The 58145-nt window shown below is 33.8% G+C and overlaps 1 protein-coding gene across 1 annotated transcript; it reads left to right on the forward strand.

Moving 5' to 3' along the window:
- The first annotated feature begins 22468 nt into the window (after nt 1-22468).
- On the forward strand, nt 22469-48448 carry LOC111088811 (transient receptor potential cation channel trpm-like). Its single transcript, XM_022399857.1, has 18 exons — nt 22469-22591; nt 24509-24689; nt 25788-25959; nt 27832-27976; nt 28477-28543; nt 29790-30085; nt 30542-30774; nt 33402-33546; nt 34243-34383; nt 34700-34780; nt 36683-36826; nt 36970-37098; nt 38444-38722; nt 40564-40738; nt 41634-41769; nt 44489-44682; nt 45881-46016; nt 47444-48448. Exons 1-18 carry the CDS (start codon nt 22490-22492, stop codon nt 47829-47831), a joined length of 3144 nt encoding a protein of 1047 aa, XP_022255565.1. The 5' UTR covers nt 22469-22489; the 3' UTR covers nt 47832-48448.
- Nucleotides 48449-58145: the final 9697 nt, after the last annotated feature.

Consider the following 58145-nt stretch of genomic DNA (forward strand, 5'->3'; position numbering starts at 1 on the left):
ATTTATGGGAACACTTTATCGCACGCACAACTAACTATACGTGATCTTTATCTCATCTCTTATGGTATTGTTGCGTCATCGAGTCACATGACTACTGTGACGCAACGTTTCTAGAACTATCCTGTACTTTGGCGAATGCTCTAGTAATTACTAGATATAGGGTAGGCTGGTATATAAAAGAGGGGAATGTAATGTGTGTGTAGATAGTGAGTAATTGAACTGCAGTCAGAAGTATTATTGACGTTCGTTGATATAGCGTTGTTTAGCGCGATTGTTGAAGTTGAGTGTATCGGTAAAGTTATATTTGGAAAGAATAAACCAGTTTTATTAAGAAAGGACTTGTGTCGCTTAAGTTTCGTCGGAACGAAGTTACGGGAAGTTAATTAACAAACGGAGACGTAACAGTATGTTAGTCAAATATACAAGTATTAAAAATGAGTTAATTTGTATTAACTTCCTATCAGGGCAAGTTATTTAATCAGCTAATTAAATGTAGGTTTCTACTTATAAAGATAAGGATGCATTGTTTCATCAGTTGGATATCCTAGCTGTTTATGATATTTTCAGTCATAATCTTAATAATACCTCACTAGATTTAGCCAGCTTAAGAGATTGAGGCCAGTCCTAAATGCATATATTAAGATCAGTGCCAAATATTCTTTATAAAAAAATTGTAATAGTAAACAATAAAGCAAAATAAAATATAAGTACATTCGATATATATTAAGTAATATAATCAACATTGTGAACGAAAGTAACAATAAATAAATAATATTCCTTACATACGAACACAGAAACACTAGCTGTCTGTTTGAGGTATTGTCGTTAAGATCAATCTCCCACCCAATGATGGCGTATTCATAGAGACTAAAAGCCTGTGATTAATAAGACAGCATGCTATGTGGTGAAAAAAAATGTCAAATTTGTGTACTTTACCAATAATTTCATTTTATTATATAAGCTTTAAAACAAAACAAACCTTTGTTATGTTGATGTATACATTGACACAGGACATTAATCATGCTTTCGAATATCTGCGCAGGATAAATTAATGCGCTTTTAATTTTTGATGTAGTGTTGTTGATGTTTTTCAGATACATTTCACCATATTTACTGACATATTCTCTCGCCTATTTCACATTTAAATATAAGGTATGGAATTTGAATGGGTACAACAAAAGTTCAACTTAAAAACGCAATTCTTGTGAGTTAGCAACAATGAAATACACAAATATGTTGGCTGATGCACAATATTTGTGTTGAATTTTATACAATATACATACGCATAATAAAAATGTGATTTGACTTCACAACACAACGATGTTTTTAAACACACACAATTTCAAATAGAAAACTGCTTGCTAACAGTGTTGTTAGAAAACAAGTAAGCTTGCGTTTTTTATACCGTTACAGCAGTCAGTTTTGTTATAGGTGACATAAGTTTGTGTTTGGGAAAAACAATCTGTGTTGTTGTGAAATACAATGTTTCTGTTAATTTACAGCACAACTATTTTTTTTCTTTTACAGAGCAATTTTAATTACGAGAGTGTCCTGCCATCTGTCGAGAATCAGGTCTTTAAAAAACAGTTTTCTCTTCAATGCTAGTAATAGCTATTTTTCTGCTGCAAGTAACGAGCACATCCAATTTTAAAACCATGTTTATACATCTTAAAAATTGATTAAGGATAACATTAACCTATTACATAAATAATGTGTAATTTTTTATCACTTTAAGTAATCAATCAAGACCACTGTTCACGATTTTAATCTAGCTATAATATTACAGTTCACCACATATTTGGCTTTAACTGATCTCCTGTAGTTACTGATGCACTAACTGTTTGTTTGTACGTTTTCAGATTATCGTAACTCACTTAAAAACTGGCGTTTAACGCCACCATAAAATACAAACATTTGAAAACTTGTAATTTGTTTTCTTGATAAACGCAACTCATTTTTATTTTTCTTCTTTTTTTTCACTAGGGTAGTTCGTTTTAATATTGAAAAATGACACACTTAATAGTATTGGTACTTGAATTAATTATTAGTCTGCGTTTTGTTGCATACTAGGTAAAACTATCACAATAAAACTGAAATTTACAGCCCAATTAATTTCACTGAAGACATATAACGCTACATACCGGGTTTCGATACATTTGGTGGGCACAGTATAGATAGCCCAAACAACAAACAAGTAAACGCTGCATGTAATTTCGATTAATTAAGCTGGTTATTATAGTTAATACTGCAAAACTTGTTGCATCAGCCACATTTTGTAGTTATAGTTAAAATATAACTCAATCTCTAGCTTACTCTGAAAAACGTTCGATTTTACGAAGGTAAGCCTCTGTCTTCAGGTTTTTTTAGCACTTGTTGGTCTGTGGTCAGATCTGCAGATACCCTAGTACCTAACAGAAGTTGGATGGGTTTTGTGTTAATAAACATTAAACCATTTCAAAATCCTGACGATTCGTTCTGCTTTGAAGTTGAAGCATCTTTTGTCTTATATTGAATCCAACGGTCACTCGTGATTTTCAAAATTTACCCATTTTGGTTGTACCAGTGTGAGATTTGTAATTTATTAGGTCTGTGACGTTTTCTCATTCTCTGTTGTTTAACTGTTTTCTTTTTTCATTTGTTGAAGTTTGATTGGATAATTCAGTAGCCAATGGCTAGAGTCATCACATTTGATACAGGCATCCTTGGTTTATTCGTAAATCTTTAGATCTTGCGTAGAATGAGATGCGTCATATCATTTATGGTTAACCTGTAGGTTCATGATCAACCTATCAGTATTCTGTTCTCATTTGGTTGACGTGTTGGAATGTTTAGAAGACTAACGATATATGTTTTAATGACATACATCCAAAGACAGGTAAAGTAGGAATTGGCGTTTTCTCTGAAGACATTTCATCCTCCTAGAATGAGAGGAAAAAAATCACCCTTTTCAAAAAAACACACTTAAAGTTACAGTTTTCTTTGTAGTTAACTGTTTTACACTATTTTTAACTTTCATATGTCTGATGATTTACACTTCTCTAGGCTCTGTATTATTGTTACGAAACACATATGTTTTCGATTATGTCCATATTTTACTGTTTAACAATGTGTTATATTGTAATTGTAGAGTAATCTGTCGATCCAACGATCTCCTTGTACAACTTGTCTTCACTCCTGCAGCCTATAATATCTGATAGTTCAAACTGAGAGCCTCTTATGCTAAACATGGGTAAGCCGCAATAGTCAAGTCAGAACTCTTAATGATAATTGCTGACCAGAAGAAAGGCAACCAGTAAGCAGCTCCTGCCGCCTATTATGCAACTACACTTTACTGAATAGCAGGATCGATTGTCATAGTTATGACATTCACATAGCTGAAAGCATATATGTCGTATTCAGAGACATGTCACGGCTTGAGCTCTAGACATATTGATTCACAACCTAGCTCGTTAACAACTAGGGTACGCTCAGCCCTCCTACAATAACATCTCATCGGAGTGTTACTTCCTTTTTCTGGGGCCATGCTGCTTAGCTGTTCACATTAAATGAGAAAGTTTTTTATTTTTTTTTGAAAGTAGCCCAAGCCTTAGCCTTTACATTTGAAAGCTACATTGATATTGCTTTGACAAATATCGTTAATACAAACTATTTGGTAATTTCTAAATATTTCTAGACACGAATATTTCACTGGAATGATCTTTGAGACACAAGTGTAGTACAGGAATATATTACATGCCCACTAAACGCTTAGTTAATATGTAAATTTATCAAACTTATTTCTATAGGAATGTACAATGTGCCCGCCAAATCTTTAGTTAATATGTAAATTTATCAAAATTATTGCTGTTTTTCACTATTCTCAGTTTGAAACTGGGTTTCTCTCATGCAATACCAACTTTCTCCGTTTTTGAACTATGCATGATGTGGGTTCGGTAATTGGCATTTAACCTACTTCTCTTGCAGAAGAGATAACAATGACGTCCTGAAATAGAGTTTATATTTTCTGCTGGTGAATCAGAGAAGGGGCATGGACAGCCTTGCCCTAGAGGTCGGCTCTCAAAGTACACAGATCTTGTATGCAAAGTGAATTTTATTTGCAAATATGGCTTTGTTTTCGTCTTTTCCTTTGGAATTTAAAGCCACGTTTGCCCTTGTAAAAGAGGATAGGAAAGGATTTTAAAGCTATTTTTAGGATTTTACCGATTTAAAGAATAATCAGAGATTTATTTGCAATACAGTATTACCTTCTAGACTTTCTTGAAGGGTGTTTTCTGCTGGCAAAAAAAGATATAAAGTAAATATGTTTTGTTTTCCTATAAAACTTAACTTCGAATTAAGTTTCAGGGAGGGGGAACACACTTAAGTGATAAGAACTTGTCCAATAGTCTTCCTTCACGCTTATCATTTCAACACGCACCACAAAACACTTACCGTTGTTTTCTTTTTCTTTTGTAGAGCATTGTAAGTAACCTGTATTTATGTTAATAAATTTTTATATTTGCGAATTTATTAAACTATTGGTGTTCGAGTTGCTCTTCTCGACGATTTGGTTACAAATTGGATGAGCATTTTTACTCTGTAGTCCCGTTTGAATCTTCAGTTAGAAGGCCCAAGTTACTATTGGTTCGAAAGGCCTTTTACCAGCAATATCACATAAGTAGGTGAATATTTTTCATTATCATTCTTTTCAGTTTTTACAGAATACACTACAAAAATTAAGACATGCAAATATACACATGCACATGTATATTACGTTTGTTGTTGTTTGTTATTAAGCACAAAGCTACACAATGGGCCATCTGTGCTCTGCCCATCACGGGTATCGAAACCCGGTTTCTAGCGTTGCAAGAACGCAAACATACCGCTGTGCTACTGGGGGGCTTTATATTATCGCAAGAAATGTTTTATATTTCCTTCGGTTGTGGGCTTTTTTGTTATAATGTTATATACTGTGTTTAGTTGGTTACTTTTGTGTTGTGTCAATCTTCACTTTTCTTACTTGTGAGTGAAAGATTGATATTAAACTGATCCATTACTTTGTAGAAATAATTTTTCGTTACCACGGTCTGGCATGGCCAGGTGGTTAGAGCGCTCGGATCACAAGCTGCGGGTCAAGTGTTTAAATCTCCATCCCACCAAACATGCTCGCCCTCTCAGCCATGGGGCATTATAATGTGACAGTCAATCCCACTATATGTCAGTAAAAGAGTTGGCAGTGAGTGGTAATGACTAGCTGCCTTTCCTGTTTTTCACTGCTAAACTAGGGATGGCTAGCGAAATTCAAACCAAACTTTAACTTATTTTAAGCAAGGTAGTACTTAATAGTAAAGATTGACAAGGATTCCAATTAATTCACGCGCCGAAAAACTACCTTCTCGAATTCCTAAGCGAAAAACCGACCATTCAAAGTATTGGGTACGATATATTATGCGTATCTATATACTAATAATGCGCTAAAAATGTCGATAACGTTTCAGGTATAACATTTCAAAATTTCTTAAACAGCATCTTTTTCGTCTACTACCTATCTGATCTCGTCAACGGGGCTAGCGCCTAGACAGCTCGGACTATCGCTACAAGATTTCTCCAACTTACTTGATTGGTCTGTGAGTACCTGCTTTTGATATTCCATATATATATATATATACAGGTATAATATAAATTATAAACATACCATGCACTTACTTAAATATATTTTCAACCCAACGGATGGCGCTACCTATCGACGGATAGGCTAGGCACGCGACAGTTTTTAAAGGTAAAAAAATATATATATACTTTATAGGGGTATAACATAAAATATAAACAAACAAGAATATTAATAAATCATGAATTTTCAAATGAAGTTAGGATCCTGGTATAAAAAGTAAATTAAAACCACAATCACAAATTTATGAAATTTAATCCTTACTTTGGCCTACAGATAAGTGTATAAAGCTGCCAAAGTAAGGATTAAATTTTATACATTTGTGATTGGGGTTTTAATTCTTGTAAAGGTTATAGCTGTCAGGGATATAGCTATACTGAAAGTTTATAGATGTTGTATCCATTTCATGGACATGTAAAAATGGAACAACTAAATAGGAAAAAATAAAATAATACTTTAACGGTAAGAAGGGATCGTTAGCTATTCATGAAATTGCTATAAGAAGTATCCAAAAACAAAGTAAATGCTGCAATAAAAAGTTTGTGTACTTTTTTTGCAGTATTTATTTTGTTTTGGATATTTCTTATAGCAATTCTACGAATAACCAACGACCCCTACTTTTAGATAAAATTTAAATTTTGTTTTCTATTTATGTTTAGTCAATTTCACACATTAAACATTCAGGAGGGACAGGCTTACTTTCTATCATAATTTTACAAATGTTATACGAAGTGATTGTAAAACGTAAAACATCGTAATATAGTGGGTTGCATCGTAACAACCAAAAGTTATTAAATATTTTTCTTCTAACTTTCAATAACAAATATTTTTCACATGTCAAGCATCTTTCGTGGAATGTTTGCACCTCTTTCTCTATTAGTAAATGTGTTTGATTTTCACGTCACATCCGAAATATAATATCCATTCAACCACTTGCGTTTCAAAACAGCTCGAAATACATATCGTTGATATATTTTCTGATGTCTGTAACTTTTAAGGAACAAAGGTTTATACATTTGATACAGCCTCGTGTGAAGATGATGGTCCTAAAAATCTGTAGGATTAGGGATAGGGTTTTCTTTTTCTCAATCTCACAGTGACTCAGCGGTAAATCTGAAGGCTTATAATGCTAAAAACCGGGTTTCGATACTCATGGTGGACATGTGTAGCTTTGTGTTAAATAACAAACAAACAAATATAATCCAAAACTCAGTAAAAAGGAAGATGTTTCCAAATAATCCTAAAAACTGCATGTTTACATGATATATAATAGTGAAAATATATAGTACTTATCAACGTGATAATGAATTAACTATCATGCATTATGACATCATGGAAAATATCCACGAAGGAGACTCATGTGCGTACTACTTATATGGAAATTTCCACCTTGGTTTCCATCGATCGATACAACGGCACGTGATGATTTCGCTCAACCTCGTCATTCTCCATCTGCCCAGCCTTTAAAGAATTTTTACTTCATATTAAAGGTGTGGTGGTTAAGGCGCTCGACTTGCAATCTGCGGGTTACGGATTCGAATCCCTTCACCGAACATGCCCGTCCTTTCAGCTTAGGGGGGGCGTTAATATGTGGCGATCAATCCCTCTATTCGTTGGTAAAGAGTAGCCCAAAAATTGGTGGTGGTTGGTGTTGACTAGCTGCCTTTCCTCTATTCTATCATTTCAAAATTAGAGGCGGCTTGCACAAATAGTCCTCGAGTAGCTTTGCGCGAAATTCAACAAGTAAACTTTTATTTGTTTTCTTATTCCCATCTGTTAATAAAAAAATAATGTTTAACGATATACAAAGTTTCCATTAAAGCACAAAATGAATGATTTCAAATTACTTTTGTTAAGTACTTAAGGTAGGATTGTGACAATCGGATACCAACCGTTATTATGGTCAATTGCATATATGATCACCAAATACAATAATTATTGATGAATTATTTTTATTTATAGTATATACTAATATATAAAGGTTGTTAAGGATTTGAGTCTCGACCTCTACCACAATCGCAATAAGTCCCTGAAGACGGCAACAAATTAACAGCCGAAACGCAGGATATACACTAGTGAGTAATTAGTGTCTATTTAGTTACCGTTAACTAATATCATAAGTACGGTAGTTCTTATTGTAGGAATGGGCCAGATTTGTAATACAAATTAAAATCTCAAAAACAGTGCAAACAGCCTGTAAACAAAACTTTATAAGCACTTTACACACGCTGTTGAGTAGTAAGCAAACCAAATGCAGAGTAACAGGCCACCAAAGCACTAGAGAAATTCGGTAGAGTAAAAACAAAGATTTTACTAAACCACAAATTTGTCAATCTGACTGACTGACTAACGTTGTTGGAAAGGCATAGCTCTCTTCTTCCTTTACTTCATGCAAATCTAAATGCACATGATTGGATTACGCTACCTTGGCTAAAAGAGTTTTTCTTAGTTTTATTGATAACCTTGGTAATAACAATTAATAACAATAATCATTTTGCAACACTACTAACGAGCTAACAATACACTAGTAGCCATATTCTCTGGTTTCAAGCACGCTCTGTGAGTTGCCAAGTGACAAACTGCCTTCATATCACGTGCAGGTGCAAGATTGCTTATGCCCATGCTCTAATTGATCAACCTGCTGCTGTATTAGCTAGATAAAAAAACGTGGACTGCTTAGATTCTCTAGATCTAGGCTCTATCTATGATCTAAACTTTGAAAGCGAAGTTTTCAATTCTATACATCTGATTCGAGGATTCTGTGTTGGACAAAGCAATTCAATCATAGCAGTCGGTGCCTAAGACTTGAGTCTCCTACGTGAGAATGAATGCTATCACTGCCTAAGTCTGACACGGCTTTGCTCGAGTGCTCTGGACTTAAAACAAGAACGATAAATTGTATAATTCACCTTTGTTTTGTTTTCAAACTAAGCGTGACCTATTGACATCTAAAGTTGTACTTGAAACAGTACGATTTTTATAATGTTTTTCAAGGAAACAAAAAGAGAGAAAATGAGAAAATCTTATGTTGCTAAACTTAAATGTCTTTGTCCCAGCCAAACAAAAGGCTGTCACCCTGACTAGATATAAGCAAAAGGCAGGAAATGGCGAAAGATAGCTGTACAAAATGCGACGAGAAGGATAGGCCTAGAACCCAGTTACTCTCCAAACTTAGCACCAAGAAAAGCTACGAGAAGGATAGGCCTATAGCCCAGTTACTCTCAAGACTTAGTACCCATACAATCTATGAGACAACTGTAAAAAAGTTTTAAAGAAAAGATTAGGAACTAGGAATGGGAGTACCAAAGGGTAAGGAAGCAAAGTAGGAAGAATGGGCGGGATAACATTACAACCCTTGGTGATTTTGGACATGGTGAAATCTCAAAGTGGGTGTAGCCATCGTTCAGCCCATTCCTACTTTGTGTTCTACTTTGAACTTTAATCCAATTACAGACTTGAATTGAATCTTATCTGTAGTTAATGTTTTCTAAATACTTAATAAATGTAAACTTTTCTAAAATCAGCGGTTTTGGTACTATTCTTTTGGCCCACCCCTTATTAGTCAGATAGTTATAATGTCTCCCATAAGCAAATTATGACTATTGGAGCTTCCTGTCTCACTTCCGACATCAAACACTCCCTTATGACGTCAAGCATTTTGTTAGGGTCACATAATTTAATTACATACATGTATCTGTACTTGGTTTCTGAAACAAAGTTTACAATAGAGAAATGTAACAATATACACTTTTCATTTAGTATGAACAATTACCAAGTTACAAAAAGCACAAGATGTAGGAATGGGGGAAACGATGGCCTTACTCACATTGAGGTTGCGCGGTGTCAAAAACCATCAAATGTCGTAATGTTATTCTGCCCATTCCTACCTTGTTTCCTTACTTTTTGGTGCTCCCATTCCTACTTTAATTTTTTACACTTGTATACATATAAAAGTGTGCTCTGCACTTTGGGGCTTTGGATGCGCTGTAAGTAGGTGTGACAGTCAAATCTCATTATTCAGTCTGATTAGAGTAGTCCAAGAATTGGAGATTGGCGATGTTGACTAGATGTCTTCACTTTAGTCTATCATTTCAAAATTAAGGACGGTTAGTGCAGATAGCCTTCGTATAGCTTTGTGCGAAATTCATAAAAAAAACAAAGGTATCAACAAAAAATTATCAGAATAAATAGAAAAGATATGAACTCAAAAACAACTTATAAAAGTATCCAGGGTTTTGACCAAGGTCACTTTAAGGAAACACAAAATGGGAGAACTATTACATAAAAAAGTTAGATATTTACTCACATTCTATATAAAAATAACTACCTAAGGGCGTTTTCTGGCATTCATTGGAGAAAATTGGATCTGTGACTTTTTAGCTCTGCTTCGTCTGGTTTAGCTGCAAGACTGCTGAAGATTGTTATTTTGATGACACTAATATATCCAATAACACTTTAGTAATAAAAAATAGGAATAAAGTATTTTGAATTAGTGGTAAGTAGATGAGAAGGGTACGTGGCTGAAAGAATTGCTGAACATAACTGTAACTGGTTGATGTTTACAAAACACATTTTCTTTAATAAACCACATTTATGTCAATACAATATCCATAATCTCCACATACACACGTTATCACAGTCAAATAGAGACCTCTTTCGGCTTGTACCTGCAGTTTTTTTGTTGTTTTTTTTAATCACGACTTCTACGGATATGGTCACAATCAAACAGAAATTTTTTCAATGCGTGAATTCAAGCTAGGAAAACATAAAGTTGACTAGGGCGAAACCGGTAGCATGTGTGCCCATGGGCTTTCTTAACTTTTCTTAAGCTGAACGTTCTAAGTGACATTTCTGTGCGGTTGTAATTATTTATCATTTAAATTGTCCTATTGCTTTAGTCTAGCATAAAGCAAATACAAAATTCAGTTTAATAACGATTTCTTTCTTGTCTGGATATCTTTATCATACTATTTGACAGTACAAACCGTTACGTAGAACTATCATACTTTTTGACAGAACAAACCGTTAGGTACAACTAAGTTCAAATAAGTGAACAGGAATATAAACTTAGTAGTATAGACCGTTGAGTATTGTCGTAAAGTTGATCTATACGAAGGCTAACGAAAATAAACTGTTCTCGAGGAAACTGAAATTTTTCATAAACAACGAATGCTCGTATGTGAAGGACGTGGCATACTTGAATAAATGAGACAAAAGATACATTTCTTGATAACTTGGAATATAAGTTCTACACCAGCATGAAGAAGAACAGACCTACTTCGTCTCCAGCTCTCAGTGTCTTCATGCAATGATAGGTCGCCCAAAACAATGGAGCCTCAGAAACATCAGGTGTTACTGTATAGATACAGCCCCTGGTGATGGTACCACAAACAGAGCTTCTAGCACCTAGCACTGACTCATCTGCTTCTGCCTGTCCTCAAGATGTAATTTCTAAGTCTGCCGTATCATCAGAGCAGAAATCCTTAAAAGTCAACTCCATGTTTCATACACGTAAAAAGTCGTCACTACCTTTTTGCTTGTTTCGCTCAAAATGTCCTGAAACTGTCAAGCTATTTATTAAAAAATCCAAATTCCCGTGACTGCCCAAGAGAGTGCTACAATTTTTCGCGAGGACACAGTGATCTCTCACATATCAAGTGCTTATCATAAAGAAGCCCTGCAAGCATTGTGGTTGAACTCGATTTCTCCAGTGAAAGTATCATAGTCCAGCCAAATGGGGAGAATAATGTTGATAGCAAATGAGGAACTAGTCAATAGGGTCGGCTGTCTCATGATACAAATCTACACTAACATCAAGATATTTACCTTGTCTGTATATTCATTCACGAGCAGAGCAATAGTAGCAGAGGTTACAAATGCTTTCCAAATGAATGACGATGGACTGAAGATAATTGACGACAAAGAACCTCAGTAACTCACTCCAAAGAGCCACTGATAATTTGTGGAATGTATTTATGACAGACATGATGCTCAAGAAGACTCTGACATTATCCCTCCACTAAGATGACAGCTTTGATAGGACCCAAACCGACAAAGTCTATGTAATGGGGAAAATGGTGACAAAAAATAGGCGAGAAAAAAGCAGCACTTTCTAAGCGCTGATGAGTCTCAAGAGCAGAATACATAGGACTTGAGTGCTGCCGTAGAGTTGGCGTGCTTAAACACAGTAAGGGGAACAGGACCTCATGAAAATCTTCACCTAGATGTCCTCACTTGTCACAGATGGAACAAGTGCCATCACTGGGAAGAAAGGAAGTTTGAGGATTATAATGGAACTCATGCAGACAGATAAAACAAATGATGATTTATTGCCCCTCATAAAATTGTGATCAACGAATCGGCCCTATTTGACTTGACAGTCAGTGATTTTACAGTTGTGGAAGGTTATTCATATTTTCCAACAGCTGATCTGGATGTGCTCTTTCTTCCTTAAGTCAGGACTTTTTTTGTAAGCTTCAGGTTATGGCTGCTCACGACAATCTTCACCTGATGAAGCTACTGAGGGTTTTTAAAGTGAAATGGAATGACGCTCTTATATATTCTTGGCATACAATCGTCATGTTTTTTCAAAACTCCAAAGGAAAGTTAACTAGTGGATTTACTTGCTTCCTTACAAACAACGACAACAATCTTCAATTACAGGAATTTATGGCTTTTAAATTTGCTGTTTTCTTTCAATATCAACGGTAGCTCCATCTGATTCTGTAACCATTTTGAACGTGGACAGGCTGATCTCTCAAGTAATTATAAACTTAGTTCATTGAATGAGATGCTACTGCTAGGATGTTACATTGCAAGAACAGATGGAGCAAAGTGAGGAGGATGGACAAGTGCACCTGAAAGATGTGAGTAATAAGTTATTTTGAAATAAGTTGACTATAGTTTTGCGGAATGATTGAGACGAGGAGTTAGTATTACTATAATTATTCGGACTATTATTCTCATCTTTATTATGTGTATTATTATTTTTACAACGTTTCGACCAAGTATTCGGGTTCGTAGGTTAGGGGGTTCGAATCCTGGTAATTCTACAAAAAGCTTTCTGGTTGTGACGCATACAAAAATGTTTGATATAACACCTGACGATGGCCGGAGAAATCACTGGTCGAAACGTTGTGAAAATAATAATACACATAATAAAGACGAAAATAATAGTCCGAATAATTATATAATTAGTAATAAGCTGACTATTTATCGAACTTGGCATTCTTTGTGAAGCAGCACACGTGACCATTGCTTCGTTACATTTTAACAACAATAAAAGATCACGTGACTATGTATGGATCAGTAGAGGGATAGTCAATTCCAACACGAAACCGTGTATTTTGTACCTCCACTTGAAATGTATTTTTCGAAGGCGTAGATACATAAAACAATTATTTTAAGACTTACAGGTAAGAGTTTGAATTATTTTTTATTGATTTTACGCTTAAATTACTAACGATTAATGTTTATAAGTCATATATCTTTTTTCATTCTTGGTTAAGACTAGTTTTGTCACTATCTTATTTTATGCATTAACTGACATAATCGTAAGTGTTATATCATTTACTTAGTAATAATATTTTCACCATGTAATGAAGGTTTTGCTAACTGCTTGCATTCCGAATCTCTCGTTTAACATAAACAAACTGTTTGGAAAAAACGTTATAAGCAAAGCAATTACACATAAAAAAGTTCGTTTTTGAGCAACAAGATTTGGCTATTAAGACTGTACACACTTTTGTTTAAAATTCTAATTTTAGACAATGTGTCATTGTGTGAGTGACACTCAACGAATACTTACGAGCTGCTTCCCCCCCCTATCAACACATTTATATAATTTTCCCAACATGTCTCTCTAGAAGAAAACTTTCGCAGCAAACAAAGCATATTATCCGGACTTAGATATAAGCATCGTTAACTACACGTTCAATAAAACAAACTTTTAATATGAAGTTATAAGTTTTCTATTTCTTGATACACTTTTTTTCAAATAAGTTATGTTACAATGTTTATTATTTATACGTTGATAGAGAACAATAGAATTTGTTCAATATTACAGACTTCACAAACTCTCTCATATTTTTTCAGAAACGAGGATTCTCCTGCCACATTTTAAATATAAAATTTACTCAAATATGTGGTTCCCCGGTTGCTCAGTGGTAAGTCAGGGGGATTATAATGCTAAAAGTCGGGTTTCGATTCCCGTGGTGGGCAGAGCACAGATAGTCCTTCGTGTAGATTTGTGCTTAATAATAACAACAACAACAAACAAACAACAGTCTTCGTGTGGCATTGCGCTTAATAACAAACAAATAAACAATTTTGCGGTAAATTCTTACTACCGTTTATGAGATTAAACATTTTACAGAATATCGCATCTTTTTCAAAACTCTCATGTCTTGTCCTTAATTTTTAAATAATTTTGAACGTAATGATGAAAGTATGGCGATCACTATTAATCTTACTGGTCAGGCTGTTAGGGTCGCGGGTTCGAATCGCCGTCCCACCAAATATGCTCGTTCTTTCAGCCGTGAGGACGTTATAATGTAACGGTTAATCCCACTACTTGTAGAGTAGCCCAAAAGTTGGCAGTTGGTGGTGATGACTAGCTGCCTTCCCCCTAGTCTTTCACTACTAAATTAGGGATGGCTAGCGCAGATAGCCCTCGTGTAGCTTCGCTCGAAATTCAAAACAAATAAACATATTAATCTTACTCCTTCCTAATTATTGTGTCACTAGTTTAATTACATTAGTTTTAATTATCAGTAACTTGTGATCAAAGCAAACCAACTTAATAAGATCTTAACATTTATCAAATAAATAGCTAATGACGTATATCAACTTTCATTGTTATATTTATCATTGTCACTACTTCATTCTTATTTATTGCTGTGATACTTTTCGTTCCTTATAATCACTTAGACTTTTCAGTTAGTTTAACTTTATTTTAGGTTGCCCACTTTTTAAATTGACCACGTAGGTAAGGAAGAGGTCTGGTGAGACCTAAAAGTTAGATTAGTGGTGTATGAATAGACACTACCTCATTGTATGTTTGTTTCCTTGTAGTTAAGCACAAAGCTACACAATGGGCTAACTGTGCTCTGCCCACCACGGGTATCGAAACCCGGTTTCTAGCGGAGCTGTTTGTTGGTTTTCACTGGTCACTAGCCGTTAGCTTAAAGTTATTCTGTCGGAGCTATTTGTTGGTTTTCACAGATCACTAGCCATTAGTTTAAAGTTATTCTGTCGGAGCTATTTGTTGGTTTTCACAGGTCACTAGCCGTTAACGTAAAGTTATTCTGTCGGAGCTATTTGTTGGTTTTCATAGGTCACTAGCCGTTAACGTAAAGTTATTCTGTCGGAGCTGTTTGTTGGTTTTCACAGGTCACTAGCCATTAGTTTAAAGTTATTCTGTCGGAGCTATTTGTTGGTTTTCACTGGTCACTAGCCTTTAGCGTAAAGTTATTCTGTCGGAGCTGTTTGTTGGTGTTCACTGGTCGCTAGCCGCTAACGTAAAGTTATTCTGTCGGAGCTATTTGTTGGATTTCACAGGTCACTAGCCGTTAGCTTAAAGTTATTCTGTCGGAGGTATTTGTTGGTTTTCATAGGTTACTAGCCGTTGTTCGAGAGAATTATGTAAAGTTCATATACCGGTGTTACGATTTTTAAGGGTCAGAGATGCAGTGTGGTTGTGAACGTTAATGTTTATACTACGTTGAATCCTACGTAAAAAATCACACTACAGATTGTTTATAAGTTGTGGTATGTGTACGGCCATATCGTGGAAATTTTATGTGTTATAATCAATAACATGAAAAATGTTACTTCGGAAATTTCCGCTTTCTTCTTTGGAAGAAAGCCGGATCAATACCATAGCGCGTGTTCTCGATTTCCCGAAACCGGATGTGTCAAACGCTCATTTGTTACAGTACTGAATACAATGTTTGTTAACAGAAATTAACACATCTTAAATTTGTGTTTTTTGCTCACTTGCTAAAAGCCCCCTATCGGTGGCTCAGCGGTAAGTTTGATAGATTTCGATGCTAAAAGTAGGGGTTCGATTCCTGTGCTGTGCACATTGGATTATGCAGCTTTGTACTAAAACAAAGGAAATAAAACCCGTTTGCTAAATATGGTTGAAGCATCACATAACGTGAGGTTAGAGTAGAATGCAAACACAAGGCTTACACACATGTACTAATAACAATCCCAAAACCATGTAATGCGCATATGTCAAAGGTAACAAGGTTTTTTAAAATATGATTTATTATCGAAACTTTATTAAAATGCATTATTATTTGAATGTAAGACTATAAATATTGAAAACGCGAAACTAAAATTAAACGAAAAGAATCTAAGTGACATTGTAGCGGGGTGACAAACAAATAGATTCTTGTATCATGTATCGGGTTTTTCATTGTTTCAAGAATCAGTCCTACTGCATTTTGATTAATTAACTGTATCGTGTAAGATAGCTTCAATTAATGGAAGCAGAGGAACATTGAGTTTGTTTAAACAGAGAAGCCGAAAATTTTAATATGCATAGGTTGGGATTTTTCCTCATTAATGTTAATTTTCCTGTTCGACATCAAAGTGTAAAATTTGTGGGACGAAGTAAACAGAAGCTAATATTTGGACAAGCGTATCATTATCTGTAGGAACCGAAGAACTGAGAATTTGTATTTGTATTTTGTATTTATGGCAAAGCTACTAAGGCTATCTGTTACTGTCCCTAATTTTGAACTATTGACCAGAAGGAAGGCAGCCAGTCAGCAGTACCCTATCACCCACACTAAAGGGAGTGACTGTCACTATTAAAATGCACACACAGTGTAAAGTGTTAGAAGCATTTTATGGTGTAGTAAGGATACGAATCTGTCTCGCCAGCTGCAACCTTTGATCATTGGCCAGTTGTAAATATGTAAATAATTTATTGAAAAACAGCCTACTCGGGGTGCAGATATCTGCTTATTTCCCTGAAAGGGGCCCGAAGACCGACTAGAGGGGTCACTTCTTTTAACCACTCGCACAACTACACAGTAGTGTTTTGTCTGTCATTCAGTCAGTAGACACTAATATGACGTCTCATAAGGGACGCTTAACGTTGCAATTTGTACTGTCGTGACATCAGTAAAACGTACGTGCCATGATTCACGACAAGAATTATGCTCTCTGTATGCTACAACACAGCATGACATATTAACTTCAAAAGCAAGAGATAAAAACATTCGTTATTCTTAATTTTGGTTTTATTTACTCTTGAGGCGGTAGTACATCTAGTTGTATTACTTTTTGCGATACTGAATGCTGAATTAAGATAGGTGAATATTTACCTTCATGTTACTTTCAGCTAGTACGTTAGGTTTGTTTTAGGACAAGGATACACAATAGGCTATCTGCGCTCTGTCCATTACGGGGAATCGAATCCTGGATTTTAGCATTGCAAGTCCGTAAACTTACCGCTGACCTACCGGAAGACATCTATATATATATATATAAAGACGAAATGTGTGCTTGTTTGCACCCTAACACCTCCGAGCAGCCTATTGGGCTAATCTCAACCAAAATGTTTACATAAACACTATAAGCTATAGAGAATGTCCTAAGGGGGTCAAAATTGAACTTAACCCTATTTCTATTTTGCAAACCTGTTGTTAATTACTCCCAGCTTATTGAGTCAATCTCAAACAATCTTGGCAGGTTGACACTTTAGACAATGTCGAATATTCTAAAGGGATTCAAGGTCAAAGTATGAAAGTTGCTGGATTGTTTCTCAAACAACCACGCTTTTCTCATGGGCAATGGAATGTAAGGTGTTCAAGGAGAGGATCACTTCAAAATCTTTATTCATTTATTGGTAGATGGAAAGCAAACTACAAATGTTGTTTATGAAAAAGCTTTGTTATAATTTTAAAATTTTGAGATGAAGCGTATGTTCAAGTTATTACTTTGAAAGATATGATTGCTGTTATATATATACATTTATATCTGTTAATTCACTAATTCCTATAACCAAGTAAGATAAATCTAATTTTCATTGGATGACTTTAGAATATCGTATTTAATTCTTTTACTATTATTTAAGCAATTTGATAATATAGAGTCTCAACCATTACAACGTCTGTCGTATCCAGTTGTCCTGTTATTGTGCGAAAGGCCTCTTCAGCAATGAATATAGCAAATATGATGTGGTGTATATGTCATTTTACATTATTATTTACTTTCACACAGAAAATATCACTAATAATTGAAAACAAAAACAGCTCCATTGTTGCAATCCTTTTAGAAGGAACTTATGTCATGCTCAATCAGTTTCTACTTTCACCAGTGTTTCTGCATCATAATTTACCGTACGTATACTTTCGTTAATCATTTTTTTATCTGTATTTGTGTTCATTACTTAGTTTAAAGGGAGACTTTCCCTTACAGGTCTATTAAAATCATCAATTAGCAAACAGTTCTTGAGAAACCTGCTGCTCCTTAAGAACGTTATGCTCTAAAGAATAACATTTTATTTTACACAGTAGCGAAAACAAATTTAAACAAACTTCTAACATTTCAGCTGCCTTTTGTTGCTGAAGACTTTGAATTTTCAACATGAAAAAACCGAAACAATTGATCATAAAAGTTGGTATCAAAACAGAAGAGAAAACAAGACCAACTCATTCAGTCGTAGAGGTAAGGCACTTCAGGTTGATCAACTATTTTAGGTTGAAATTTAGTGAAACCTATAATATTCATATTTGGAAATAAATAAGTTCGATTATACCAAGCATAATTAATGCAGGCTCCCCAGAGGCTCAGCGGTAAGTCTGAGAGCTTAAGACGCTGAAAATCGGGTTTCGATCCCTGCAGTGCGAACAGCACAAATGTCCACCTTTATGCCAAACGACAAACAACGACCAAAATTTAAAGGAAAAGCTATAAGTCTTCTTTGCCCACTTTCTATTTTTGATTACTTTAAAATTCGTGTGTTCCATTGTAATTTCTGGACTTCGATTTTAACATTATTTTTTTATCTATTGCAGCCCGCACAGAGAGAATTCATTGACTTTGTGTTACAAAACTTTAAGAGGAAGGAGTGTATTCGTTATGAGGCCTGCGCCACCAAGAAAGAAAAGTAAGGTTCTATGTATAAAAATATATACCATATCATTATTTGCATATAAAATATGATTAGATGTACTGTGTATGTTAACACTAATAGAAAGGGTTGAATACGTTATATTAAAAGAATTTTGCTGACGCAAATCAGCTTGCCACAGTCAATATAACGTCATGGTGGATAGGAATGTATCGGAACTACATTTTGACATTGTTTGACGTTGTGTAAGTAGTATGAATCCACTGAAAATTGACTACTGTTGAAAAGGGTATGTAACAGCCCTTTCCGACGCAAAATACTCATACGTTTTTACTTAATTAACGGAATTGGAAAACAAAGGAATATTGATAATATTGGGGCATCAGAATCATACAGAAAGAGACTTATAAAAAGTGGTGTACCCCAGCAATGGTTATCAAAGTGCAGCATATTGTAACAGGTGAAAATACACGAACATAAAGGTCTATGGCAAAAACCGTCCACATGTCCCATACAGGTAACAGTATGTGGCACAATCAAGAAGGATCTCTGTTTGGAAAAGCGAAAAGTGACACAAGTTACATGTACATAACTTGCTTCTATGAAATACCTGCTCAACCGTTGCATACTTCAAGCAGTTCTAGAATGAAACGGGTGTTCATGCTGTTCCATTCGTAGGCATAATAGTCAAGCGCCTATAGATTTCTATGCGATTGGACTGTTGAATTGGATGCTGAGAAACTGTCGTCGTGGTACACTAGATGGCTTATGAAAGCATTCGTGGATGAATGATGTGCTTTGAACATGAAAGCCTTACAACGAAGCCTTTTGTACGGAAAACTACAGTTATCAGATAGAGCATGACTTGACGTGGCGATGTGGACTGTAACGACGAGGCGAGGCTTCGAAATAGTTTTTAATAATGTGTACTTATCTTTCGAATGGTGAACCTTTCGAAAGCGCTCGGGTTATAGGGTTTTTATCCATTTCTATCAAGATTTATTGAATCTACGTGTTTTTTAACATCATGAATGTACTTAGCTTCTGTGTTTATCAATTGCTTTGGAAAATTGTTGTACTCCAAAGACTTTTTCACTTTGGGATCTAATATCGATAGTTTTTACGTTGACCTGGTGATCAGAAAACTGTGTAAGACGTGAGTGTAATTTTGATTGAATCAGTGGTAATTATTGTGTAAACCTTAGGCGTACTTTCATTTTAAAAACGAAGAGAACAGGAACGTTTTAACTATAATTAACATTTAACTATCTTTTGATGTTTCAGTGTTTGGTCAAATTATCCTGAGGTTTCGTTATTGACTATATCTTATATTGGTTTGCATTCTGATTTCTCTTTTGTGTTTCAAAGTAAGATGGGTCTAACAAGCAGTGTAGCCACGCAAACAACAGCTAATATCATTTCCCACTCTTTAACTGTCTCGAAACTTGTTTTTTTCCCTTCCTTCCAGTAAACAGGACAAAGTATCTGACTGTATATATATATATGGCTATCTTTATAGATTTATGGGCATTATTCTCAATTTGAGAGTCAAGTGTGGCCTAGCTTGTTCAGACTGTGAATTGTAGAGTACGTGGTTCTCAGCTTATTGGGTGATGGTGAGTAGCTGCCTTCTCTGTCTCTAGTTTATCAGTTTTAAAATTAGGGACAACTATGCGCAGGTAGCCCTGAAAGATGGAACTAGCTTTTATCCTAGTGTCTAGTGCTAGATATCATACAGTATAGAAATTAACAAGTTTTATTTGTTTGTTTGTTGGATTTCGCGCAAACTTGCTCGAACGCTATCTGCACTAGCCGTCCCTATGTTTGAAGTGATAGACTATAACGATGACAGCTAGTCAACACCACCCAATGCCAACTCTTGGGCTAATCTTTATCAACGAATTGTGAGATAATAATAAAAATTCAAGAAACATATTTCTCTCTGACTGCACCATAGAACAAACACTCATGAAATTACATAATGGGCGAACATTTTTATAATAACTCAAAGAATAATATATGTTTCAAAGTTGTGCAAATAATTTAACAATATCAGATATATAACATAATAAAGATAAAAAATATATACAACAGAAAAAATACCCTTGTATGTTGGAAGGTAAGTTGCGACTTTTTTTTTCTGATTTATTTTTTCATATTAAATTTTCAGAGCTTGTCAGTGTGGTCGATTACAGTCTGATCATGATGACGTCAACGAAAATATTGCTCCAGATGTTGTACTTCCAGGAACTATGAATCACGTGATTTCCACACTTAAAGAGGAAAATGAGGGAGATAGTAGGACAAAAGAGTTTCCAACAAATGCCTTTGGGAAAATCGAATTTCAAATGGATGGTTTGGGGTTAGCGAAACCAGCGAAGGTATAGGAATGGTTTTGTATCCTAATATTATACTTATAAGACTTTGGTTTCGAAATAGAAACAACATGATATTCTCACTAGAACTATATTAAGAAAACAATATCATTTCAACTATATAAGCACAGCGAGCAATCCATTTTTTTTATTGCGTTTGCAGTATATCAGGATGTCGAACGACACATCCATGGATGATCTTTTTAAGCTTATGAAAGTTCATTGGCGAATGATGGAACCTCACGAACCGCAGTTGGTAATTTCTGTGACAGGTGGCGCTAAAAACTTCCACCTTAGTGCAAAGCAAAAAGAGAGATTTAACACAGGACTGATCAATGTAAGTTTATTCTAATTCATTTAAAGAGATAAGTGGGAAAAATATTTATGATTTATTTGAAATAATGCACGTTTTTTTTCTTCTTTAATTAATTAATTTTATATTCTTAAAATGAAATATAATGAAAATAGTAAGAAAATAATTGGGTTCAGTAAAGCCCAAATAATGTAATTCTTCATTGAAAATATAGTACAATTAGTAAAAAACAGTATCGAGGATTTATTTGATAGTTTGCTGCTTGTTCATATTGTTAAATCTCAGCACAATAATTCGCGAAGAATTTTTCAAACTGTAATAACGTTATTATTTATTATCAAAAACTGTAGGATCTTTTATTGTTATCTAGTATAATAAATTCTGTGATATTATGCACGTAAGTAGGTAATATTTCACCAGGCTACAGAAATAATGTAAAACACAAAACGAGATTTCAAATAAAGCTTTTATTTTTCTTTTACAATTATTAATTTAGAAGATAAATCATTTATCTTATGTACACTTAAAATGTCTAGCGCACACTAATAGAGAAAGCTATCGTCCTATATCACACAAGGAACAAATTTCAAATATAGCTAGCAATTTCGTTTCAGGTGTGATTAAAATCCACTAATTGTACTTAGAAAATACTTTTCTGTTTAAAAGCACTTCACATATAACAATGGAAGTTATATGTGATGTTTAACACGTTAAAAGACTAACTTTAGTGAATTATGAAGACACGCCTTTTTTTTTATAACATTCCCTCTTCCCCACAAATATACATTTTAAAAACCGGACACTCTTGGTCAATAGGTTGCGATTGCCTTGATCCAAACGTCCAGTAGTGTTCATATACTACAGAGTAATATTGACCAACATTATATCGCCCACACATCAAAGATTTCACAGATGTATATAAGTCCTTGAATTCTGAATTCCAATCTTTACCTTGACTTTTTTTTTAGGCGGCTCTAACGACCAATGCCTGGTTGATAACTAGTGGTTGGAATATCGGCAATGTGAAGATTATAGGGGAGGCTATAAGGGAGGGACAATTTCTTATGTCCAATAGTCAGCGAATGACTCATGCTATAAGGTGTATTGGGATCGCCAAATGGGGTTTTGTGGAAGGCAGAAATGCTTTGATAAACAGAAACGTTCATGTAAGTATATACAGTATTGAGATAAACCAAAGGAAGTAAGTATTATTGTTAACTTTGTTTAACGGAAACTGGAGTTCATTACGATACATTTCTTTAAATGTAAATAAAATCACGACCTATATCTCCAGAATGTAACTTTATTAGCTCAGTATTTTGCTATTACAGCTATTACAGTTCCCTCATTTGTGTACCCTCGATTCCCATTATTTTATCATATGTGTTTGTGTACCTTGGATTCCAATTATTTTATCATATGTGTTTGTGTACCTTGGATTCCAATCATTTTATCATATGTGTTTGTGTACTTTGGATTCCCATTATTTTTTCATTTCTGTTTGTGTACCTCGGATTCCCATTATTTTATCATACATGTTTGTGTATCTTGGATTCCCATTATTTTATCATATGTGTTTGTGTACCTTGGATTCCCATTATTTTATCATACATGTTTGTGTATCTTGGATTCCCATTATTTTATCATATGTGTTTGTGTACCTTGGATTCCCATTATTATATCATGTGTATTTGTGTGCCTTGGATTCCCATTATTTTATCATACATGTTTGTGTATCTTGGATTCCCATTATTTTATCATATGTGTTTGTGTACCTTGGATTCCCATAATTAATTCCCATTAAGACGGTGTTTATTTACATTAATCATTAGAACGCCAGACAACAATGGTGGTGAGGTCTTCCATAAAGTTTGATGTGCTTTGTAACACTATCCAAGTTGTACAATTTTAAAAGCTCATTAAGCTAATGCTTTTAGTCATTTTCAATTTGAATCGACATATCAGTCATCCACATGAAACTGCAATAGTATAAAGCGGGCAAGGCTAACTTCCTTTAAACTTAAATAAAATCACGACCCATATCTCCATAATTTAACTGTATTAGATCAATATTTCGTTATTACAGCTTCGTAAGGAGCAATCGATATCCTACAAGTTCCTTCATATGTGTTTGAAAAACAAATTATTTAACTGAATAAAAAACGAAAACTAAGAACAAACATATACAATAATGGGAATCCATGTTACACAAACACACGTGATAAAATAATGTGAATTCAAGGTACACAAACACACATGATAAAATAATGGGAATCCAAGATACACAAACACACATGATAAAATAATGGGAATCCAAGATATACAAACACACATGATAAAATAATGGGAATCCAAGGCACACAAACACATATGACAACTGAAATAAATCACACACACACACACACATATATATGTAGGTTTGTAATCATAAAAAACTGTACGATTAGGGGTAGTTCATCCCAAAATATCCCGTGTTAACATTTTTTATTTTTACATTTAGTACAATCTAAGGAATGTATAACACTAGTGTGGTAGTGTTCTGGGAAGATAACCCATGGAATTTAACGCCTTGCAGACCTTCATTATTTTTATCTGTATTTTTATTAATGTGCTTTTATTCTACCCTATGAGTATGTATCTGACGAATTGTGGTGATAAACTTAGTCCTTTAAATAATGCATATGTCTAATGAACTTAATGTTTTGTACTGGGAAAGATTTGTTTGTTTGTTTTAGAGCAAAGCTACATTGGGCTATCTGCTGTGTCTACCGCGGGGAATCGATCCCTGGATTTTAGCGTTGTAAGTCTGTAGACTTAACGCAGTCCCACCGGGGGACGCTAGGAACAAAAGGCAGCATTTAATTTCACGCTTCTTAAACCTTCAAATATGGATTTCTGTCTTTGTATATTGCTTAAGGATTATCCATTGTCTGTAAAAATTCCAATACATTTTAACTGAAGGTAATCATTCAGCTTATCTTACGTTTTTGGAGTTTTTGATCCTGTACTTTTTTAAACGATATTTTAAATATTCTATTTTCAATGACACATAAAATGAGTTTCGTAATTATTTTTCTCTGTAGGAACCTTACACAGCAATGTATAAAGTAAATCCAGTTTTCAAACAAGGAAAACCAGCGGCTTTGAATCCTAATCACACCCATTTCTTATTGATTGACGACGGCTTCAGTCAAACCTTTCGAGGTATTGAAATCTTTCGAACAGAACTGGAACAACGAATCGCAGCGCCACTCTATGGGCCAGGTATATACATTTTGTGTTCTAGCACAAAGCTTTACTGCAAATCGCAGCGCCACTCTATGTGCCAGGTATATATATATATTATTGTTCTAGCACAAAACTTTACTACGAATCGTAGCGCCACTTTATGGGCCAGATATATGTTATTTTTTGTTCTAGAAGAAAGCTTTACAATGGGACGTCTGTGCTCTGTCCACCAGGACGCCCCCCAGGGGCACAGCGGTATGTCTGCGTTCTTACAACGCTAGAAACCGGGTTTCGATACTCGTGGTGGGCAGAGAACAGATAGCCCATTGTGTAGCTTTGTGCATGATTACAAACAAACAAACCACCACGAGAAATTGAAACCTATATTTTAGTGTTGTAACTTTGTAAACTGACTGCTGACTCACCGGAAAGCATTGGTTAAATTATGAAATTTTCTCGAAAATAAAAATAATTTTTATTTTCTGTAATTATACCGAACGCTTTAGAGTTTTCATTTTATTAGCGTAAGATCTTAGTGTTTTTTGTTTTTTTTCAAACACAGAATGAATATTTTAAAAACAAAACAGTACAGAAACAGCAGGTATTTTTTACCAAATAAATAACATCTTTACTTATAAAAAATATAGGTTTAATATTTAGTAGTTCCATATGCTTAGTGGGTCAGCGTTAAGTTTACGGATTTACAACGCTAAAAATCTGGGTTTCATACCCGTGATGGGCACAGCTTTCTGCTTAACAACAAACATACAACAACACAACTCTATCTATTTGTTTCTGTCAGTAAATGTCTGTCTATGTTTGTTTGTAAATTGTCTAGGTCGTTTTATGTATATATATATATATATATATATATATATTTGCCTCCATTTACAGCTGTCTCTATAAAGTAGTAATACTAAGTTCTAGACTATTCACATGGTTATACGAACTTACCATCTTTGAAAGATGTAAAGTTATTTCAAATCAAAAAACAATATACCCATAAACCACAGCTGTAAATCACATTGTATTGCGATAGTAAAGTAGATTGTGTGTAATTTTAAATATCATATTTCTGTTTGTGTTAATTGAGAGAAATATCTACTTCTTTATAGGACTTATTTTTTCTTTCAGATCCCGGTCTAGGGATTCCTGTTGTGTTATTGCTTTTGGAAGGCGGGTTTGATGCTATCTCTCACGTACATATGGCAATTACTTGTCGGATTCCTGTGGTAATTTGCGCGGGAACTGGACGATCTGCTGATATTCTGGCCTATGCTTACAACAGTTCCACCGAAAATGCAAAGTACGTATCTATATTATACGAAACAGACATCTTATACTGTCACAAGACACATTGTAGCTGAATAATTTAAGATATGCATTTAAACATGTACTTGTGTTAACCCAGAACGCGAAATAATGAAAGTATTTTTACTTACTGTCTTAGGAGTGCTTGTTTTTTGTCACTTCTTTGGACAGGTGATCGATTTCCAGGCTGTAGTAATGTAGATAAAGTACTGTTGTTAACATCTTCTCGAATAGCTGCAGAAAAGGTGGCATTAAATTAATAATATTAAGAAAAGAAAAGAAAAATCACAAATTTCAATTTGTTAAGCTCAAAGATAAGCCTCATTTATAAGATAAAGAATGTAGCTTGACAATTGATGAATTAAAAAAGGTCCTTTCAGGATTAACTGCTGAATAAAAATAGCAAATGAACGTGTTTGTGGTCACAATGTTCAATGAATAATCGAAATCCAAGGTGTTTTTTTTTTGTATAGACAAGTGCCAGTGATAGCATCTGAAATACCATAGACAGATAATGGCACCAAAACATAAACAACAACGCAACTTTCGTTTTTTAGGCTCGAGAGCAAACATATTTTTGCGATGGGAGAGTGTGGAAAGTGGTAACTAGGTAATCCGAGTGATTGGAGCGATGGGAGAGTGTGGAAAGTGGTAACTAGGTAATCCGAGTGATTGGAGCGATGGGAGAGTGTGGAAAGTGGTAACTAGGTAATCCGAGTGATTGGAAAATGCTTTACTAGAGAAAGAAGTGGCTAGTGAGTTAGCTATTGAATTCAGATCGTAAGAGCACGAATTATTCGTAACTTCGTTATAGGTGAATTCAATCTTAGAAGACGTTGATCTCTCTCTTGGTATACAGTATAAGAAACACATGAAAGAGAGGTTAGTTGGTCATCAAAACACAATTCTTGTAAAATTCCCATTAACTTATGAACTGCCTACGCCTAAATTGTAACATGGGTTAAGTAAACATTTAGTGAAATTACAAGTTTACTTAAAAATGAAACAAGTCCTGTACATGATTTGTTTGTTTTAGAGCAAAGCAACATTGGGATATCTGCTGTTTCCACCGCGGGGAATCGAACTCCTAAACTTTACGCTACCCTACCGGGGGATCATGTAAAGAATAATCATCCGAGTAATATTAGTTAAGGATTATTTATTAACACAAAGATTGTATTACTATAGAGTTGTTCCGCCTTTTAACACGTGCTTTAACTTTAGCTTAAAATTAAGTAACAAGACACATATAAACAAGAAAATATAGAAAACAGTCTGATCAATTGTTACAAAGTTTACAGGTAGTTGTAGATAAACATATCTCACAGAAATAGGACTCTTACGGATATTGTTTATTAATAGAAAGTAATCAGCTATATGTTGCTCAAGAAGTTATTGACTTTAGAATATCCATTTCATCAGTGAGACTTAAATGGACAGAAGTAATGATAACAACAACAAAACTTTCAGCACTTTAGCTATTACTATTTTAATAACGACGATATAGCATAAAAACTGAAAACTTAGCAAACATGGCTTTGTATATTTTGAACCATGTTGGTTACTTTTTAAGTTAAAGAACTTCGAACATGCATGTTATTAGAAATGATTTCGTCAGTAACTAGAGATTTTCCACGTAACAGAAGTAATAAGACATCAAACCTGGACTGCTGACTTTTCTGTATAATGATATTAGTCTGAAAAACTGGACATTTGCTGCACAGTATTCTTCTTAAAAAATTGATAACATTCATACATTGATAGTACCAACGTGACTTATGTAAAACCCATCATTTACTGTAGTCATTTTCAATTGAATTGAATGGAGGGAATTTAAAGCTTATTTCGTGATTTTATGTCTATCAAGCGGCGATCGTGTTGTCAGTGACTTTCACAGGACTATTATAGAGAAGATGCTAATAGAAGCTTGCGAGAAAACTTTCCAATTGCAACAACAAGAATTGAAAGCAAAAGTGTCCTTGATATTAAATTGTTGCAGAGACGAAAATCTGGTAAGCATTAATCACATTTCTTTGTATATTTAAACTTAGTTTTTAAATTGTTTGTGTAAGACAGTTCTTTTCAAATTCAAAACATCAAATGCACCAGAATGCATAACTCCAGCAAGCATCTATTGTGTTACGGCGGTTTCTTACGTCGTACATTTACTAAAATTATGTCGATAGATCTTCAAAACTGGCAAATTTTTCTGACAAATTAGTGAAATAACTTCAGGTTTTTTAATGGGACTCTAGAATAAATGAATACAAAAGAACGAAAGGACATTAGTAAAAAAAACAAACGAAAAACCTCACAGTTTATAAAATGATGATGACACACACAAGTACACAAAATTTATCATAAAGTTTATAATTTAATTATGAAAACTAAACCTAAAAAAACAACATACAATACTACTCCTAAAATGCTTATTCTATCATGAACCCATAAATACAGATCGAAATATAGATTATGAAACGAACAATTAGTTTTATTTTATTGTTTCTTTTAGATAACTATTTTCGATATAGACTCGGATGAAGAACTTGACTCAGCAATTTTGGTAGCATTAATGAAAGGTGAGAAGGGCCGAATGCAGCCTAGTAATTAGCATGTCTGAAGCTGAGATTTCATTGTTCGTATCCAGAAATAGCTAAAAAATTCCCACTCCGCACTTTGGGGCCATGGGTGAGTTACAGATGTGACTGTCAAATCCTGCTATTCGGCTTGACAGAAGTATTCTAAAAGTTTCCGGTGGGTAATATGGACTAGCTGCCGTCTCTTTAGTCCATCATCTCAAAATTAGGGACGATTAGTATTGGTAGTCCTTTACGTGAAATCCACCAAACGAAAGGTAAGATGTTTTCGTTTGTTTGTTTCAGAATATTCACCCAAAGCAATACAAAGTACTATCTTCCCATAGCAGTTCCACATTTCGAGCTGAGAAGGCAGGTACTCGACAGCACCCCCTGCCAGTTCTTAGGCTACTCTTATCTGAACGAAAAGTGAAATTTGACCGTCACTGTTACAGCACACTCACTCTATCAAAATGCAGAGCGTGTTTTTGCGGCAACAGGCCACAAACCACGAACTGTCGGATTCACTGTCCGGGTATGCTAACCACTAGGCTATGCCTGGTACAATGGGTAAGAAGATTGCCCTTAAATGTATAAATAATTGTCCATAAAGACTAAAAAAAATTTTTTGTGTCTCATTAGAAGTATAATAAGCTAAAAAGCACTTAGACTCTAAAGTGTTTGTTCACATGGATATCACAGGAAATTTTGGGTCACTCAACAAATAAATAAGTTAGTTCATTTTCTTATATATTTTTGTTTCTACTGAAACTTCCAAGCCGTTTTTTGAAATCCATTTATGGTTTTATGAGTTAATATAATTAATGACCTAGAATAATCGAAACGATAAATAATTTATTAATTTTTTTTTGTATTTGTCCCCTAGTGGGTCAGGGGTAGGTTTATGGACTTACAATGCAAATATCGGGAGGTCATTTCCCTGCAGTGGACAGAGTGCAGATGATTGTTTAAGTTTCTATCGATTCTTATCTAACTTTATTCACTGAGAGACACAGTAAGCATTGAGAATCCTTTAAGAGAGTTACAAACGATTCTACTGTTTCTGAATTATTATTTTAAAGTAAAATCCGAGGCAAATTTTGTTGGTAATAATAACAATATATAACTACACTGGTCTTTCTATTGGCACCAGTGCTTAATCACAGATTAACCTTAATGAGGAAGTTACTAATCGATAGTTAGCTAGAGGAAACGTTTTGAAAGTACTAAGATTTGAAATATATATTAGGTAAGGGATGTAGTCATAGACGGGAGCAACTACAACTAGCTTTGAAGTGGAACCGAGTGGATTTGGCAAGTCAATTGTTCACCAGTCAAGTCTTTTGGCCCCCTGGATGTCTGGAGGACTCCATGACAGAGGCTCTTGTGATGGACAGGGTGGAGTTTGTCAAGCTTCTGTTATTGAATGGTGTTGTGATGAAGGATTACCTAACCGTTGGTCGTCTCAGACATCTCTACAACGCTTGCATATTTGCAAGTATCTACTATTTGTTAGACTATATATTAATGGAGAAATCCAAAAGAGTTTGTATTTTAGTTATCAACAACTCCTAATCAAAGTAAATTATTTACATTGATCAGAACTAAAAATTCAATGAGTAAAAACGTAACTAATTTAATATACAGGTCTAAGTAGGAGTATGTAATGTCATAAAATAAAAGCTTATAATGATTTAAATGTACTATTTCGTCAGTTGGGTACTCTTGCTTTTATAGATATTTTCGTCCCAAATCCCAGTTAGCCCAGTTTTGAAGGTTTAGGTTAGTCCTAAATTCATATACTAGGAATAACATGCAAAATAATCTTCATAGTAATAATCCAGGTAGACTAATAGTTATTATGTACTTAACCTTTCTTTTCATTAAAAATGTCATAGTAATAGTGAAAAGTTGTTAATTGACTTCATTAATCTATTTGTAATGCACGTTATTTACGAAATGTATTATCAAAGTATTAATTATCAAAACTTTTTTTTTCAGAATTCCCATCCTCGACTTTTAGTTTTTCTTCGGTCTGTTTCTCCAACAGTTACTGACAACGTTATGTTATGGGATATTCATCTACTCCTGCGCCACCTAATGAGAATGCACAACTGGTATTATTACAGCGACAAAACTAAAGTTGTAGACCACCTGCCACATGTTATCGGATCAGCTGAAAATTTTGATAAACCTTTTCGTGAACTTTTTCTTTGGGCAGTGTTTCTGCAGAGGCAAGTAGCTTGTAAATCACATTGGCTCAAAATTTTAAACCCGAGCGGTTAGCCGACTACGAAGCTGAGGTTTCGTGGTTTGCATCCCTTTACTACCAAAAAAAAGGAAATCGTGCTGTGCACCTTGGTGCCATTGGTTTGTTATAAGAGAGAGTGTCAAATCACACAGTTCGGTCCGAAAAGAGCAGCCCAAGAGTTAGCGGTGGGTGATGTTGACTAGCTGCCTTCCCTCTAACCTATTACACACAAATTAGGAGGATTAGCGCATATAGCCCCTGCGCAGCTTTGCGCGAAATCTAACAAAATAAACAAATAAACGAAATTTTGAAATATCGTGTTATTTTTCAGCAAAATATCATAACCAATACAAATTTGTTTTGATCGAATAACTTAAATTTCTATATCGTTATAATAATACATTTCTTTATTTATCTGCCAAGTTCAGTGCAAGTTTTTTTAGCGAAAAAAGATTCACGCTGATGTATTTGCGCTGTGTCTACTGCAGGGATCGAACCCGAATATAACGCTATGGATTTATTATGCATAACTAGCGTTGTAAAATAGTAAAAGACGGCACTTAAGTAGTAGACGAAGAGCGTTTTTCATGGAAAACTGTGAAATCCATCAGCTAAGTATCTACCCAAGTTTTGAACCATTTTCCCTCTCAGCAACTTGAGTTGACTTCAAACATTTTGAAGGACTCTAAAGGAAAGAACTAATTGACAATTAATTCTCCCCAATTTCTGTTTCATTTCATTGTCGCATCTGTTAATATTTTTTTATAAACGTGTAAACCTTTTTTTTTATTTAAAATTTGAGTGCGGGGCAGAAGGTTATGCATTATTACTGGCAGTCTATATAACTATTGTTTATTTTCATTCACGATATGTTTGAAGCTCATTTATTTAAAATATTATTTTTACTGTTTCAATCTATTAACATTTCACTGGGTATATATCAACGTAGTTTTTCATATGAAAGCGTAAACAAAGAAATGTTATTCTAGAATAGTTGGGGTTCGTGTTGTAACACTTATTATGATTTGGATCTTTAGACCCACTCAAAAACAAACAACCACAAAGCACCTTTCTGGTTGGTTACAGTGGTTTCTGAAAAAATAAATAAATTGTAGAAAATACTGTACTTAGGTACCTTCTGAGCCATTGTTAACGCTTTGCTGGTCGCGTATCTACTAAGCCTTCTCTTGGGTTTGTTTTCATACTATTTAAACAAAGAACGAAGTAATTAGAAATATAACTGTGTATTACCTAAGAAAATACTGCACTTAGGTACCTTCTGAGCCATTGTTAACACTTTGCTGGTCACGTATCTATTAAGCTTTCTCTTGGGTTTGTTTTTATACTATTTAAACAAAGAACGAAGTAATTAGAAATATAACTGTGTATTACCTAAGAAAATACTGTACTTAGGTACCTTCTGAGTCATTGTTAACACTTTGCTGGTCGCGTATCTATTAAGCCTTCTCTTGGGTTTGTTTTTATACTATTTAAACAAAGAACGAAGTAATTAGAAATATAACTTTGTATTATCTAAGGTAGCACATATTAAATGTATTCAGTGAAATCAAGCGATCTTACTAAACCAAACAACAAACACAACAACAAAAATAAAAGAAAAACAAACGTTTATGTAACAATTTTAGCAATCTGGACTAACTATACATATTAGATTGTACTTTATATATTTGTTTTTCAGAATTTAGGGATTTTGATATTTTGGAAATAATTTTAAAGAAAGACCTTTACTTTCTAGATCATAATTAAAGAAACGTTTTATTTCACCACTGCAATTCATCAGAGTTTTTATGCCACTAGCTCTGATGAAGCCGCAGTGGCGAAATGTTGGCAAAAAAAAATGTTTATTAGTATGTGAAGAATAAATGTAGTTTTTTCTAACTTTATTGACGTAGTATTATTGTAAACTATTTTTGTAATTTGTATGTTAGCTAAGGGCGCTTGATGTTAAGACAGGCCTAGAACGCTTGGAAAGTTTTAAATTGACATCAAGTTTTTCTCGTGCATTTGATGGGTTACAAATACGAGATAGCTGTGAAGCGTGTAGAGGTTTTTAAAGATAGGGAGTTGAATCAGTCAGCACGTTTTCTTGAAGTATTTGGATCTGTGTTTGCTATCGTGCTTATTGAGATATTTTGTACAATAACTTGATTTTACGTTAATCCTAGCATTGTTAGGGAAGATTGAACGCCATTTGTAACGTCGGCCTATAAAAAGTTACCTCAGCGTACAAGTGTTCAAATTTGTAGAAACGTTAAAACGGAAAGAAACCAATTTGGGATTATTACGTGGAGGAGACGTTGAATTAGTTTCACCAGATAATTTAAAAGAACAATGCTACAACAAGATATATAAAACTAACGCTTCTAGGAAGTATATTTAAAAAGTTTAATCTTTAACCATAAGCAAATGTTAAATACGTATTGAACTAATGGCTTGACGTAAAAACATTCGACGAAGATAGCAAAATCTGGTTGATTTTTTTTAAAATGTAAGGAATGTTATCGCTGGTTCATAAATGAGTCAAATTTATCGGTTTTTCAGATTATTCTATTTTGATGATTATAAAAGCTTTTAGCTTTATCATGACAGGAAAGAAATGGCTGTGTTCTTGTGGAAAGAAGCTGTTGATGCTCTGAATCTGGCTTTAGCTGCTACTTGCATCTACTGGAAGATTAGTAAAGCAATGAGTATCCATGACGATTTATTGCGAAGTCAACTGCTCAGTTTTAAAAAGGTAAGCAAGTATCGTGCACTGTATTTGTAAATAAAGATTCGCTTAGAGCCTAACTTAAACACATTGGACAAATCCTTTTAGAAGAATGATCATGTTGTTTTATTGTGGATGAAGTACCAAATCAGTTCAATGGGTGTACTTACAGCAATGCTATTAAACGATTTAGAAAAACGTAAATTATGTAAAGACATGACTTACCGCAAAACTGGATTCTACTATTTTTTCTTGACCTTAAGTTCAGTCGTGTTAAAACTAAAAATACTGCAAAAAAGGGGATTCTACAGTTTGTTTTTTCGTGATCTTCAAGTCAATCATGTTAAAACATGGATCACAAAACGGGATTTTATTAGTTTTTTCTTGATCGTAAATTAAAGTTATTTTATAAAATTTTATTATTAAAGTAAAAAGTGATTCAGTAAGTATTCACACCTTAGATGATACTTATAGTTGTACATTAGGATCCGTAAGAGAAAATCGAATCAAGAAAAGTTATGAAGGTTTTTTTGTGGAAAGTGCATTTACTTAAGAGATATGATTATTGAACTGAGCCAGAGCTCAAGTTTGGCTGAAAGTACATCAAAGTTACCATCAGACTGAGTTGTTTGACAAATTCTACAAATTATTATGTGTATCATCAAGATCATAGTGCAAATAATTAAAAAATTGTGGCTTTATATTAATAGAAACTTTCTTTAGACTTTTGAACAAATAGCGATTCAGCACATCAACCAATGCTACTCCATGGACAGGGATAAGGCAGTAGAACTAATTGAAACATCAAGTACCTACTGGGGGGGCATGAGCGCCCTGGATATTGCTCTCTCTGCTAACGACCTTGTAAGTTTCATATGATTAGAAATCGATAAAGTACCTACATGTGTAATTCAAGTAAATTATTTAAGTCAGGTCTAATCTGTTGAGATTTCCAATGAAGCATAAGTGTATGATACATAAAAGAGCACTTAAATTAAGCAAACATCCGAAGTATTTTATGTTATTCAGTGCTTGTTAATAGTAACGTAAAATGAAGACATTTAACTTTTACATTCAAGAGTTACACATCTAAGTCTTGTTACTATAAATTTACTTAAAATATCAACTGACTATTTTAGGAAATTAAAAAAAGTTCTCTCTTTTTGTGTGTTTGTAATAGGAATTCATTTCAACACCATGCTGTCAACAATCGATCAGCCAGGCTTGGTCTGGGGGCCTTGCTACTTCTTCCTCTGTAAAGGTAGTGTTTATGGATTTTAGTTTTCTGTGGTTGTTTCTTTCTAAGGCCCCCCAGTGGCACAGCGATATGTCTGCGGACTTACAACGCTAGAATCCGAGTTTCGATAGCCGTGGTGGGCAGAGCACATATAGCCCATTGTGTAGCTTTGTGCTTAATTACAAACAAACAATTATTTCGAACCGTTTTTCATTTGTTTATTTATTAATGTTTACAGGTTGTTTTAGGCAATTGTTTTAGAACAAAGTCATATTAGGCTACCTGCTGTGTTTACCGTGGAGAATCGAATCCCGGATTTGAGCGTTGTAAGTCCGTAATCTTACCGCTGTCCCACCAGGGGTCTGCTTTAGGCAAAACAAATCTGTAATTTAACGTTCCATTTTTTTATGTACACATAAATATCTAAGGTTAACTAGAAAAAAAAACTGCATTAAAAATGCTTTTACCACTACTGTATCTCATTAGTAAAACAGTCACAGAAAACAAATTGCATTAAAAATGCTTTTACCACTACTGTATCTCATTAGTAAAACGTATCTTGGGCCAAATCATATGAAAATAAAAATACTGATTGGTCTCACATACACGTAGGTATTATTTTTATTTTAAGTTGTTGTTATTAACACAAAGTACAAATTTATAAGCAAAACCGAACACACACAAAAAACAATCCATCGAACTCGCGGTTATTACCTCTTCCAAACATATTTTATTCAATGGCCATTTTTGTATTTCTATACCACCAATGCTAGAATAAAATTGTTTCAAAACAGAAATATTTGTAAGAGTTGTGATGAAGTGGCTTTGATTACAACGTCAATTTGATTTGCATTTTTTTTTAACTAACGAAGAAAGAAAGGCTAGGTATGTAACGCTAAGCATGTAAAGACGATGAAGTTTGTAGTGACTACATCCTTATGATATTAGTATATCAAGTTTTCTCTAATTTCTCTTTTCTTTTTTTGATTTAATGAAGAGTTAATTCACTAGTAGAATATCTATTTCTAAGGTGTATGGAAATAGAAATTAAAGAACATTGGGAATTAATTAGTTTTAAACCTGATTTTTTAACATATTTTGACGTTAGAGACAATACAAACATCCCTCTCCTCCATATACTGAAGGGTAATCGCGAACAATCTTAGACCACACATCTTTACAGACTCTTCGCTGCTCATGGATGTTGGTTTTATAGATTATGTTTAAGCAGTACAGAGGCACAAAATCCATTGGATGTATGGATGTACTATAAATGTGAGGTCAAATAGGATAGCTACTATTTCAGTATTTTTAGGTGTCTTTCTCGTGATAATAGTTTTCGATTTGGAGGTGTGGCTAGAAGCTGGGGATCTTTTGTTAATTTCATCATTTAGTTTGCTATCTTATTCACTGTACCGCGAGACAATGTGACGGCATTTTTAGGTCGGAAGGTTTTCTTATATAAACATAGCCTTCATTCTGTAAATAAGGGCGCTAATCCTAATTAGCTAGTAGTGTGATTTCAGAGCTCGTTGCTTTCCGAAGCATTCATCTGTGTGAATTTACCCGCTTTTGGTGAATATTAAGATATCGTGCTCTTTGGCTTTTCATTGTCTATGAATATCGCCTTACGAATGTCCGTACTGTTGTTGGAAAAAAAATTGTCCCAACTTCAGCATAAACAAATCGTTCTCAAACATTGCTATCAGTCGTCTGTATGTATATGTGTGTGTAAACGTATGTATAACTGTGCTGTAAATTTTTGTTCTAACGTTTCGCATCCTTAGTGTAAAATATTTATCTTTCTTTGAAGTAAACAAGTTTCAGATGTTAGGCCTGTAGTCAGTGTTACATTATTTTTTTTCAAGTTGTAAGTAGACAATTAATTTTCCATGTTGTAATTTACAAAAATCAGTTTACTTTTAGGTAAATTTAGCCCTTTTCAACCCATTTTTGATTTGGACTTACTTGAAGTTCTGGAACGAGAAAACTACAAAGAAGCCCCCTGGATTTTTCGCTAAAGCTCGGATTTTCTATACAGCACCGATAACAAAATTTTTCTACTATTTGGTAAGCTTAGAAACGTAACTTCAACATACAAACACTTTAAATTCTAAATAATTTATTGATAAAAGTGTTGCTTGGATCAGTGTTGTTTTTATATTTTTTTATATTAAAGACTTCAGTCTCAGAGTTCCGTGAATATTTTGCAGTATTCCTACATTGGCTTCCTAGCTCTTTTTTCCTACGTGATTTTGTTTGAATTCCACGAGACTGCTGGATTCTTTGAGTTGGTATTACACGTGTGGGCTCTCACCTTAGTCTTGGAAGAAGTACGAGAGGTACGTAAAGCATTTCAGTTATTTTTTATAATTATATACTTGTTTGGGGACATGAAACCTTTGCATGTATTCACACCTGTATCCTTCACAGAGAATTTGGGGTATTTCATTAGAACAAAGCTCTAGTATGTTAGTGTAAAATATTTATCTCTTCGCTTAGGGCACTCGACACGCAATCTATGGGTTGCGGGCTCGAATCTCCTCAGCAAACATACTCGCCCTTTCAGCCTTGGAGGTGTTATAATCCCACTTTTCGTTTGTAAAGGGTAGCCCAAGAACTGGCGATGGGTGGTGTTGACTAGCTGCCTTTCCTATTGTCTATTACTTTAAAATTAGGGACGAATAGTGCAGATAATGTACTTAAATCGTTAGTACAAGTCGTAAGGTAATGCATAACTAATTTGTTTTTAACCGGGATAATTAAAGAAGTCGATTTGACTCTATTTGTGAAGTAAAACTACAGCAAACCGGGACTTGTGTTTCATAATTTGATATAATTATCTTATTTTTTATTAAATATGATCATACAATAATAAATGTATCTCCAACAAAATTAGGAAGAATACAAATAGAAGAGATGAGTTAATAACAATAATAAAAAAGTTGCTGAATAAGAAGAATTACTTTCAAAATGTACTGTTCCTGTGCTATAGGGTTGCCAATAATGGTTTCTGTATACAATATATTTAAAAAAAGTCTCTTCAGGTGATTTTACTGAATTTTTGCAACCTTTGCTGTCTCTCTTCCTTTTCAGACTTTTAGCATACTGACATTATCTCATGTATTTTCAGCGTATATACTACATACGTATATATTATACTACTTACACTGAATTTTGCTTTTGCAAACTGATGCTTTCTCACATATTCTTAACGTATTACCCACCAGTGGCACAGCAGTATGTTTGTGGACTTACAACGCTAGAAACCGGGTTTCGATACCCGTGGTGGGCAGAGCACAGATAGCCCATTGTGTACCTTTGTGCTTAACTACCAACCAACCTTAACGTATTTTTCTGAACTTTCTTTAAACTTTGGTACTGTATTATGACTATTCAGACTATTTATACTAGACTTTGTTTTTGCATACTTATGCTTTATCGCATCTCATATTTTCAACGTATTTGCTGGACTTTCTGAGAAACTTTGATCCTATCTCACTTCATTTCAACGTATTTTCTGAGCATTCTGCAAATTATTTAGTCTCATGAGCTTTCAGATTGTTTACTGGATTTTCTGTAAACTTTATTACAGCCTTTATTGTTTTCACTTTATTTCCGAGACCTATTACGGAGATCGGTATTATTTTCTTTTCTACATATTTTTTAACATTTCCCCCCTAACAGATCGTGACCTACCCTTCGGAACGGAAGTTACACAAACTCAGAGACTGGTTTCAAGAATACTTTTGGAATAAAGTGGACGCTGCTTGTATAGTCTTGTCTCTTGTTGGAGTCTTGCTAAGAACCACACAGCAAGTGATTGGTAGTCATTATTTCTTGCTTCAGGTAGACGATGTTCACCTGGTGATGACCATCAGTTGTGCCTTATTCTATATCCGTCTGTTCAAGTGTTACATGGTCAGTTTTCATCTAGGACCAAAGCTGGTTATCATAAAGCGTATGGTAAGCTCATTCAATAAGTTCCGTAGTGTAGAATACAGAAAATAAAAAAAAATAATTTTTAACGTGATAGATGGTTTCTTAAGCTTAATGATTTGAATTGTGGTATTAGTTCTTTTAATTGTTAATAATGTTATTTCTAAACAAAATTAACAAGTAAAATAGTTTGGAAGCATATAGCTATATTTTATTTCGTAGGCCTAAATATGAATGTAATGTTATCCACTTTTACTAGTTTTAGTTAAGACACGACATTTTGATTCATATAATAAAATTCATGTTACTTCATTGTTGTCCGTATATTATCCACTTTTAATTAAGAAACAACACATTGATCTATATTATAAAGTTCGTGTTATTTCAGTGATGTTCTTAAGGAAAACGTTTCTTATATATTGGTAGTTGAATTTATTTGCTTGCGCCAGATTCTTTTTGAAAAAAGTGGTAAGTGTGAACTAATAAAATAATCGATCATCAACTATTTGTGTTATATAGTTCATTTTTCTCTCACCAGGTTTTTCTTCCATTACACAGAGGAAACTTTCTGTATAGTAATGTTAAACGATTTAACAATATCATGATGAACAGTTGAACATAGTGAGAATATATGTCATCATCCATTAAAAGAGAATACTGACTGACGAACTAAACCTGCATATGTAACACTAATAGTTCTAAGATTGCATCACTATATCGTATGACATTCATAGCGCCATATTGTAGCACATAAGAGTCAATGTGATCACCAGTACAGATCCATGTACAAACCAGTATACCACCATTGCGTGTCTTTCTTCCGTGAAATTAAAGTTGTATCTGTTTATGGGCACTCTTCAGATGTGTCCAAGTTTCCTCGTATCCGGCTGCAATGTGTAGCGTGATTCACATGTGAGGAAGAAATTCGACAGCATGTCCTTTGACCAATCCACGTGTTCTTTGCACTACTAAATACGGACTGTATTGTGGCAAAGAGATAGAAGAATCACACCGTTTGTCATCTGGCATAAATGTCAACCCTTATGGCACCTGTTTCTGACCATATGCTTCCAGCCCAAATTGTCACACATCTGTAGGTTTGATGAGATGTTCTCAATAGTACACTCTATCCAGGTCTGAGAAGAACTGGTGGTCTGAAAACAATTCCATATCCAGCTAACTGTGAAACTTGTTGCCTATCTACAATGATTTTTACGTTTCGTCAGTTTTAACCAACCTATTGCACTCAAGCAATATGGAAACGTCTAAATGTCTTGGTTGTAGTCCTGGCATGATTTACTCTCAGTCCAGAACTTGTTGACCATTCTGCTGTTGTTTAGGCTACTCACTGGAAACACACTATATTTCTTTCACTTTACTATACAGCTAAAATATGGATGTCAGATCAAATGACACTCGTTTTATACAAGAACGAAATCTCAGGGTGCCATTGTGGCGGCACTTGTCTTTTAATCATAACAAACATCTGTTTTTTAATCAGGTGTGTAGTATTACTATATTCAAATACAGCAGTATGATAGTAGAACAGAAAGTGAAAGAGACTAGCTCTGAATTTTTCTCAAATACACATGTATTTTATGAATGTTTGTAATTCTTACGATCACATTGTGAAATCTACTATGGAATATTATATTATACAATATAATACAAAATAATATAATATTATACAAATAGGCCCATCTAGATCAACCATGGGTAGTCAATTATTACATTGTTTTAAAACCTAACTTCGAAAAAACTCATGATTCGTGCAGCACCAAAATATATCTAGATGTCAAATGATAAAATGTCTTTAAAATAGTAATTTAGTTTTATCCCTTCTTCTTTTATTTTTCTAATTATTACAGCTTGTGGAAGTCGTCTTGTTTCTTCTCATCCTGCTAATCTTCATTCTGAGCTACGGGGTAGCTAGTCAAGCTCTTCTTAAAAGAAATCGTCAACCTTTTCTGGGAATATTTAGGGAAGTCTTCTATTTACCCTACTGGCAACTGTACGGAGAACTGAACCTGGATAGGCTTGAAGGTATAGGAGTTTTTTAGTGAAACCATAATTTATACAAGATTGGAGAATGGGTTGCTATCTGTATTAAAATTTTCTAAATTGTCCTGAAGATACAGCAATCTTCAGTAACATTATGTAAACAAACTAGGTTGCTCTTGATCATGAAATATTCTAGATTGTCCTGAAGATACAGTAATCTTTAGTAACATTATGTAAACAAAGTAGGTTGCTCTTCATCATGAAATATTCTAAATTGTCCTGACGATACAGTAGCCTTCAGTAATAACATTATATAAACAAGCTAGGATATCGGGTTGTTCTTAATCATGAAATATTTTAGATTGTCTTTAAAGTATAATTACCTTTTATGATGGCATCATTTGACTAGTCCCAAAGATACAGTTGTTTTTAATATTTTTGCAGCGTAAAGATACACTATTATTTGTTGGTAATCTAACTGAATCCCAAGAAACAACTGTTTTATAGCTAAAATAATTTTCAAAAGCATTATCACCTCAGCTGAAATACAAACAAGGAAATACAGCTTTCTCAGTGATCGTGGTAGGAAATTTTAAAACAGTTTTTAAATGTATTGTTGTATTAATTAATAAAATAATCCCAACGACTGGGAAGATTAACTTAGTTAATTAGTTTCATGTAAAACAATCCAGACATACCTGAGAATGCTATGTCTCTATTACTTTATTTTTTTCTACTTTTAAACAAAAATGAATAATCGATTTACCAAAAATTAACCGATTTACCAAAATATGTTTTGTGAGACTTGTTAATGAAGCTGATACGATTCTATTTCTGTACAAAAACTATCCAACGCATCAGTCATTGCTATCTGTGTTCTAAGATATTTATATTAGAGCCTGAACAGTATTAATTACTATTCGTACTTTATTCGAAGATTTCTACTATGATTGCTCACGTGAGAAAAGCGATTGTAGCGACAGCCCTCACGCATGGTTGGTTCCAGTTATGTTGGGCGTATACATGTTGCTAGGCAACGTACTTCTAGTCAATCTACTTATTGCAGTCTTCAGGTAGGTTAAACAATTATTATGATTTACAGGGAGGGGCAAAAGTGGCTATACAGTTGTTTCATTTAGAAATAGTTTAATTTCTGACGTCTTACTCGGGAACAAAGAATGATTAGATTGGCCTCAATTGTATTTGTAATAAAGAATTGAGGAAAAACAAGTATCAATTATATATATTCGTAATATTTTCTTTAGTACCAACCGTATAATACCCATTGTACCAACTACAGTAACTTTTGACCCCCCCCCCGCTCTCCCGAATGAGTGCAAATCCTACTTTCAGTCGTCTTTGACATTCATCAAAACTGTAACAAATCAAATAAAAATATGTTGTAATCTTATTGAAATAACATTAGAACAACTCAAATTGACATCAGAATGGAACCTAAAGAGCTGAGATGATAAACCTTACACTTCCATCATGCATGTTTTCAGTTGATGATCTAATCTTCTTTAATCGCACACTGACCAACTGATTATCTTCACACGCGCTTGTGATTGGATATTTGTAAAGACAGAGAACAGTTAAAAGAAAGAACTCTACATAACGTTCCATATAATGTATTTGTCCTGATGCCTTTGGTAGTCTTAAGAAGAAGTGCAAGAATTTTATGAGTAATTTTAATTGGTCAGAATGCCCCTCATTATGAGGTAGAGCCTCTTTGAAAAGCACAAGCAAACACTTGTTTGCTATAGTAGTTAAAAAAGATCGTCGAATGAGTCCTTTTTTTGTTTTTGTTTTGGAATTCATTAAAGAAATGACACTTCGGTTAAGATTTAAGTGAAGAAATTCTAGTGAAATCTCAAAAACCAAAGGTGAAATATAATTCCCTCACAAAACTCCAAACCCAACTGATATGCTATTAAGTGTTAAATGCTTTGATGATATTTCAGGAGAAAAATCGTGGACATCCCCTTTTAACGTAAGCGTACAGACATATAAGTCACATCTTGTAATTTTAAGGTCACTAATTAATTAACAGCTTTTGCTCTACAGATAACTACGTGTAAATTGCTGAAAATTTTCCCGAAAATCTCAGAATGGTTTTTAAACTACGGGCACGTAATAAAGAGGCTTAAATTTCTTTAAACGAGTTTGTGAAATTCATCCAAACTTGAATGATGGGAGTAGTAATACGTGACTACTTAGAATAGAAACATTCACATACTGAGATTATTCCACGATGGGAAAATTAAAGGACACAGCAATTCTAAGAAGGCGGTCTTCAGAGCTCTCCGTGGAAGCAGGGAAACTGGAAGAGCAGAATATTTAGGAAATCTAGTAAAGGGCAATCAGGACTAGCCCCCTCATTCTTCAAGTTAAGGTTATAAGTATGAAAAAGAATCCTCCAATCCAAAAACAACAACATATTTTTAAGAAGTTGGGAATATCTCTCGATGCTGTTAATAAGTGCTGATAATAAGTAAAGATATAAATCTAGCAACGGGCAGTCAGGACCAACCACCTCATCCACCAAGTCAAGGTTATGAGTACGAAAAAGAATCCTCCAACCCCGAAAAACTTATTTTTATGAAGTTGGGAATATTTCTCGATACCGTTAACAAGATAATAAGTAAAGTTATAAAGTTGACGAAGCTCACAAGCGAAAAGTTTACAAGTTTTCAAACATAATTCGAAATCAATGATTGTTTGATGATAAAGATGAGCAAGTAAAAGGAAATCACTTAAAATCCAGTTGAACTACATAACTGTTTAGCCTTTCTATGCAGTTTCAATAGACTTTTATCTCTTTGGTCTGCTTAAACATAGATTGGAAACTGTAAAATTAAGATACATGGTTTATAAAACATTGCTCACGGAAAGGAAAAAATACATGACATGGGTTTTCTTTGAGGAGGCAAAGAAAGCAGGTGGAGAATAAACGTCAAGGAAAATAATATCTTAATTGCTGTAGTATGTAGAACCTAATCATCGTATCCAGTAATGAAAATATTTCCCCTTACCACTGTACTTTTCTTCTCAGTTTCACGTTCTATCATACTTTTTATGCGAACGTGTAACTTATGCCAAGGTTTTAGTTCGTGGTTAAATGTAATCTACAAGTTACAGCCGAAACTAACTTAATACTAACTGTAACATTTCGGTTACTCCAGATCATGTTTGCCTTGCGCCGAATAACTGTATCAGAACATTCTTTAATGTCTCATGGAAACCAAAATCTTGTTCTGACAGTATTAACGATGTTATTAAGTACTCCGTTTAGACAACTAATAACAATAAAACAATCAAAGTGATTTGATCTGATTTGTTGAATAATGAAATAAATTAACTAAACTAGAAGAGGCATAATATTGTAATTTGTGTTAATTAAACTAGTGAAACAACGAGAAGAGGCATAATATTGAAGATTTGTTATATCTTTAGAAGGACGTATACACACATATATATATATATGTATTTGATTCATATAAAGTAAGCTATGTAATATAACAAAAATAGAATACCCCCCCCCCGTGGCTGAGCGGTAAGTGTGAAGGCATATATTGCTAAAATTTGGGGCTCGATACCTCCAGCGGGCAAAGTAATGATAGTCTCTTGTACACCTTTGTGCTTAACGACAAAGAAAGTTAAACATATATATATATATTTATACATATATGCGCTATCTGAGAAATATTAATCATACAAATAATAGCATCTTTCTACGTCTTAAGTTTTAATTAAAACATTGAATCTAATCACTTTCTTTTATTTTTTCAGTCACGTGTTTGAGGAAGTCAACAAACATTCTCAGGAAATTTGGAGGTACGAGATGGCTTTAATCGTGGCGGAGTACACGAGGAAACCGACACTGCTTCCTCCTTTCGTTATTCTGGAACATACTTACTTAGTAATTAGCTGGTTGTGTAACAAGATCAGGAGTCGCTACTGCAGCAAGGGATTAAAAGACGTTTGTATGTCAAATAACTAAATATAAGTATATATATATATATATATATGTGTGTGTGTGTGTTTGTGTGTTAATTCCCGGATACAGTCATCAAAGTATATATTGTCACCTACATTAATATCAAACACACAGTCAATCTGTGTGTAAACCTATGAATGTTTGATGACATGTATTTTGGAAGAAACCTTCATACATTTGGAATGTATTGTCGTGTTTCAAAATTAAATTTTCTGCTTCATTCAAGTACCTTTTAATTAAGTTATATATATATATATATATATATGTGTGTGTGTGTGTTTCTCAATCCTTGTTTACGCATCGTTAAACTACTCAATACTTCGGTGAGGATTAGATATTAACATATATTAGATATTAACAGTGGTCAAAAACAGAGGAAGAACTTTTTTAAGCTATTTTGCTCCATCCATGAATATAAAGTTCGATAAATCAATTATAGGATTTATAACAGCTCAAATTTACCTGAGGAATGTAGGAATGATTTGTTTTAATCAAACAAAGTTTTAAAATATTTCAAGTTACTGTCTATAAGTTACTGTTGTTAATTGTTGTTGTTTTCGAAATGCTCTTTAGATTGTACTGTCTAAGAAATTTGTAAGTAACACATCGAAATTAATGAAAAAGGTTTACATGAAACTACAATAACTATCATAAGGAGCAAACTGAGAAACGTTTGTTTTATAATAAGGAGTAGAGTTAGTCCATATTGTTGTACTGTGTTAATCTGAGAAACATTTGTCTTACAAGCACGATTTATCCACTTTGTTATACTGTGCTAATTTGAGAAACATTTGTCTTATCACGAGCACGGTTTATCCACTTTGTTATACTGTACTAATTTAGGCCCGGCATGACCAGGTGGTTAGGACGTTCGACTCATAATCTGGGGGTCGCGGGTTCGAATTTCCGTCACACCAAACATGCTCGCCTTTTCAGCCGTGGGGGTGTTATAATGTGACGGTCAATCCTACTATTCATTGGTAAAAGAGTAGCCCAATAGTTGGTGATGACTAACTGCCTTCCCTCTAGTTTTTCACTGCTAAATTAGGGACGGCTTTGTGCGAAATTCAAAACATTTGTTTTATCATATGGAACACTCTTAGTGTCTACATTTTTCTATTGTGATATTTTACGATACCATTGTCCTATTATTTGTCTTATGGTTATTTTGAAATCTTGGACAGGGTATCACTCAAGTATTATGAATACTTATGCAGAACATCAAAGTTTCTTCGAGAAAGAAGGGAAAGCGAAATTTTTAAAAGGCAGAAGTTCGGAAGAAACGGTGGTAGAAAATTTGATTCTCAAGTGTCAAAAAAAGTAAGTGAAATAAATATATTTATGATTATGTATATTTGTTAATGTTGAAATTACATAGCATGCTTTTTCTCGGTCATAAGAGTTCAATTTAATCTATTATATAAAGACGAAAATTCGTCCGTCTGTCACGCCGAGATATCTCGACCGTTGCGGTATCGATCGACACGAAACGACACCGCTTTCTGCCGCGACAAGCAAGTTTGTCTTTTTATAATTCTTCCACCCATATATATTTAAAGCGGTAGATGCGCTACTTTGGACATACAATTACAGTTGAGGGTAGGTATGTAGCGAACGTGATGAGTAATAAAATCGAATTGGTTTTTTTAAGCTATATTTAATAAATTAAGAAAAAAGATGTTTGAATCCATATATATTTATTTGGGGTGATGTTGAAACACGTGTTGTGGTGTCCCTGTCCTTCTTCAAGCCCCCCCCCCCCCCCCCCCCAGTGGCTAAGCGGTAAGTATGAAGGCTTATAATGCTAAAAATCGGGTTTCGGTACCAGTGGTGGAACAGTACAGGTAGCCCATTGTGTAAGTTTATGCTTAATAACAAGCAGACAAATAAACAAACCTTCTTGAAAACTATTTACCAATGCGAATTTCTTGAACTAATTTTATTTCTCTGAAATAACTCCAACACTGACACATTTCTATACATTCTGTATTTACTAAGCCTTCTTTATTCATGTTCTAATGAAGGTCACTTGGCCGAAACATTAATCACATGATTGTTTTTCGATTGAAATCATTTTCTTGTACTGCCTTTAAGTATACTGTCACCATCAGGGCCGGTCCTTGGAGTGATCCAACACAGAGTGCCCCACCCCAAGGGATAGAACTAAAATAGACATTGCAATTAGCAATTTTTGTTAATTTTACAGGGGCAGGGGCGCCGAATACAAAGTTCGCTCAGGCCACATTTTTTTCCTAGAACCGATTCCTGTCCCTTACTTCTTACATTTTGCCAGTTCGTTTGTTATTAAGCACAAAGCCACACAATGGGCTATTTATATGTCCCCATAAGTAACGAAACTCGGTTTTCAACGTTATAAGCCTCCAGACTTACTGCTGAACAACTGGAAGTCTTGCCAATTCAATACCCGAATATAGGATTACTGTAAATTATGGCCAGGTTATTGGCGTTTTAAATCATGAACAGTGGATATGTATAAGGTGATGGATTCAGTAGATTATATCCAAATGGTAGTTCAAACTTTTCTTTTTACATGCTCATTGGCTTTTTTTTTGGTTGAAATAGGTAAAAGAAAGTCAGAGGTACAGTCTACAGTATATCCAAATACCAAAATTGGAACAGAGTTCAGTGTCTGAAAATTAAAAGCGAGAATGTTTTTGCGTCCAGTGAGCATCTTTACTAATTTAGATGTAGTTCACTTAAAATATATAATATATTTTTCCCCACAGAATTGACGACATACAAAATTCAGTTAATGAAACCAAACATGCCATTCTACTTGGAATAGTGCATCCGTCTATGTCTTCTGAGACTGCGATTGGGGCGCTACCTGACGACGAAACATCAACAACTGATCAAACAAAGACTTATACATCTCGGTGGGATCTTGTCCGTCAAACTCTTAGAATGGGAGGCTTTAACAAGAAGTCAAACTTCCTTGCGGACGTTAAAGTGAATATGGCCAAGATGGATCAGAAGCTTTCAGTTTTGGAAGAAGTTGAGAACAGGCTGTCGACTCTGGAACATTCAGTCGGAGACATAATTCATCATATGAAAATTATGACCTCGAAATTTGCTGATATTGAAAAATCTCTAACAAACAAACATCGAAATTAGAATCAGTAAAAATCGAATAAAAGGTTTGTTGAAATACAAATTTAAGTAATGTTCTCATTATATTTCATCAAAATACGAATTCTCAACAACATTTTGCTTACTTAATTCTGTAATTTGTTCTACTATTACCTTGATATGTTGATAGTCAAATTAATAACAAAAAGTCAATCAAAATATTCAGAAAAGCTCAATACGAAAATTAATCCACATTCGGTTTCCAACTAGTTTTTATACACTTTTTACAAAGTGCTACATTTGTTTACAAAATTATTTATTACCAATAACTTATGATCAAAAATTTATGGGGAGATAAAAGATACCAACTTCTCAGTTGAACTTTAGTTAATTAGAATAGACTATTAATTAGTATCTCGTACTTAATAATCAGAAATGGTGGACTCTTCTGTAACAGTGTAATTTTGAAACACGATACGCACTGTAATGTCAAATAAAAGGACTATTTCGACGCTTTGTTGTTGTTGTAACTGTAACCACGAAAGTGGTGCTGAAATTAGTAGCAGCTTTATAATAAAGTTTCATCATACTTGGGATTTATTATTGAATCCATGGTGTACAGTTTTGCTTATTGAAATGAGCTTACTTTAGTGATTTTTGTAATGCAAAGGATATATAGAATTACAATATAACGTAGTTTTATACAATTACAATATAACGTAGTTTTATACAATTGCAATATAATGTAGTTTTATAGAATTACAAGATAATGCTTGTTTGATTTTTCAAAACTTATTGTATGTTGATAGAAATGTTTCTGCTAGAGTTTGGATAAATTATCTGGTTTTATGCAGATTTTGTATATTATACGCACACTCTTGTACTTTTTCCTAGCGAACAAAATTTTGAGGCTTTTTAGCTTTCCAGCCAATCTTAACTAGAATGTGAAAGGTTTTATAGCAGACTACAAATAAATAATTGTCCTGTTCTATTATAAAATTTGAAATTTGTACGAGAAAGTGTCGTAATAAATTCATTTTATTGAACAAAATGGTGATATATTTGAGGCACATCGAATGTTTGGACTGTATAAGTCAATATACTCTGCTTGTCAAAATCATCTCGGAAATTAGCTAATCTGATGCCAGGTCCTATCAGAAATTAGCTAACCTGATACCAGGTCCTATCAGAAATTAGCTAACCTGATACCAGGTCCTATCAGAAATTAGATGATATAATACCAGGTTCTATCAGAAATTAGCTAACCTGATACCAGGTCCTATCAGAAATTAGTTGATATGATACAATTTTCTGTCAGAAATGAGCTAATCTGATACTAGATCCTGTTAGAAACTAGCTAATCTGGTACCTGCTTAATTTCCAACGTACAGGGTATTAAAATACTTAGATAAACAACTGATTAAATAGTTAAATGCAATTCAATGATCGATCACAATTAAATCTTAATATAATTTCTTAGAGCCTCCTGTTAGTGTTTTTGAAAATATTGAATAGCATATACAAATTTCTGTTAGAAACTGACTAATCTGATGCTCAATGATAACCTGCTAAAACTCAAATATAACAGTGTAGTAAAATACTTGTACAAGCAACTTGCTGAATCGTTGTTTCCATCCAAACTTTGTATATTTATTTCATCTTTAAAAAGTGTTATGTTAGCCAATGTATGTGTGTATGTGTGTCATAATGTATTTTCATCGAAAACAATTTTTACCTATTGAGGTCAATGATGTTTTATGATAATGTTTTATTAATTCAGTGTTGTTTTAAACAATTATTTTAAATAGTTCAGACGAAAATTTTATGTGATTTTCACGATACTTTGTAACTGCAGTTATATTTATTGACGCATTCAGGTCGTGGAAAGAGACTGCGTTTATGACGCTGTAAAGTCGCCATAACATTACAATACCTAAAGGTGAAATTTTGTTTTGTTGACTGTTCTGTAATAAGATTTGCATCATGTAAGACACATTTAAACTATAAACAAGTTCGCAATAAACTTGATTGATACAATCAATATCAGAAAAATTGGGTATGTGATGCATGTGGAAATGAAGTGAATGCTAATAAAGAAATGTTAATAAAGAAGTTGTTAACAAAGAGGATGTTAATAAAGAGGATGTCAACAAAGAGGATGTTAATAAAGAGGATGTTAATGAAGAGGATGTTAATAAAGAGAATGTTAATGAAGAGAATGTTAATAAAGAGGATGTTAATAAAGAGAATGTTAATAAAGAGGATGTTAATAAAGAAATGTTAACAAAGAGGATGTTAACAAAGAGGATGTTAACAAAGAGAATGTTAATAAAGAGAATGTTAATAAAGAGGATGTTAACAAAGAGGATGTTAATAAAGAGAATGTTAATAAAGAGAATGTTAATAAAGAGGATGTTCTAATACTGAGCTTATACATCCTAGAATGATTTGTTTATAATACGAAACTTATAAAAGTTTTACGTTATTGTTCATCTTTTTAAAGTTTGTATAATGCGTTAAACGTGTTGATATAAACTACTCTACAATTAATTTTAAATTTACTTGAATTAAATATCTTACTTCGACGGTTTAGTTTTATTAACCCAAAATTATCGCTCATACTGAGCGTGCGAAACTATCAGAAACAACAGTTTTATTGATGTGAAATTCATTGATAGAGCGTGCAAAACTAACAACAACAACATTAGTTTTATTGATGTGAAATTCATTGATAGAGCGTGCAAAACTGTCAGAAACAACAGTTTTATTGATGTGAAATTAATTAATAGAGCGTGCAAAAGTATCAGAAACAACAGTTTTATTGATGTGAAATTCATTGATAGAGCGTGTAAAACTATCAGAAACAACAATTTTATTGATGTGAAATTAATTTAAATAGCGTGCAAAACTATCAGAAACAACAGTTTTATTGATGTGAAATTCATTGATAGAGCGTGCAAAACTATCAGAAACAACAGTTTTATTGATGTGAAATTAATTGATAGAGCGTGCAAAACTATCAGAAACAGCAACAGTTTTATTGATGTGGATTTAGCTGAAAGAGCGTGCTGAACTATCAGAAACAACAACGGTTTTACTAATGTGAATTTAAGTTATTCAAGATAAGAAAACCATGCTAATCCAGCTGAACTACCAGAATTTTTTATACGTAAGATTTTTTCAGCTAGTAATTCTACATTTATGCTGCAACATGTGTTTACGTAATCAAACACTAAACACCCTACAAGACCATAATTGAACTTGTAGAGGTATGCTCCAAGTGTTTTGCTACCTTAAAGCTCGTAACTCTGAGAGTCTTATGTTATAGTATTGTGCTAACACTAAACACCCTACAAGACCATGATTGAACTTGTAGAGGTATGCTCAAAGTGTTTTGTTACCTCAAAGCTCGTAACTCTGAGAGTCTTATGTTATAGTATTGGTGTTGAAACATAAAGCGTGTATACATTCAATATAGTCTAACAAGCAGCATTTATAACTGTATATAATTATGAATAAACAGTTATTACACTTATTAAGTACCTTCAGCCCTCTGCACCTTTTCACAATATATGTAAAACTTTAAAATTTTCAAATTACACAATTGAACAGGACGTGGCTTAGCGATTAGCATGACAGGCTTCGGATGGAAGGTCTAATGCTCGCGGCACGGTGTCGCTAAACACACTGGGTGTTTCCAGCTCTGTGTACAGTAAAAGATGACAGTCAATCTCGCTATTTGGCTCAATGCCAGCAAATTGCTTGTGGCAGCGAATGTTACTTACTGGCTTTTTCTCACAATAGCCATTAATAATAGAGTCGGTAGACTGTACATGTAGGAATGGCCAAGGTACTAAAAATCAACAGTCACAGAGAGTTTTACTTTAAAAGATTATTGCCATTCACTTTCATTTGTTTCTCTACCCAACAAGGCAGAAAACAAGGAAAAAAATCATCGCTAAGATACTAAACGAGAAAGTGACAACCCACCAAATTGTTCATCTTTATTATTATTATTTCAGTCGAGATAACTTCACAACTACTTTATCATTAACGTCAATTTAAACCTAAGTCCACTCTATTGTTTTCTGGGCAGTGCACGATGTAATTGCTTAGTCGTAATAGCTAGTAGTAATTTGTTCAAAAATCATAATTATAATGTAAACGATGTTATCATTATCCCTTGAAGTTAGCTTTTCTTACAGAAATCTGGTGTTCCTTGAAAAAGCTTAAGTACAGAGTGAAACACGAATTACCAACCAATAATAGATTTAACATTAAATGACTAAACATGTAGATACTCAATGTTTTGTACACTATACAATCGGTGTCTTCAGGGAGCCAATCCCTATATTATGTGTGAAGTGAACGAGTTAAAAAATCAATACAATAATATTAAATTTTATTACACAGATTCATAGAATATACTAAATTTCAATTAGGGGAAGAACATCACAAAACAACTAATAAAAACATTTTGTAAATGTAAAATGATGTTGGGATGACAGTGCCAAAACAATGGAAAAAATATAGGGATGATACAGTTATACATAGATCATCCCTACATGACTTTCAATATTAAAATTTAATGTTACACTGTAAAATGTATACTTGGCTTTAATATTAGTGTAGTTGGATGTTGTATAATCCCGACTGTTCGTATGTAGTATGTTTATCATAATATCATGGTCATGTCAGGGTAGGCATCAACGTAGTGTAACCAAGAGCCTAGGACTTACATACAAGGAAAATCAAGTTCAGTCAAACATGTCTTGATTATCACAGGTTATTACAGACTTTCGTTGGTCAAATCGACCGACCTTGTAACCATTTTGTATTCGTGCATTTTACAGTGTAACATTAATCTTTAATAATAAAAGTCATGTAGGAATGATATATGTATAGCTATATCATTCCTATATTCTTGTTTGTATTCGTTTTGGCACTGCGATTCCTACATCATTTTAAATTTACAAAATGTTTTTTATTACTCGTTTTTTATATCACAGTAACACGAAGATAAAGTTTTTGTAATGTTTTATTCTAAAGTAAAATTATATTACCGTGTTTGTCTGTGCATCTCTAGCTTTTAGTTAACACTCATTCAAATTACACCAATTAACTACCGACCAGGAATTTGGCAGCCAATCAAAAGCAACTGCTGCCATAGGGGCGTTGCCCGACTCTTCGAACCGAATCGATTGTCATTTGTATAACGTGACCGCAGCTGAAGGTGTGAAGTACCTCATCTCTTGAACCTAGGACCAATCGATCTGCAGCCCGATTCGCTAACCACTTGGTCACGTATTTCGAAGTACATCTGTTTGATTCAGTTTTTTAAATATTATAATTTCGTATTATAGCCAAGTTTTTTATTTAATTTCCATTGATTGACAGATTACTCTGAATAACAGAGAGAGATTAAACTCTTTGACAAAGTAAGCAATAACATTTATTCATGTTAGAGCATAAAAAATGTTTTTTTTTCATTTTAGAGAATACACTAATGATTATCTAACTGAAATTAATTTCGCGTTGTACAAACACAAGTTCACCTCACAGCAGTTAGTACAATAAATATTTTAACTTCTATCTGTGACCAGAAAATACGAATCACGAGTACTTTTTCTTTAAAGATTGGAAACTACATTTATACAGTGTCCGTAAAAATCATATTCAAAAGTAGAACTTTATATATTAGAATTTATTCCAACCAAATATTTAGTTCAACGTACTGTTGGAAGCTATAAATTATTTTCAATCAAACTAATAGTTGTTTCCGGTTCAGAATAGGTAAACACTTCAGACACAGACAATGTTCGCCATGAAAGCAAGAATTTCGTCCAGCAGACCTTTTAAGACAGCTAGTAATGAACAATTAGTACCAACCTCCAAAAGAATTCTTAATATTCAAATTTATTCGCAGAAACAATAGACTGGGTTTTATACATATCTTGAATGAGAAGATTAGAGATTTTTATAATGAATCAGAAATTTAAGACCTAGCTTTACTTATAAAATAAGAATGAAGGAGATATTTCGGTAAACTAGCTGCTATCTATATATAAAGGTGGTGTGTGCAGCAACGGATCCAGAGGGGGGCTGAAGCCCTCCACACCAACAATTAACCCATTAGCCCTACCCACCTACTTCAGAGGGGTGGCTTAGCTGAAGGGGCTGAAGCCCTCCACACCAACAATTAACCAATTAGCCCCCATCCACTTACTTCATCCCCCCTTTCTTCAATCCCACCTTGCCCCTCATTTTAGTTTGAACTTAAATGCTGTCTACCATGCATAAATATTTATCATTTTTCGTCACAGAGCATAATAATTACTCATAAAATTGTTTTCAAAATATGTAGTGGAAAAAAATAAATAAACTTAGATTACCCAGGAAATCCAAGGCGAGTGATCAAGTCATTAGACTGTACTAGATATTATTAGACTGTAGACATTAAGAGAGCTAGTACTAGTTGTAGTACTGTTAACTTGAGCCATGTGCTTTGAATAAATTAACTGACATACTTTTCATTGTTACAATATATGAAGGGTTGCACATAATTATTTATTTATTCATTGTATAATCACACACTAAGTAACCTGGAACTACAATTTAGTTATTTAAATTTAATACTGTCTATCCCCCAAATTAGCCCCCCCTAGATTTCTGTATCCTCCATTAGTGTGTGTGTGTGTGAATATGTATATAAATGTCTGTATGTATGATGTTGATATGTATTTGTTTGTTTGTAATTAAGCACAAAGCTACACAATGGGCTATCTGTGCTCTGCCCACCACGGGTATCGAAACCCAATTTCTAGCGTAGTAAGTCCACAGACATGCCGCTGTGCCACTGGGGGGCGTTGATATGTAAAAAATGTGTTGTGTGTGATGCAGATGTATATGTATAAACATGTGTGTGTGTGTGTGATATAAATAATTAAAGTTATGTGAACTGGTGTATATTAGTGATTGGTAGAAACCAAGTGATATTTAACGTGAGTTGGAGTTTTCGTGATTGAGTCAAATTTTCTTTTTTGTTCTCATACATATTGCTGTTGCCTACACTACAGAGTAAACAAATGGAATACTCACTAGATGGCGCACTTCCCACATGTCCAGTAGTTAGCGAATACACTACTACCTAATGTAAACTGTCGGTGCTCAGGATAGACTGTCTCCTTCTTAAGGTACTGTAAAACAAGTCATTTTAACTATCTCTTGATAATAGGATAAACTAGAGATCCTTTTGTACAATAACAATCATAACGTATTAAACCTGGTTATCGCACTTCTGTTAATTTCTTAATATAAATATTTCGCTACTTTTTCAATTAGTCATATTAATAAATACAAATATTTTACTTTATCGAATTGCCATCAGGTAACTATGAGAGATCCAGAAACTGGGAGATTTATTTTTGAAGGTAATATTTGATTGATTTATTTCTCTTCAAAATGCGAAATACATATCATTATAGAAGTTTAAAAAATCTTCACGCAAATCGGTCGATTATTAAAAGTGGTGTATTCTTTAAGAAGAGCAAATCCATAATTATGCATTCGTACTATAATAAACAGAGAGTGATTTTTTCTTTCCTAAAAGTAAAGTTCACTTTACAAAAATGAAGTTTACAGCCTCTAATTAAAAGCAACTTGAAAATTTTGTAAATCAAAGAAAACAACAGATTCTGTACGCTCTTATAATTCGTTATTGTTTGCAAAACATGGTGTAAAGATATTTTTGTAACGATGTTTTTCCGATGAATATAACTCAGTGTACAGTCCACAAAAACGTTAGAAATTGAATAAAAAATGTCATTTTGATATTTTTATATTTAGAATACTTTTTCAATAAAGTAATAAGATTTTACACAAGTATTTTTGCAGACTAATTACATTTTCTTTCGGTTTGATTACTGAGATATTTATCAGATTTTGCGTCAGTTTGTTTTTATTTGTGATTTAACTAACGCATTGTGACTATGACTTTATCGTGAAACTTATCCTAAGTACAGAAATTGTAGGGTACAATGGCTTCTACAGTGGTTGCATATTTTAAATATTTATGAATTATAAAAACTACTTAGCATTTTAGGAAAATGTTAGAAACTAAGTAACACCAAATAAATAAAACTAATGTTGGTGCAATTATTTTTCATATCCATCTTATCGAGTAGAGATGGGAAACAGCTATATAAACCCTGTCAACTGAGAGGAATCGAACCCTAGATTTTATCATTGTAAGTCCGTAAACTTACCGCTGGCCCTCCGAGGGGACATTCCAGTAGCATCGATTTCATTGTGGATAGATAGATAGAGAGATATGTAATTTAGTACGTGACATAGCAATAAAACTAAACCTAAACCTAAACCAACAACAATTACAAAAAACAAGCAAGTGGTGAACTTAATTAAATTTCGATTTCGTAAGAACGAACAGTTTCTTGTTAGTCTAATTTCATACGTTAGTGTAAGTACAAAACGTGAGTTAATAAAACTCATGACTTCACGATTGTTTAAATGTAATCTAATGTTATTTATCAGTGTATCTTTCTTAATACAATTATAATAAAGTTAGTTTCAGTTTTGAAACATTATACATTGAAAACACTTAGAGATTCAGCAAATCTTTGGAATAAAAGCGGATTGCGATATTATATTCTTATTTTAAAATTCTGTAGATCGTTTATTAATTATTACTATATGAAAACATGCAAGTTTGAGTATATGACCACCAAGGGTACATTAAAACGAAAACTTCTTCGTCCCAACACTGAATCTGTCTAAATGTTCACCAAAATGTTCTTGTATTTAACCTCAATCAAGCTATGTCAGTCTCTTAATAGTATAAATGGATGGAATAATTTAACGATAATCATTGGCTTATCTGCGTTCTAGCGACTGACACTCGTTGTCATAATGACTCTTAAAATATTATATATTTTTTTGCTATTATGTAAGGTATCTCAGTATCACAAAAGTGCTTATTATCAATTATGCGTTGTTACACAGCATCTGAGTATCGGAGATAAAATGATTTTATTAGTAACGACAGCGGAAGTCACGCGACCCTGGGAGCATGCGCGCTGGAGTTTCTCGAAGGATCATGAATTATCGGGGAAGACCGAGTTTGTTCAGGACGCCCTCTTTTTTAGTATATAAGCCTGGCGAGAAAAACCAGCGCGATTGATAGATAGATAGATATAGAAATAGATAATTGAGTCAAGCGAACGGTAGTGACGGTAATATAAAGTGTGTGTTTTGTTATCGAGATTGCAAACGTATTGATTGTGGAAATTCTGTATATTACAAAGTTGTATCGAGAAAGAATAAACTAGTTTCAATTAAGAAAGGACTTGTGTAGCTGAAGTTCCTCGGATAGAATTTATACCGGAAATTAACAAACGAGCAGATACGTAACAATTTCATACAATATATCTTTATTAACAAATAAGCTCACTGTTAAAGGTAAATAAATATCTAGAAAAAAAAACATCAGTAGCAGAGATGAACACATTCCCATATGGAATCTCACTTTCAAAAATAAAGATTTTTCACATAGTATTTCAACATCAGGAGTGAACGCTAGTACACGATATCTTAGTATCAGAGATATGCACTTTCCTATGGCAGTATTGTATCTGGGAAAAAGAGCATACGCGTCAGATATACACCGTTTTCTTTGGTTCTTCGTGGAAAAGGAGATTGTGTTGTGTTTGTATCAAATATTATGATTTCTGTGGTTCTTCATTATAAAGGAAACGTGTGTTGTTTTTGTATCAGATATCATTATGATTTCTGTGGTTCTTCATTGTAAAGGAAACGTGTGTTGTTTTTGTATCAGATATCATTATGATTTCTGTGGTTCTTCATTATAAAGGAAACGTGTGTTGTTTTGTATCAGATGTCATTATGATTTCTGTGGTTCTTCATTATAAAGAAAACAGTATGTTGTTTTTGTATCAGGTATCATTATGATTTATGTGGTTCTTCATTATAAAGGAAACAGTGTGTTGTTTTTGTATCAGGTATCATTATGATTTCTGTGGTTCTTCATTATAAAGGAAACAATGTGTTGTTTTTGTATCAGGTATCATTATGATTTCTGTGGTTCTTCATTATAAAGGAAACAATGTGTTGTTTTTGTATCAGGTATCATTATGATTTATGTGGTTCTTCATTATAACGGAAACAGTGTGTTGTTTTTGTATCAGGTATCATTATGATTTATGTGGTTCTTCATTATAACGGAAACAGTGTGTTGTTTTTGTATCAGGTATCATTATGATTTACTAGCAGAGACCCGCAAAACATTTCCGGCCAAATTAGTAACAATACTTCTTTAAATATAAC

This window comes from Limulus polyphemus, unplaced genomic scaffold (genome assembly GCF_000517525.1).
Source record: "Limulus polyphemus unplaced genomic scaffold, Limulus_polyphemus-2.1.2 Scaffold4485, whole genome shotgun sequence".
In the NCBI taxonomy this organism is placed as follows: Eukaryota; Metazoa; Arthropoda; class Merostomata; order Xiphosura; family Limulidae; genus Limulus; species Limulus polyphemus.

Excerpts from the sequence above, each read along its gene's own strand:
- LOC111088811 (XM_022399857.1), top strand. The coding sequence starts at position 22,490 with ATGTCCAATAGTCAGCGAATGACTCATGCTATAAGGTGTATTGGGATC. Across the intron at positions 34,781-36,682 it reads CTACTTCTTCCTCTGTAAAG|GTAAATTTAGCCCTTTTCAA; the intron begins GTAGTGTTTATG and ends GTTTACTTTTAG. Across the intron at positions 38,723-40,563 it reads TGGTTATCATAAAGCGTATG|CTTGTGGAAGTCGTCTTGTT; the intron begins GTAAGCTCATTC and ends TAATTATTACAG.